Source organism: Thalassophryne amazonica, chromosome 7, assembly GCF_902500255.1.
Source record: "Thalassophryne amazonica chromosome 7, fThaAma1.1, whole genome shotgun sequence".
NCBI classification, from domain to species: domain Eukaryota; kingdom Metazoa; phylum Chordata; class Actinopteri; order Batrachoidiformes; family Batrachoididae; genus Thalassophryne; species Thalassophryne amazonica.
This window is the reverse complement of record NC_047109.1, coordinates 85,476,114-85,548,202: the sequence shown is the minus strand read 5'-3', so window position 1 is coordinate 85,548,202 and position 72,089 is coordinate 85,476,114.

The following is a 72,089-nucleotide window of genomic DNA, read 5'->3' as shown; positions in this document are numbered from 1 at the left end:
TTTTTTAGATTATGTCTCTCACAGTGGACATGCACCTAAAATGAAAATTTCAGACCCCTCCATGATTTCTAAGTGGGAGAACTTGCAAAACCGCAGGTTGTTCAAATACTTATTTTTCTCACTGTGTATATATATATATATATATATATATATATATATATATATATATATATATATATATATATATATATATATATACGAGGTCTATTAGAAAAGTATCTGACCTTTTTTTCAAAAACCATATGGATTTGAATCACGTGTGATTGCGTCAGACAAGCTTGAACCTTCGTGCGCATGCGTGAGTTTTTTCACGCCTGTCGGTTGCGTCATTCGCCTGTGAGCAGGCTTTGAATGAGGAGTGGTCCACCCCTCTCGTCATTTTTTTTCATTGTTTATGAATGGCTCAGAGACTGCCGCTTTGCTTGATCAAAATTTTTTCAGAAACTGTGAGGGACATCAAAGTGGACACCATTCGAGAAATTCAGATGGTTTTTGGTGAAAATTTTATGGGCTTCAAAGAGATTACGGAGTGTTACTGTCGCTTTATGGACGGCCCAGAGCGACTGGTGGTGCGCCGCGCTCCGAAACTGCAATTGACAGGCTGAGCGACCATTTCATTTCTAAACGGATGGCTGTATGGATCCGTGACCATCGTGTGCAATTTCTCTGGTTATCACAAGAGCTGGACATCAACCATTTTCCGGCAGATTTCACTTTTAACAAGAGATTTTGTCATGGAAAGCCGAACGGAGGCTTTGCGCGTCACGATGGATTCGCTACTGGAACGAGACAAAACCAGCTCCGTTTTGGTCTCACAGGACGGCTTTGAGATGGCGTTCAGACAGCTGTCTGTGGTTTTTCCATCGAGTGATTATTCGAGAAATTGTGGATGTGCCTGGACATGCCAGAACATGTCCTGTGAGGCTTCATCACGGCATTGCTTTGCACCATGCGGCACCGCCGCGACGCACGGAATTCCTCTGCACGTCTGTCTCAATGTGCCGAAAAAGTGCTGATGTCCACGTCTTTTCACAATTCCTGTGCTAGTCAGATGACATCCCAGTGAAAAAAACGACGAGAGGGGTGGACCACTCCTCACTCAAAGCCTGCTCACAGGCGAATGACGCAACCGACAGGCGTGAAAAAACTCACGCATGCGCACGAAGGTTCAAGCTTGTCTGATGCAATCACACGTGATTCAAATCCATATGGTTTTTGAAAAAAATAATAAGGTCGGATACTTTTCTAATAGACCTCGTATGTATATATATATATATATATATATATATATATATACATGATTGGGATTGAACAATATTTACAATATGTGAAGTGAACGTTAGATGTGATAAGGTGACATTAGTGCAGGGATTTGTAAACGAGTTGTTACTGCACATGATTTGTGGACATATTAATATTGCACGTGATTTGTGGACATATTATTGCATGTGGTTATTTCACAGTTGTATTGTACAGCCTGACAGCAGCAGGGAGGAACGACCTGCAGTATTGTTCCTTCTTGCACTGAGGGTGCCTCAGCCTGTCACTGAACGAGCTGCTCAGCTCCACTACAGTCTGGTGCAGAGGGTGAGAGGTGCTGTCCATGATGGATTTCAACTTGGCTAACACCTTCCTTTCAGCCACCTCCTCCAGAGAGTCCAGAGGACAGCCCAGGACAGAGCTGGACTTCCTGACCAACTTGTTCAGTCTCTTTCTCTCCCTCTCTGTGCTGCCCGGGGCCCAACAGACGACAGCATAGAGGAGATCAGAGGCTACAACAGAGTCGTAGAAGGTCTTAAGCAGGCCTCCAAGGGATCTCAGTCTCCTCAGGAGGTGGAGGTGACTGTGTCCCTTCTTGTACAGGGCGTCAGTGTTGTGAGTCCAGTCCAGTTTGTTGTTGAGGTGAACACCCAGGTATTTGAAACTGTCCACAGTCTCTATGTCCTCCCGCTGGATGTTCACCGGTGGGTGAGGTGGTGGTTTCTTCTTGAAGTCGATCACCATCTCCTTCGTCTTACTGGTGTTGAGACACAAGTGGGTGTGCTCACACCAGTCCACGAAGTCTGTGATGACCGACCGGTACTCCAGCTGGTTCCTTGGCGTGTGGTGTTTTGGGACCCGGGACCACACAGGAGTTCTTCCACAAGGGTGGGGACCACCCCCAGGCTGAGCCTCATGTTGAAGATGTGGCTGATGACCTCACAGAGCTCATCTGCACAGGTCCTCAGCAGCCTCGGGGAAATCCCATCAGGTCCTGCTGCTTTCCTCTGCTTCAGCCGCGGGAGCTGGCCTCTCACCTCAGTCGGAGTTACAATGGGGGGGGGGGGGGGGGGGGGGGGGCTGAGGTGTGAGCAATAATAATAATAATAATTATAATAATAATAATAATAATAAATGTATATAAAAATTATAAATTTAAAAGAAAAAGAAAAAAAAAACAGAAAAGCAGAAATAACAAAACATTACAAACCACTGAATGAAAAGGAGCAGATTGGAAGAACAAGTCTTATATTTTCTGCCCCTTTTTTACAATACAATCTTGCAATATCAAGCATCATTAATCAACATAATTTTAACAGATTACATTTCTATGACTTTGTCACATGCCACTGACTTATTTCATAATCTTAACCATTATGTAGAAGATTACATCCCTAACAGATTACATTTTAACCTTCAAACATTCTAAACATTATTAATAGATTACATTTTTGGCTTTGTCACAGCCCACTGACTTATTTCATAGTTTCATACTTACTAAATACATCTAGTTTAATACGTTTTTAAAATAATTTAAGCGACCTTGATTCTTTGATTTCTTTATTGAGGTTGTTCCATAATTTTACACCATTCACTGCAATACTCCGTTCCTTTATCTTGGTTCTGAATCTTGGTTTTTTAAAGACGTCTATGCCTTTCAAATTATAACTACTTACTCTTTTTTCAAACATATTTTGAATATTTAATGGTAAGGTATTTTTATTCGCTTGGTACATTGTTTGTAATAATTTCAAATCAACTAAATCATGAAATTTACGTACCCTATACTTAATGAACAATGGACTAGATGGATCTCTAAAACGACTGTTGCTAATCACTTTTAAAGCTCTTTTCTGCAAAAGAAATAAAGGTTGTGTGTTGTGTGTTGGGGGGGCGTGGCTGGCTGTGTTGGTGTTCTTTTCTTTTCTTTGCTCTCCAGGTGGCATGAGGGCTGATTTGTCTGTGGAGAAAGTGCTGGCTGAAGAGTCCTCACCCTTATTAGCGTCATGTGGAACACCTGTGGCAGGGACTCACGTGCGGCCTTGAAGACTTGCAGCTGGAGCAGATAATTGGATGGCGTTCTGCATATAAGTCATGTGTGATTTGAGCAGAACTGCCGGGAACTCGACCTTGTGACGTTCGTTGTGAGACACTGAGGACCGCGCCTGGGTTTGACATATTGAGCCCGTGAAGCAGGGAAGGGTGAGGACACATGCTGTCAGCACATGCTAAAGGTAATTAAGTGATTAAGTAATTGTTGATAGTATCTTGGTGTTTTGTTACACAGTAAACTGAGACTGTGAAGAGAATTGTGCAGCTTGCTTCTCACTGCGGTGGCGTGCAGGATAAGTGATCCTCCACTTGTTGTGAGAGGCTGCTCATTTGCATAAAGTTAAAAAGAAACATTGACCTAAGTGTGTTGCTGATAGCGTGTGTTATGCGAAAGATAGAGTTGTATCTGCTGACTTACCTCACCTTCTCTTTGCTCCACAGAGAATCGGTTTGTCGTGTCCACCTGGGGGGTGTTTGGCGGTGGTAGTGAGTCCAGGAGCGCCGGGCTTTAATCCTTGCGGGCGCTGGAGAACGTGCCGCTTATCACTCCACCAGAGGGACGCTTTTTATGTTTTACATTTGTAAGCACAGGTGAAAAATAAATTGTTTCTGTTGGGAACCGCCTTCTGGTTATTTTTACCGCTGGGTTCTGTCAGACGCAGGTCCGCTCCTCAACCCGCGTCGACACATAACAGTTGTGTATAAGTTGTACATGTTGATCCCCAGATTTCTACACAATAAGTTAAATATGGGACAATCAATGAGTTATACAATGTTTATAATCCATAACTATTTAATTAATATTTTACTTTATGCAAAACAGCAATGGCTTTCGCTATTTTTCCTTTTATGAAATTTATGTGTGACTTCCATGTAAAATCTTCATCAATCATAACTACTAAAAATTTCATTTTTTTTACCCTTTGAATGTCTATTCCAACTATTTTTAATGACACATCATTTTTTTTTTACTCTGTCATTAAACAATATGAAATTTGTTTTATTAAGATTGTGACAATCTGTTTATATCAAACCAATATTTAACTTTTTTCAACTCTGTATTTATCACTTGTGCTACTTTCTGTATATCTGATCCAGAGTAAAAATAATGTTGTATCATCAGCAAATAAAATGCTACCAAGTACATTAGATACATTCACAAAATCATTGCTATACAAAATAAACAGTTTGGGTCCAAGTACTGACCCTTGTGGTACTCCACAAATAATGTTACACAATTCTGATTTAGTATTATTTATCTGAACAAACTGTTTTCTATTTTCTAAGTAGATGATGTTTCTCAGTGAATTTATCCAACCTTGTCACAAAAACTTTTTCCATAATTTTAGAAAACTGTGGAAGCAATGACACTGGCCTATAATTTGAAACATTATGTTTGTCTCCATTTTTATATAATGGGACTATCTTGGCAATTTTCATTTCGTCTGGGAAAATTCCTGTTCACAGAGACAGATTACAAATGTAAGTGAATGGTTCAATAACAGTTTCTATTATACTTTTTACAGTCATCATGTCTAAATCTTCATAGTCAGTTGATCTTTTGCTTACACAGTTTTTTTTTTTACAATATTCCTTATTTCATCTTTTTCCACATTGTCAAGGAAAATACTATTGACCGTATTTACAATTGTATTTAATTTATCTTCTACTATTGGTTTATTTACCAACAGACTTGATCCCACCTTTGAAAAATAATCATTAAACTCATTTACAACTTCTTTTATGTCATATATCTCTTTATTTTCCTTGACAAGGTAATTTGGAAAAGTTGATTTCACTGCATCACTTTCCATCACACTTTTTATAATTCCCCATGTTGCCCTCATATTATCTTTACTCTTATTTAACTGTTCACTATAATAATCTTTTTTTTGTTTCCTAATTATTGTCAATAGTTTATTTTTATATTTTTTGTATCTGTGTTCTGTTTCTTTTGTTTGCATTTTTAAAAAACACCTATATAAATAGTTTTTCTTTACAACTTTAAGTGTTTTTTATTCACTTAGTCAGCCATGGTTTATTTACTCTTTTCTTACTAGTTTTTATTAATTTACAATTTTTATTATATGATTTCATCAGTATTTTCATAAATTAATTATATGCTACATTAACGTCGCTGACATAAACTTCTTCCCAATTTTGATTTTTAAGGTCATAATTATGTAAACATAAATGTAAACATTTTCCAAATATATATGTATATATATTTTACTATCAAAATGTCAACTGAGCTAGTGACCCGGCCATGAAGATCTGTCATCCAGTTCATCAGTTACACTCCATTGCAGGTATTGTCAAGTATGGAAACACAAACAGACAGTCTGATCTAGATGCAGAGCCACTAAAAACAATACTTAACTCCATCTCCAGATGACGAACTAAAAATGTAAGGTATGCAATGTAATGGTCCGACTCTTTGGAACGATCTACCTGCAGTTATTAGGCAGTCTGACACGGTGGAGATTTTTAAATCAAGACTGAAGACCCACTTTTTTAGACTGTCTTATCATTAATCTAATTTGTTTTTATGTTTGTCTTGTAATTTCTTTTTATTCTACTGTGTTTTACCTTTTTATTGTGCCCTTCTTGATTTTAAGTTTGATTTTAAATTACTTTGTGTTGTTATGAATTGTGTGAAGCGCCTTGGGGAGACTTTGTCGTGAGATGACGCTATATAAATTAATAAATTGAAACTGAAATTGATGTAAGCAGACCATTGGAATGAGCAACTTAACAATGTGGTTTTTGCCTATAAAAATCTACAACACTTACAGACCCCTTTTGTTCAATCTTGTAAAAGTGCTTGTACGATTGTAGTAAGATGATCAAACTTGCACTTTTTCCAAAGTGTTGCATATTTGCTGTACATTTTGATTATTTTATTTTTCATTTGATTGTTTCACATTTTGTATTCTACACATTCCGATACAGTAGGTGGCGGTATGCATGCCTAAAGTTGCTTTGAAATCTGTCTACTGAGGGTATGCACTGACGTCATCAAACCACACCCCGAGATGGTATTCGCCCTATTGATTTTTCAAATCTCACAAAATCTTGTAAAACTTCGGAGAGGTCGCCACTCTGCGAGATGTCAATAACACTGAGAACTGCATTAAGAAGCTCTGATCAGGCTTCACTTTAACTGCTGCACATGGACAACAGCATTAACATTGCAACATAAAACTCTGTATATTGTGCCTAAAACTGTTGTGAATGTATTATGTGAGTTTATGGACATTGTTATTGTGTTTTATGTAAACATGCGAAAAGCTCAGTTTGCTTCTCAGTTATTTTCAGTGGGAGTTGCTGTGTATCGCTTCCCAGGGGTCGAAATACATTTTTTAACCTACTTGCACTAGTGCTAGTAACAAAAAAATTACTTGCACCAAAAAAGTTACTTGCACAACCAAAAGTCAGTCTTATATCAACCTTAAAACTCCTCCTCTGGTATGTCAGACTCTTAATCCCTCTCTGGGGAGAGTTTGCCGCCGCTGCTGCTGCTGCTCTCCCCTCAGTGTTTTTTTTTCACGTGCGTGCGTGAACGAATCGACCGTGAAGATTATTTTATTTATTAACTACACAGATGTATAATAAAACAAATGGTGACTGGTTTCTAACACAATTATGACAGAGTTTCAGGGCAGAGAGAGCGAGGAACTACGGAGCCCTGGAAGTGTCATTGCAAAATGTTTTGCATGTGGAGAGAATGTGTGCACAATATATTATATCGTGTGCACGTTTTATTATATCGCGTGCACATTTTATTATATTGTGCACTCGTTTTATTATATTGTGCGCTCGTTTTATGATATTGTGCGCACGTTGACTATTAGTCAACAAACCATGAGACAGTGTAATACATTTCCCCATTAGAAATGGATCTCATCAGAGTATATCATCATGGTTTGGGCACACAAGGACATACAGAGAACTCCAGTTGCCCAGCATGGCATCATATGGAGTTTAAGCACATTAAAAAAGATGCTGAGGTCGAAGCGTCACGAGGATGACAATTTAGGTCATATTATGAAGTTCATTTTGAATGAAAGGAAAACGTGCGCACGTTTTATTAATTCGAGGGCTCAATTAAAGGAAAACGTGTGCACATTTTATTAATTTGAGGGCTCGATTAAAGGAAAACGTGCACACGTTTTATTAATTCAAGGGCTCAATTAAAGGAAAACATGCACACAAATTATCACGGCCAGGAAAACGTGCGCACATTTTATTAATTTGAGAGCACGTTTTATTAATTCATGTGCTCAATTAAAGGAAAACATGCGCAAAAATGATCATGGCCAGGAAAAAAGTATCACTTTAAGTGACGTCCCCTGGGTTCCGTAAGGAACCTCAGCAGCAGCCACTTTTTTTTTTCACGCGCGCGAACTAATCGTCCGTGAAGATAATTTTATTAACTACACAGATGTATAATAAAACAAATGGTGACTGGTTTATAACACAATGATGACAGAGTTTGAGGGGGAGAGAGAGAGGGGAACCGCAGCCAGACAGTTTTTTTTCTTTTCTTTGTTTACATGTGCGCGCGAACACAACAAATAGAGCACAGCAACTTGCTCTGTGTGTGAGAATCACAAAAAAGCAGGGAAGACGAAGACAACACACTGGAAATTGTTTTTTTTCCTTATTTATTCCTTTATTGGTTCATTTTACTGGTGCTTATAGTTGATAAAACTTTGATAAAGTTACTTGCACCAGTGCAAGTGCAGTATAAAATTATGTGCACCGCTCGAATAATATGTGCACAAACAGCACATGCATGTACTATTTCGAGCCCTGCTTCCTCTTCATGTAGTTCTGGGGGAAAGTGAAGTTTGCTCTTTAACGTCCTGATTATTGTCCTTTACAGCACTGTTTGTCCTGTTCGTTCCAGAGTAATATATATAAAATGTCTGAAATTCGGTTTGTATTTATTAAATTCCCCACAGGTTAAACGTAGCAGACACGGATTATTTGGAATATTTGTTTTAGCAAGTTTTCAGGGTCTCATGCATGCAGTCTCTTATTAATGTGATGAAAAGAATAAAAATTTACATTTGGTAGTATAATGTTCATTTGCAGTTATTCAATTCAAACCCATGCCCTGTTCAGTGTATCTGATCTGGACTTGAGCTCACCTGTGCTGAGCTCATGACCATGCTCACCAAAACTTGCCGCCAAACTCAGAATTGCTTTCAGTGAGATAACAAGCATCTCAGCACCAAGCACCACAGGCATTACTTACAGTATGTACAGCACCAGCACTGGTCTGCTGGAGAGGTTGGGCTTCTCCGTGTTTAGTTTTAGGTAAAAGTTTCAGATGATCATTCATAGTTTCAGTTTGACATCCACAAAATAAAAAAACAGTGGTACAGTTTCACAAAATCTGTTCGAGTTTGGCCCCACTCGACTCTTGACCATGAAATGTTCCTACAGGAGCTCAAAAATATACAACCCCTGGCAAAAATTATGGAATCACCGGCCTCGGAGGATGTTCATTCAGTTGTTTAATTTTGTAGAAAAAAAGCAGATCACAGACATGACACAAAACTAAAGTCATTTCAAATGGCAACTTTCTGGCTTTAAGAAACACTATAAGAAATCAAGAAAAAAGATTGTGGCAGTCAGTAACGGTTACTTTTTTAGACCAAGCAGAGGAAAAAAATATGGACTCACTCAATTCTGAGGAATAAATTATGGAATCACCCTGTAAATTTTCATCCCCAAAACTAACACCTGCATCAAATCACATCTGCTTGTTAGTCTGCATCTATAAAGGAGTGATCACACCTTGGAGAGCTGTTGCACCAAGTGGACTGACATGAATCATGGCTCCAACACGAGAGATGTCAGTTGAAACAAAGGAGAGGATTATCAAACTCTTAAAAGAGGGTAAATCATCACGCAATGTTGCAAAAGATGTTGGTTGTTCACAGTCAGCTGTGTCTAAACTCTGGACCAAATACAAACAACATGGGAAGGTTGTTAAAGGCAAACATACTGGTAGACCAAGGAAGACATCAAAGTGTCAAGACAGAAAACTTAAAGCAATATGTCTCAAAAATCAAAAATGCACAACAAAACAAATGAGGAACGAATGGGAGGAAACTGGAGTCAACGTCTGTGACCGAACTGTAAGAAACCGCCTAAAGGAAATGGGATTTACATACAGAAAAGCTAAACGAAAGCCATCATTAACACCTAAACAGAAAAAAACAAGGTTACTATGGGCTAAAGAAAAGCAATCGTGGACTGTGGCTGACTGGATGAAAGTCATATTCAGTGATGAATCTCAAATCTGCATTGGGCAAGGTGATGATGCTGGAACTTTTGTTTGGTGCCGTTCCAATGAGATTTATAAAGATGACTGCCTGAAGACAACATGTAAATTTCCACAGTCATTGATGATATGGGGCTGCATGTCATGTAAAGGCACTGGGGAGATGGCTGTCATTACATCATCAATAAATGCACAAGTTTACGTTGATATTTTGGACACTTTTCTGATGTTTAAGGATGATGAAATCATTTTTCAAGAAGATAATGCATCTTGCCATAGAGCAAAAACTGTGAAAACATTCCTTGCAAAAAGACACATAGGGTCAATTTCATGACATAGGGTTAATGTCAACGAGCAGATCTGATTTGATGCAGTTTTGAGGATGGAAATTTACAGGGTGATTCCATAGTTTATTCCTCAGAATTGAGTGAGTCCATATTTTTTTCCTCTGCTTGGTCTAAAAAAGTAACCATTACTGACTGCCACAATCTTTTTTCTTCATTTCTTATAGTGTTTTCAAAGCCAGAAAGTTGCCATTTGAAATGACTTTAGTTTTGTGTCATGTCTGTGATCTGCTTTTTTTCTACAAAATTAAACAACAAAATGAACATCCTCCGAGGCCGGTGATTCCATAATTTTTGCCAGGGGTTGTATATTCCTCAGCTTAACTAATCTGTTTTAGCCTAGTGGCATATTCATTCATTTTCTTTACCCCCTGACTTCAATTAAGGGTCACGATGAGCTGGAAACTATCCCAGCAGTCATAGGGTGAGAGGCAGGGTACACCCTGGACAGGACACCAGTCTAAAAAAAACCAGACTAAAAAAAATTGTGGCAGTCAGTAACGGTTACTTTTTTAGACCAAGCAGAGGGAAAAAAAATATGGAATCACTCAATTCTGAGGAAAAAATTATGGAATCATGAAAAACAAAAGAACGCTCCAACACATCACTAGTATTTTGTTGCACCACCTCTGGCTTTTATAACAGCTTGCAGTCTCTGAGGCATGGACTTAATGAGTGACAAACAGTACTCTTCATGAATCTGGCTCCAACTTTCTCTGATTGCTGTTGCCAGATCAGCTTTGCAGGTTGGAGCCTTGTCATGGACCATTTTCTTCAACTTCCACCAAAGATTTTTAATTGGATTAAGATCTGGACTATTTGCAGGCGATGACATTGACCCTATGTGTCTTTTTGCAAAGAATGTTTTCACAGTTTTTGCTCTATGGCAAGATGCATTATCATCTTGAAAAATGATTTCATCATCCCCAAACATCCTTTCAATTGATGGGATAAGAAAAGTGTCCAAAATATCATCGTAAACTTGTGCATTTATTGATGATGTAATGACAGCCAGCTCCCCAGTGCCTTTACCTGACATGCAGCCCCATATCATCAATGACTGTGGAAATTTACATGTTCTCTTCAGGCAGTCATCTTTATAAATCTCATTGGAACGGCACCAAACAAAAGTTCCAGCATCATCACCTTGCCCAATGCAGATTCGAGATTCATCACTGACTATGACTTTCATCCAGTCATCCACAGTCCACGATTGCTTTTCCTTAGCCCATTGTAACCTTGTTTTTTTCTGTTTAGGTGTTAATGATGGCTTTCGTTTAGCTTTTCTGTATGTAAATCCCATTTCCTTTAGGCGGTTTCTTACAGTTCGGTCACAGACGTTGACTCCAGTTTCCTCCCATTCGTTCCTCATTTGTTTTGTTGTGCATTTTTGATTTTTGAGACATATTGCTTTAAGTTTTCTGTCTTGACACTTTGATGTCTTCCTTGGTCTACCAGTATGTTTGCCTTTAACAACCTTCCCATGTTGTTTGTATTTGGTCCAGAGTTTAGACACAGCTGACTGTGAACAACCAACATCTTTTGCAACATTGCGTGATGATTTACCCTCTTTTAAGAGTTTGATAATCCTCTCCTTTGTTTCAATTGACATGTCTCGTGTTGGAGCCATGATTCATGTCAGTCCACTTGGTGCAACAGCTCTCCAAGGTGTGATCACTCCTTTTTAGATGCAGACTAATGAGCAGATCTGATTTGATGCAGGTATTAGTTTTGGGAATGAAAAATTACAGGGTGATTCCATAATTTATTCCTCAGAATTGAGTGATTCCATATTTTTTTCCTCTGCTTGGTCTAAAAAAGTAACCGTTACTGACTGCCACAATCTTTTTTTCTTGATTTCTTATAGTGTTTCTTAAAGCCAGAAAGTTGCCATTTGAAATGACTTTAGTTTTGTGTCATGTCTGTGATCTGCTTTTTTTCTACAAAATTAAACAACTGAATGAACATCCTCTGAGGCCGGTGATTCCATAATTTTTGCCAGGGGTTGTATGTTACTGTGTAGACAAAAAGTAACTTTTACATTCATTTGGTCTTTGACAAATTTAATTATGTTGACTGCTCAAAACATATCATGTTGTCTGTAATAAAATAGAAGACAAACTAAGTGTATAAATTGCTGTGGGATTTTTTTGTGTGTGTGTGTGTTTTCCATACAGTCCAAACATTTTCTAATTTGGGGTTGTATTTATTTTATTGTATACTTTTTTATGGACTATCATACCCCGAATAATAATGATAATAAACTCTGAACTCTTGTCACTTGACGCTATGTTGTGCTGCAATATACTCAAAGTAAAACTTACTTTTTTGCTATTGAAGATGTGTTGCACTGCCTTGGTGTTTGCTCTGCTCTCCCTCCCTTCCTGTTTCTCCAGGCACCGCGTCACAGAGCTGATTCTTCACACCTGCCCACATTTAACCACACCTGTACTTAACCCCGGTCCTGCCTCTCTACAATCGCTAGAAATTCAGCTCTGCCTGTGTGGTATCTGGACTCAGTGATTCTCTGTAGTGTACTCTGTATACATGCTCTATTCTGACTCCGTATATTCTAGATTTTGCCTGTTTCCTTGCATCCCCAGCATTCCCGCCACCTGTCAGCTCTGTCGTGGTTGCCTGGTCCTGATTCTGTTGCCATCCACAGTCTGGTTCAGGGACTCACTCCAATGATCATTCTGGTCAAGTCAGCATCTCCCAACTCCGGTGTCTCCTTCCACGGATTTGTACATTCATCAGTTCATTTTTGTTCACACAATAAAAGTATTATTTGGCTTCTTCATCCTGACTTCCTGCATTTTGGGTCCCAATCTTCTAGTGCAGCAGATAACAGAATATTTACAGAGGAATCCTTCAAATGGTGATACAAACACCAAATTTGGCAAACGTACTCTTTTGAAAAAATTGACGGGCCACTTGAATTTTCAATAGGCGGCCACATAGGGGTCAACTGAAGAATTACATAGGGGTCAAAATATAAAAATAAAAATGCTAGAGTCATATTGAAAATTATACCACATTACACTATGTAACACAATTTTTGTTCCTGGCTTCTAAGTGTTATATTTCAACTGCTTATGTCTAAAATGACTACATTCAGCACAAACTTTGATTTTATTTTTTTTAACGTTCTAGAAAGTTCTAAAAGTTTCTTGAAATTTCTAGATAATTCTGGAAACTTCTAGAAAATTCCGGACAGTTCTAGCAGTTAAAGAATATTCTAGAAGACTACTCAGTAGTAGTGAAGGCGATCGAGAATATTCTTGAAAACAGACAAATTTCAAAATATCATTGTCCTGATCACAGAAGCAAAGTTTCTGTGGAATAACAGCTATTTTCTATTTATTTAAGGCATAACAGGTTAGGAAAACACACTGTGTACCCAGGAACAAAACAAAAATAAAAATTTGTTACATAGTGTTATTTGTTTGATTGTAAAGATTCCAAAAAGGTATAGTTTGGACTATCTATGACTGAATTCTATAGAGTTATGGGGTAAAAACAACAAGAATGGTGACAAAGTTAAGTTTCAGTTTGTACAGGGGTCAAAAGTTAGAGTTGCTCCAATTTTGTTCAAGGTTGATGCAAATTATTGGTTGAGTTAATAGGGTTTCAAAAAGGAATAGTTTGCACCATGTATCATGCTTAGTTATCACGTTACAGGGTTATATGTTACGTCATAGAATTCAATGGACGTCAACATTATTTGATCTTTACTTTAGAGACCAAGCATTCAACACAGTCAAAACTATTCCAATTATTAATCCAAGTAACTCAATCAACACTTTGCACAGTTTTTTTTACTAAAACTAGAGCAACTTTAACTTTTGACCCCTGTACAAACTGAAATTGACCTTTGTCACCATTCTTAAGGTTTTTACCCCGTAACATTCAGTCACAGATCCAATCTATACCTTTTTGGAATCTTTATGATCAGACAAATAATGTGGTATAGTTTTCAATATGACTGGAGCATTTTTCTTTAATTTAACCCCTGTGTAATTCTTCAATTGACCCCTACGTGGCCGCCTATTGAAAATTCAAGTGGCCTGTCAGTTTTTTCAAAAGAGCAATGTCTAAGGAGAATTTGTGCTGGATTTGGTGCTTGTATCACCAGTGAAGTATTGTTTCAGTTATTTGCTGCACTATACTCTGGTTTGAACCATAACATGCAGGTATTTTTGTTAAGCACTCACAGTGAGAGATGTGCTATCCCTGAGTTGCTAAAAAAAAGACAGACAAAAACCTTCCACTCATCAGGTTCTCATGGCCAACACGCCAACAAACTACAAATCACACAAAAGCATCCCATTGCTATACTTGGTTTCTCCACTTGTTGAATGTGATGTGAATATAAAATAACCCAACAGTCACACTAATATTTGTTTCTCAGCTTTTGAGGAAAATATGTTTTAAGTTGTTGAATATTCAACTGTCTTCATTTGTGACTCATTATGTGTTATGTATGCAAACTGAAAACTCTGCAATAAATTCTCAGTGGTATCTGTAGATAGAAACATGATATTGTTGAAAAAACACATAATGCAATTTTAATTGGATGCAAAAGAAGGAAAATCCATATTTCATTGTCTAGAATTTTTTTTAACCACTGCATTAGTGGAGTATTTTATTCTCAGTCTGTATTTGTACCATTGTCCGCCCTGTTTTGCTGAAATGACCCTTGAGACAGGCTTCCCACTCACTCTCAGACACTATAATTTTCTTCTGCAACCTTATCAATTTGAAACAAAAAAAACAAAAAAGTGAAAATAACACACCACCCACAGTTATTTGCTGTTCTGTAATTCCACGCCATTTATCAATACAAGCCTCTTGTGGAGTCGATTTACATAAACCTGTAAGAGCACTGCTTTATCATTTAATTGGTCCCCAGCGAAAGAGACACCTTTACATGCAAATAATGCAGAAAGTCTGAAATGAAAGCAGAACAAACAGGCAGAAAAGCTCTCAAATTCACATGTGGTTGTGTGACAACTATGGCGCTCTTGCTTTAGATGAACAAACACTAGTGTTAAGATGATTATGTGCACATTTACTTATGGTGTTGCAGATACTGTCATCCTGTGAAAGTGAAACATAAAAGCGTTTTCTCTCCATGACCCTGGCAGGTAGACCTGGTGGCTCCATCCTCAGCATCTTTCTCCAGATATACCCCATCCTTTGCACATGCCCAAAGTTTCAATGTCACCTCTCTTATTTTGTCTCCAAACTGTCCTACCCTGACTATCACTCTGATATGCTCAATCCTAATCCTATCCATGCTCTTCATTCCAAATCCTTTCCATCTTTTATTTTATGATTTTATGTTGCTACGATACCTTTTAATAGCAGTGGTGGGCACAGTTCAGCTAATCTGATAGCAGATAATTATCAAAGTTAATGTTTTTGTTATCGGATTAGCTTTTCAGATAAGTTTTAAAGCCATCATCGGACCAATTATCTTCCGATAAATTTAGTTCCATTAACTTTCAGTCCGATAACATTTTTTTGCTGGTAAAGTTTAACAGTCAAAAATGTTTGTAAACCCTAAAATCAAACATTTTAGTCCATTTGTTGTGTTTTTCACAGACTGACTTGTCGCTTGCCGATGCTGTCATCATTAAGCGCAAAAGTGATTGGCTGGTTGACACAGGGAGCATTGTGGATAGTGTAGCTCAGGTTCATTTTGGACATTACAGTGACTCGTCCACTCGACACAAAAACAAAACAGACTAATTTTAACATTATTTTATTTTATTTCTTTGTGGCTGTAATTTAATCGCCAACACTCGGTAGGGGAGAGGAGCTCTCATGGTGCAGCTGTGTGTACAGCAGGAGAGACTTTTCTTCAAGTTTAGACACTGTTTTGGATTTAAAAAAAGGACGTTTTATGTGGATTATTTATTGTGAAGAATCCCACTGAAACTAACAGCTAAGAATTTATATTTACTACGTGTATTTTATTCTGCCAATCAATGCATTAATAGATGTATTTCGGTTGTTTAAGCCGAAATACAAAGCGTGTGTAAAAAGCAGCAGCTTTTAGCTCGTAAATGACGGTGTATCTAATACCGAGATAAACTGTGACTTCTAATACTGTGTTTTACTGCTTCTAAAAGATGACAGTGTTTGGGGTTTTATTTTTTTTTTATTCATTTATTTTTTGTGTGGTCTTTGTGTTTGTGATTCTTGAATTTACCCAGCAGCCCCTGCGGCACTTAATGTGAACTGGTTTAATCAGATGCCGACAGTGTAATCTGTTGTGGCCACGTCCAAATCAATACTGATAGTTATCGGTTATCTGTAATAAAGATAATTTTTTTTTAAGTTTATCAGTTTATTGTCATAAAAGATAACTTTTCAGTTCTGATTAATGATCTGATTAATGGTTATCGAAGCTAACTTTTTGGTTAGCTGTGCCCACCACTGTTTAATAGTTTGATTTGCAGTACTTATGGACAGGGCAGGTCACAGTGGTGTTGCTTATCCTGGATAACAACCATCCAGGTAGACATGCAGTCAATCCCCACCTCTTGAAAGTGGCTTCATCTTGCTTGCCTCTACTGGTGGTTGGCTCTCACTGCGGTATTGTATCACTTCCTGTTCCGGAGCACAGCGGTGTTTTGCTGTATCTGTTAGCTGTTTAATCTGCGCAGTTAGATTGATCTAGTTATCTAGATTACGATTTGTTTCCCAGTGTAATCTTTACGTGCCTTAACTAAAGCACTCCTTCTGCTGAATCACCTCTAAATTATTTACACATTATTCACTTTGCGTGTTTTTAGGAATCCGCTAGCTTAGCGTAGCTACTAGCTCTTAGCCGATTTAGCATGGCGGCTTCTCCTGTCTCTCCCGCACTTTTCTGCTCTGGGTGTGAAATGTTTAGTTATTCCTCGGCCTCCTTTAGCAGTAATGGTACTTGTAATAAGTGTAGCTTATTCGTAGCTTTGGAGGCCAGGCTGGGCGAATTGGAGACTCGGCTCCGCACCGTGGAAAATTCTACAGCTAGCCAGGCCCCTGTAGTCGGTGCGGACCAAGGTAGCTTAGCCGCCGTTAGTTCCCCCCTGGCAGATCCCGAGCAGCCGGGAAAGCAGGCTGACTGGGTGACTGTGAGGAGGAAGCGTAGCCCTAAACAGAAGCCCCGTGTACACCGCCAACCCGTTCACATTTCTAACCGTTTTTCCCCACTCGACGACACACCCGCCGAGGATCAAACTCTGGTTATTGGCGACTCTGTTTTGAGAAATGTGAAGTTAGCGACACCAGCAACCATAGTCAATTGTCTTCCGGGGGCCAGAGCAGGCGACATTGAAGGAAATTTGAAACTGCTGGTTAAGGCTAAGCGTAAATTTGGTAAGATTGTAATTCACGTCGGCAGCAATGACACCCGGTTACGCCAATTGGAGGTCACTAAAATTAACATTAAATCGGTGTGTAACTTTGCAAAAACAATGTCGGACTCTGTAGTTTTCTCTGGGCCCCTCCCCAATCAGACCGGGAGTGACATGTTTAGCCGCATGTTCTCCTTGAATTGCTGGCTGTCTGAGTGGTGTCCAAAAAATGAGGTGGGCTTCATAGATAATTGGCAAAGCTTCTGGGGAAAACCTGGTCTTGTTAGGAGAGACGGCATCCATCCCACTTTGGATGGAGCAGCTCTCACTTCTAGAAATCTGGCTAATTTTCTTAAATCCTCCAAACCGTGACTATCCAGGGTTGGGACCAGGAAGCAGAGTTGTAGTCTTACACACCTCTCTGCAGCTTCTCTCCCCCTGCCATCCCCTCATTACCCCATCCCCGTAGAGACGGTGCCTGCTCCCAGACTACCAATAACCAGCAAAAGTCTATTTAAGCATAAAAATTCAAAAAGAAAAAATAATATAGCACCTTCAACTGCACCACAGACTAAAACAGTTAAATGTGGTCTATTAAACATTAGGTCTCTCTCTTCTAAGTCCCTGTTGGTAAATGATATAATAATTGATCAACATATTGATTTATTCTGCCTAACAGAAACCTGGTTACAGCAGGATGAATATGTTAGTTTAAATGAGTCAACACCCCCGAGTCACACTAACTGTCAGAATGCTCGTAGCACGGGCCGGGGCGGTGGATTAGCAGCAGTCTTCCATTCCAGCTTATTAATTAATCAAAAACCCAGACAGAGCTTTAATTCATTTGAAAGCTTGTCTCTTAGTCTTGTCCATCCAAATTGGAAGTCCCAAAAACCAGTTTTATTTGTTATTATCTATCGTCCACCTGGTCGTTACTGTGAGTTTCTCTGTGAATTTTCAGACCTTTTGTCTGACTTAGTGCTTAGCTCAGATAAGATAATTATAGTGGGCGATTTTAACATCCACACAGATGCTGAGAATGACAGCCTCAACACTGCATTTAATCTATTATTAGACTCTATTGGCTTTGCTCAAAAAGTAAATGAGTCCACCCACCACTTTAATCATATCTTAGATCTTGTTCTGACTTATGGTATGGAAATAGAAGACTTAACAGTATTCCCTGAAAACTCCCTTCTGTCTGATCATTTTTTAATAACATTTACATTTACTCTGATGGACTACCCAGCAGTAGGGAATAAGTTTCATTACACTAGAAGTCTTTCAGAAAGCGCTGTAACTAGGTTTAAGGATATGATTCCTTCTTTATGTTCTCTAATGCCATATAACAACACAGTGCAGAGTAGCTACCTAAACTCTGTAAGGGTGATAGAGTATCTCGTCAATAGTTTTACATCCTCATTGAAGACAACTTTGGATGCTGTAGCTCCTCTGAAAAAGAGAGCTTTAAATCAGAAGTGTCTGACTCCATGGTATAACTCTCAAACTCGTAGCTTAAAGCAGATAACCCGTAAGTTGGAGAGGAAATGGCGTCTCACTAATTTAGAAGATCTTCACTTAGCCTGGAAAAAGAGTCTGTTGCTCTATAAAAAAGCCCTCCGTAAAGCTAGGACATCTTTCTACTCATCACTAATTGAAGAAAATAAGAACAACCCCAGGTTTCTTTTCAGCACTGTAGCCAGGCTGACAAAGAGTCAGAGCTCTATTGAGCTGAGTATTCCATTATCTTTAACTAGTAATGAGTTCATGACTTTCTTTGCTAACAAAATTTTAACTATTAGAGAAAAAATTACTCATAACCATCCCAAAGACGTATCGTTATCTTTGGCTGCTTTCAGTGATGCCGGTATTTGGTTAGACTCTTTCTCTCCGATTGTTCTGTCTGAGTTATTTTCATTAGTTACTTCATCCAAACCATCAACATGTTTATTAGACCCCATTCCTACCAGGCTGCTCAAGGAAGCCCTACCATTATGTAATGCTTCGATCTTAAATATGATCAATCTATCTTTGTTAGTTGGCTATGTACCACAGGCTTTTAAGGTGGCAGTAATTAAACCATTACTTAAAAAGCCATCACTTGACCCAGCTATCTTAGCTAATTATAGGCCAATCTCCAACCTTCCTTTTCTCTCAAAAATTCTTGAAAGGGTACTTGTAAAACAGCTAACTGATCATCTGCAGAGGAATGGTCTATTTGAAGAGTTTCAGTCAGGTTTTAGAATTCATCATAGTACAGAAACAGCATTAGTGAAGGTTACAAATGATCTTCTTATGGCCTCGGACAGTGGACTCATCTCTGTGCTTGTTCTGTTAGACCTCAGTGCTGCTTTTGATACTGTTGACCATAAAATTTTATTACAGAGATTAGAGCATGCCATAGGTATTAAAGGCACTGCGCTGCGGTGGTTTGAATCATATTTGTCTAATAGATTACAATTTGTTCAAGTAAATGGGGAATCTTCTTCACAGACTAAAGTTAATTATGGAGTTCCACAAGGTTCTGTGCTAGGACCAATTTTATTCACTTTATATATGCTTCCCTTAGGCAGTATTATTAGACGGTATTGCTTAAATTTTCATTGTTACGCAGATGATACCCAGCTTTATCTATCCATGAAGCCAGAGGACACACACCAATTAGCTAAACTGCAGGATTGTCTTACAGACATAAAGACATGGATGACCTCTAATTTCCTGCTTTTAAACTCAGATAAAACTGAAGTTATTGTACTTGGCCCCACAAATCTTAGAAACATGGTGTCTAACCAGATCCTTACTCTGGATGGCATTACCCTGACCTCTAGTAATACTGTGAGAAATCTTGGAGTCATTTTTGATCAGGATATGTCATTCAAAGCGCATATTAAACAAATATGTAGGACTGCTTTTTTGCATTTACGCAATATCTCTAAAATCAGAAAGGTCTTGTCTCAGAGTGATGCTGAAAAACTAATTCATGCATTTATTTCCTCTAGGCTGGACTATTGTAATTCATTATTATCAGGTTGTCCTAAAAGTTCCCTAAAAAGCCTTCAGTTAATTCAAAATGCTGCAGCTAGAGTGCTGACGGGGACTAGAAGGAGAGAGCATATCTCACCCATATTGGCCTCTCTTCATTGGCTTCCTGTTAATTCTAGAATAGAATTTAAAATTCTTCTTCTTACTTATAAGGTTTTGAATAATCAGGTCCCATCTTATCTTAGGGACCTCGTAGTACCATATCACCCCAATAGAGCGCTTCGCTCTCAGACTGCAGGCTTACTTGTAGTTCCTAGGGTTTGTAAGAGTAGAATGGGAGGCAGAGCCTTCAGCTTTCAGGCTCCTCTCCTGTGGAACCAGCTCCCAATTCAGATCAGGGAGACAGACACCCTCTCTACTTTTAAGATTAGGCTTAAAACTTTCCTTTTTGGTAAAGCTTATAGTTAGGGCTGGATCAGGTGACCCTGAACCATCCCTTAGTTATGCTGCTATAGACGTAGACTGCTGGGGGGTTCCCATGATGCACTGTTTCTTTCTCTTTTTGCTCTGTATGCACCACTCTGCATTTAATCATTAGTGATCGATCTCTGCTCCCCTCCACAGCATGTCTTTTTCCTGGTTCTCTCCCTCAGCCCCAACCAGTCCCAGCAGAAGACTGCCCCTCCCTGAGCCTGGTTCTGCTGGAGGTTTCTTCCTGTTAAAAGGGAGTTTTTCCTTCCCACTGTAGCCAAGTGCTTGCTCACAGGGGGTCGTTTTGACCGTTGGGGTTTTACATCATTATTGTATGGTCCTTGCCTTACAATATAAAGCGCCTTGGGGCAACTGTTTGTTGTGATTTGGCGCTATATAAAAAAAAAATTGATTGATTGATTGATTGATTGAAAGTAGCCCTATATCTGCAATGTGGATGTCCTCTTGATGTTTTCCAACTGCTGGGGTCCTCAACACCGAGGCACTTGTGTGCTGGATCATGCCTGGAGAAACACGCAGCATGGCCAAAATGGTGCAAGTGATGCTCCTCATTTTATTTAGTTACAGCTTCATTTGTAGACAGGATTAGTCTCAGGGTCATGACTGATTTATATAGATGACATGACATCATTTGCTCATCATCAACTATTACAAGGACTCTGGTCGTCAAAATCATAACATCTTGATGAAATGTGGCAGCCACATACTTTGGAAACACTGGGACAGATGAGAGTTCAGCATTGACTGACTTTAAAAAAAAATTAATTTTTGCAGTTTTTTAAAAAATCTTTTCTCAGATTGTGCTTTTGTTTTGTGGATCTAATCCTGCCATTAGCACCAGTGATTAAATACAAAATAAAATAGGTAAAAGAATGCAACATCTTAGCCCTCATTTAGCCCGTGCAGATTAGAATTACCTCCACTACGAGAGATGCTAATTTGTGTCTGTCTCTTGCTTTATGGGGCTATTCCACAGAGCGCCGTTCCTTCTCCTTTAATCCCGAATAGCAAATCAATAGTAAATCAGGGCACATTTTGAAGCATCATAGTAAGTTCTTTATCCATCTTTGTCAGTCTTGAACAATCTTGGTATACATAGTAGTTACAGTCAACATCAGTACCAGATTTAAAATTGGGATCATATTTTTGAACCGTTCAAACAAATTTGATCCTGATTCTCAAAATCGTTGATAGTTTGTGGTAACTTCAGGATATTTGTCGTCTTAACAGCTTCATTCACAGTTGAACTTCTTTAAACAGGGTATATGTAGGTGACTACGGCTTGAAACTCCACTGGAGTAAAAATTTGAAGCTGAAGTAACGTTTGTTGCAATTTTTGTTCAAAGATGAACAGCTTGAACATGTCTGGCAGAGGACACAGCTCCTTTCTTTCATTCGGTGGCCTCTTTAGAGGCGCAGACACGTCACTTTTACTGCTGACCCTGAATGGGTTGCCAGGTGTGCACTTTATAAGCCAGCTTGTTGCCTCTTTGTGCAGTTGACATGCCTCTGCCCCTGGGCGGGTTGCCAAGTCTGCACTTTATAAACCACCCCCATGCTTCTGACCCTGGTTGAGTTGCCAGATCTGCACAGCCTTTTAGGAGGCAAGCCTGCAGCTGCCGAGGAGCTGTTTCATCCCGTTCCTGCACTTTTTTTTGGATCTTGGGCGATCGTAGGAGAGCTGCGCCCTGTGGAATAGCCCTGTTAGAGCATGTGAAAGGTGAAGTCTGGTTTGAAGTGGTAAGGTTTATTTCCTTAAAACTAGTTCAGCAGTGGGCAGAGTACTCTCAAAGGAACATATGCCGTGTTTTTATCATTGGTATTTCCTAACAAAATGGGAATATACAAATATCTGTGAAACATTTGCCTTCTCCAAAGCATGACATTTAAGATAATGCAATCTTGAAATATATCTAATGAAAGCATAAGACAGCCCCAGGACTAGAAAATGTTGCTCCCTCACTTTGTGATGACATTACTTCTGGAAGTGTTTTAAATTTTGAAGTTTCTCACAGTAATTTGAAAGAAGACTATGAGGTTATTCAGTTGATGGGGTGGATTTTGTTTAGCCGTGGCAACAGGTACATTCGTCTGTGTGTAAAATATACATCAAATGACAGGTGCAATGGAATGGAAAACCAACAGCTGGTTTTCCATTCTAATGATAAGGTGTCTATTTATTTATTTATTTATTTATTTATTTATTTATTTATTTATTCATTCAATGTGTGGGAAAATAGTGTGGATTTGAACTTTGTGCACTATTGTGTGTGTGTGTGTGTGTGTGTGTGTGTGAGAGAGAGAGAGAGAGAACAGCTTTGTATGAGCTTTTGGGCCAAAACAGGATCAACAATGGTGCCATATGCCAAGTAGGTGCTTTTTAGGTCCTATGGCCCATCAGGCTGGTACTTGTTCCTGCATACCGTTGGGTTAAGTGGAAGAGACTCGACAACCCCCCCATTGATGGGAAGCTAATCCATTGTAGGTTACTTCCAGCCAAAGCTGGTACCCATTTACCGCTCAGTGGACAGGGATGATGCAGATGAACTGGCTTGTCCAAGGACACACACACACACACACACACACACACACACACACACACACACACACACACACACACACACACACACACACACACACACACACACACACACACACACACACACACACACACACAGCCTGAAGCACAGACCTGGAATTGAACCCTTTTTCTGTACTCCTTGTCCCACAGTACTGCCAGTATTTGGCAAATCCAGTCAAGTCTGGGAGCACGCGCTGGTGCCGTGCTACACCCCATCCACAGTACCACATAGCCGCATTGGGTCCTGGATGGCCAAAACCCAGGCAGACATATTTAGCAACATGACAAAAGTTGGCTTGCTTTGTTTCTGACATAACCATTTTGAAAAATGTGTGATCTGAAATAAAATTTTCTCATATTACCTGTTTGTTCGGCTCTTAGCAGGATCACACAAAACCTGATGAACCGATTTTGTTGAAATTAGTCGGGAGCCAGTTTGCAAAATTGCAAATTTGCATCTAACATAAGATTTATGTTAGATGCAAATTTGCAAATTTCCCAATGTGGGATTCATAGGGCAGCGCAGTCTCGTTTGGACCCCTGCATGATATCGCAGGATTTGACCACTTCTGGGGACACCCTCCCATTGCACAATACTAAAACAGCATCACTTCACACAAATAAATAGTGTACTGTTTTGTTTTCGGTTGCAATCACCGAGGCAGTCATGAAAAGAGGGTTTTTTTCAGTTGCCACTGGAGAAGGGAAGACGAGGCGAATGGGGGATGTCATCCTGGTAAGTGTTAACCTACACAACTAACCAGAGTAGCTACATTCTTTTTCCTGCACAAACATCTCAACATGTTTGAGCTCTGGCTCATAAGCAAACTGCAACACACGTGGACTTTCCCACCATATCGTCACTTTTTCTTTGTATTTTCACTTTGTTTGCATGTAATTTGCCCAAAAACCCATTGAAAATGCCGTGGTTTTTATTCCCGGAAGTAGAGAAATTACATCATATGTGTCATATTTTACCCCTTTAGCGCCCACCCTCAAACGAGACTGTGCTTCACAATTCATAGTTTTAGAGTATCCCAGATCCTTTGCATGCTGGGGAGGGAGGCTTGATAATGGCTCAGCTTAATGCTAACTTTAACATTGAAATTGCCATAGACATGCTAACACATTAGCATCTGTCCCATTTTAAGTTATAAAATACATCTATCAACTGTTTCAGAAGACCATAACAGGTCGGTTTAACATAAAAAGGTAAATATTACTCACAGACATACGAGGGTAGGCTGAAAAGTTCTAAGGCTCACTATGATACAGTTAATGCATTAACCGTATGCTCTTTAGGGTTTTAGCGGGGAAAAATTAAGATAAAGCAAAATAAAACAAAGAACCAATGAAGCAGCAGATCGAAGATTGAAGCACTGCTTCATTGGTTCAAGGTTCAAAGCAAACCTGCAGAAATGGTTGATTATACAGACCCGCTGCAGGGTCTGTAATCAATGTAGAGAAATGATCATTTTCCTAACAAACATCCCCAAAAACAACAGCCACTCGGAAGGACTGATAAGGGAACCGTTAAGCAAAAAGGCTATTGATGTCGATGGATCGAATAATTTCTTAATGATACCCGAAAAGAACTGGTTCCCGACACACAACCCTAACAGCAACACACTTTTTTTATAAAACACACATTAAAGACTCACGATTATCTTGGTTAAACACCTAAATACATATTTTGGTTGAACTCACCTCCATAACGATGCAATGTTGCAAACAAGTTGCCGCAAACGCTTGTTTACACTGACAACGAAATCTCACCCTCCCCAGCGACAACGTGATTACGCGCGGGATTTGACACCGTAAAGGCGTCTATAAAGGAATATCTCATGTTGTTCTATTGTAGTAAGTCTTTACTTTTGGGTGTGTCATTTATCCAAATTGCTTTAAAAACATAAGATGAAAAAGGGTTAAGGGTGTCTTTGATTACCTGTGTGAGCGAGGACATGCTGAGTTTGTCTTCTTGTGACTGATTGGCCTCTGCAGACTGCCAGACTCTCTGATTGGTCCCTGGCACACAGTGGGCAGCAAGTGGCCCTCATAAAGGAAGCTGTTCAATCTTCCAGCTCCCACGACAACAATAACCTGCTTTCTACTCAGCCGTGTCTATTTCTGAGGCTACGTTTCTTTCTGTTTATCTCTTTTTATTCCTGTTTGTCTCACTGTTTCAGCTCACTGTTCCACCTCCCTCACTCTATTTTTATCTCTTTGTTGCACCGTCTCAGGCTTCTTATGTCTTCCTTTCTTTATTTCTCCTCACTTTCTGCCTGCACCGTTGTCCCTTGCTTTCTCACTTTCTTTACAGTCATTTTCAGAAAATTGTCTTGAAATGAAACACGTGATTGGCTCTGAGCAGTACGGTGAGGGAGAGCGTCTGTAAAAATGAGTCTTCCGCGGGGAAATAGTCACAGCTGCATCCAGATCTCCTCATCTCTCTTTTAAACAGCTTCCATTCTCCAGCTAGTTGTTTTGAAGCCAGGGCTGCAAATCCCCACTGACAACTGGAACTATTCATTGAATTAGCCTGGAGTTACATAAAGATCGCTATTTTGAATCAATCGTTGAGAGAGAAATACACCCCCCCCCATTTTTTTCCTCACTTGATTTGTCAATTGTTTAGTGTTTCTGCACCATATTCTTCCTTAGAAAAGCTTTCGCAGTTTATGTTTTACTAAGCAACAGGAAAAAGGACAATGTGGTAGAGATTCTGAGGACTCATGTGGTTTTAGAAGAAGAAATAATGCGTCAAGCTACAGGCGGTCCTGTGGTATCAACCTGTGCTGATTCAGAAGTCAAGTTCAGGTAACTTTCAGGTCCCTGGCAGATATTCAACAAATTCTGCAGGTGTTGTAGTGCCTTCATGCTCAGCCTTGGCCTTTAGGTGCTTTAAGGTCCATTGTTACCGAGGCCTTAGACTTGGTCTTAAAATATTCAAATTTTAGAGGCATATGGATTTTTGGTTATTTTCAAATGCAATTGTTGTGAAAGTGTCATGACACGGACCCACAACAGGGGGCGTTAATGAACGGACAATGGATAAGCCAAAAGTAACAATTTAATGTTGTGAATCACACAACGACGTACAGACAATAACAATATAGTGACTGTCAATCATACACCAGGTGACGTGTGGGCAGGCTCGACGATAGAAGACGCCTGGCGAGAGAAAAGCCGGATCCACACAGCTTCCACCGCCAACGGAGCTGAAGAACACCGGAGCCGCCAAGCCCTGCGCCCCAGGTGGCCGCTGTCTTCAGCAGTCAGACCCGGTACTGCTGGCAGAAAACAGAGACAGTCCAGATGAGTGTGAGGTCGCACACTCAGTAATCCCACAGTCTGTATTCAGTAAAGGAGGGAGATCCTCCACCTCCAATCACATACTCGTGCAGCTCCTGAGATAACCACTTATCTGGGTGGGGTGTGAGGCGAAGCCGTCGCAGTCCACACCAAACGCCAACTCCGCAGAGATCAGACTAATACTCGAATTTGAGGTTTAGCAGCGAATTACCTGATTGGTAGTTGATTTCTCGGCGAGGAGGTGGAGTTGCAGTCCGGCCTTTATGGTGATGGTGATGAGATGAATGAGTGACAGCTGGTGCTGAGGATGAGTGACAGCTGTCACTCCCAGTGGCTCCGGCGCCCTCTCGTGCTTGAAGCCCGCACTCCAAGCAGGGCGCCATCTGGTGGTGGTGGGCCAGCAGTACCTCCTCTTCAGCGGCCCACACAACAGCAATTTAGGTGCTAAAACAACCTGTATTATTCAGAATACACCCAGAAGCAACTGCTGTTCTTTATGTGTCTGTCATTCCATATTTTGGATATAAAAGTCCAAATCCTTTGTCTCTTTTTTTGGTGTGAACTTCCATCTTTGCATTTATTTATTTATCCATCCATGCATTTTCTATACCTGCTTTACCAAACAAGGGCCAAGATGGTGTTGGAGTCTATCCCAGCAGTCATAGGGTGTGAGGTGGGGTACACCCTGGACAGAATGCCAGTCTGTCACAGGGTCACATATAGATGGACAAACCAGCCCAGTCTCATGTTTTTTTTTCATGCCTCGTCATGAAAAGCGCCCAGTTTTCGTGACTGTTTGTTTCATTTTGCTATTTATAATCCTCCTCCTGCTCTTAACTCTAACCATAACCACAGTGTAAGTGTGTCCCCTCCCCAAAACCTAACCATAACTCCCCCATACCGCCCTGTCACCCCACATTTCATGCCACCATCACAAAATGAAATTGTGCTCCCATCACAAACAGCGCCCCATTTTTGTGCCTCTGTCATGAACCCATAGATTAATGTACTATTTGTAATACCACCACAAACTGCCATGAGACTGGGTTGGGACACACACACATACACACCTAACTACGGTCAATTTATAGTCACCAAATCACCTAACCTGCAAGAAGAAGAAGAAGGGCTTTATTGGGCACCGTAGTCTCGTTTGAGGGTGGGTGCTAAAGGGCTAAAATATGACAAAATACTTCTACTTCCAGGGACAGCCCTCATCTGTCCCCATCAGAAACATGGCACTTTCTCTGAGTTTTTGGGCATGGCAAACAAAATGAAAATGCAAAGAAAAAGTGACAACGTGGTGGAAAGTGGACATGTGTTGTGGTTTGTTTATGACCCGGAGCTCAAACATGTCAAGGTGGTTGTGCAGGCGAGAGAACGCAGCTAATCTGTGCTCATTGTGTTGGCTAAAACTTACAGACACCACCTCTCCAATTTGCCTTGTCTTCCTTTCTCCACTGTGACCTAAAAAAATGCACTTTTTGCTACTGCTTACAGCCAAAAACAAAACAGCACAGTGATCCCATGACCTTCTTGCTATGATGCATCAGTGCTAGCCAATAACTATCATGCCACCCCCCTCCACACAGAAAATATATATATATATATATATATATATACACTCAACAAAAATATAAACACAACACTTTTGGTTTTGCTCCCATTTTGTATGAGATGAACTCAAAGATCTAAAACTTTTTTCACATACACAATATCACCATTTCCCTCAAATATTGTTCACAAACCAGTCTAAATCTGTGATAGTGAGCACTTCTCCTTTGCTGAGATAATGTGACAAGTGACAAAGTTTAGTGACAAAGTTTTTATTCGGCACACAATATATTCAAATAGAAAAAAAAAAAAAATGAACAATTCCACAAACAAACACAAACAAAACTAGTGAGTCCGAAAGGGTGTGGGCTGAAGCAAAGCTTATTAGCGCCCACCCCTGCTCGTACAAGTCCAACGATTCTTATCAGTCATATTTACATAAATATAAATTCACTACTACATGTCGACACACAGACATACACATCAATATACTATTCACTTATAATTATATTTATATAGTACCAGATCACAAGAAAGTCGAATCAAGGCACTTTACGCCAGTAAGGACTAACCTTACCAACCCCCAGAGCAAGCACTAGGCAACTGTGGTGAGGAAAAACTCCTTATAAGGAAGAAACCTCAAGCAGACCAGGCTCTTGGGGGTGACCCTCTGCTTGGGCTGTGCCATATATACCTATATACATACTTATATACTTTACAAACATAAATATATACATACATACATATACACAGTCACTTATATACATATACACCTACCCATATCTATATATCTACATACGCATATACATACCCACACATTCAAATATACAATGAGTCCCACTTATAAATTGAACATTCCATATAAATCAAATTAGATTTGCTTCTTTATGATACTTAGACATGATGTTCTTTTTGAGTAGTTTCTTAAATGGCAAAGCTTCTGGGGAAAACCTGGTCTTGTTAGGAGAGACGGCATCCATCCCACTTTAGAGGGAGCAGCTCTCATTTCTAGAAATCTGGCCAATTTTTTGGGATCCTCCAAACTGTGACTGTCTAGCGTTGGGACCAGGAGGCAGAGCTGTGGTCTTATACACCTCTCTGCAGCTTCTCTCCCCCTGCCATCCCCTCATTACCCCATCCCCGTAGAGACGGTGCCTGCTCCCAGACCACCAATAACCAGCAAAAATCTATTTAAGCATAAAAATTCAAAAAGAAAAAATAATATAGCACCTTCAATTGCACCACAGACTAAAACAGTTAAATGTGGTCTATTAAACATTAGGTCTCTTTCTTCTAAGTCCCTGTTGGTAAATGATATAATAATTGATCAACGTATTGATTTATTCTGCCTAACAGAAACTTGGTTACAGCAGGATGAATATGTTAGTTTAAATGAGTCAACACCCCCGAGTCACACTAACTGTCAGAATGCTCGTAGCACGGGCCGGGGCGGAGGATTAGCAGCAATCTTCCATTCCAGCTTATTAATTAATCAAAAACCTAGACAGAGCTTTAATTCATTTGAAAGCTTGTATCTTAGTCTTGTCCATCCAAATTGGAAGTCCCAAAAACCAGTTTTATTTGTTATTATCTATCGTCCACCTGGTCGTTACTGTGAGTTTCTCTGTGAATTTTCAGACCTTTTGTCTGACTTAGTGCTTAGCTCAGATAAGATAATTATAGTGGGCGATTTTAACATCCACACAGATGCTGAGAATGACAGCCTCAGCACTTCATTTAATCTATTATTAGACTCTATCGGCTTTGCTCAAAAAGTAAATGAGTCCACCCACCACTTTAATCATATTTTAGATCTTGTTCTGACTTATGGTATGGAAATAGAAGACTTAACAGTATTCCCTGAAAACTCCCTTTTGTCTGATCATTTTTTAATAACATTTACATTTACCCTGATGGACTACCCTGCAGTGGGGAATAAGTTTCATTACACTAGAAGTCTTTCAGAAAGCGCTGTAACTAGGTTTAAGGATATGATTCCTTCTTTATGTTCTCTAATGTCATATACCAACACAGAGCAGAGTAGCTACCTAAACTCTGTAAGGGAGTTAGAGTATCTTGTCAATAGTTTTACATCCTCATTGAAGACAACTTTGGATGCTGTAGCTCCTCTGAAAAAGAGAGCTTTAAATCAGAAGTGTCTGACTCCGTGGTATAACTCACAAACTCGTAGCTTAAAGCAGATAACCCGTAAGTTGGAGAGGAAATGGCGTCTCACTAATTTAGAAGATCTTCACTTAGCTTGGAAAAAGAGTTTGTTGCTCTATAAGAAAGCCCTTCGTGAAGCTAGGACATCTTTCTACTCATCACTAATTGAAGAAAATAAGAACAACCCCAGGTTTCTTTTCAGCACTGTAGCCAGGCTGACAAAGAGTCAGAGCTCTATTGAGCTGAGTATTCCATTAACTTTAACTAGTAATGACTTCATGACTTTCTTTGCTAACAAAATTTTGACTATTAGAGAAAAAATTACTCATAACCATCCCAAAGATGTATCGTTATCTTTGGCTGCTTTCAGTGATGCCGGTATTTGGTTAGACTCTTTCTCTCCGATTGTTCTGTCTGAGTTATTTTCATTAGTTACTTCATCCAAACCATCAACATGCTTATTAGACCCCATTCCTGCCAGGCTGCTCAAGGAAGTCCTACCATTATTTAATGCTTCAATCTTAAATATGATCAATCTATCTTTGTTAGTTGGTTATGTACCACAGGCCTTTAAGGTGGCAGTAATTAAACCATTACTTAAAAAGCCATCACTTGACCCAGCTATCTTAGCTAATTATAGGCCAATCTCCAACCTTCCTTTTCTCTCAAAGATTCTTGAGAGGGTAGTTGTAAAACAGCTAACTGATCACCTGCAGAGGAATGGTCTATTTGAAGAGTTTCAGTCAGGTTTAGAATTCATCATAGTACAGAAACAGCATTAGTGAAGGTTACAAATGATCTTCTTATGGCTTCGGACAGTGGACTTATCTCTGTGCTTGTTCTGTTGGACCTCAGTGCTGCTTTTGATACTGTTGACCATAAAATTTTATTACAGAGATTAGAGCATGTCATAGGTATTAAAGGCATTGCGCTGCGGTGGTTTGAATCATATTTGTCTAATAGATTACAGTTTGTTCATGTAAATGGGGAATCTTCTTCACAGACTAAAGTTAATTATGGAGTTCCACAAGGTTCTGTGCTAGGACCAATTTTATTCACTTTATACATGCTTCCCTTGGGCAGTATTATTAGACGGTATTGCTTAAATTTTCATTGTTACGCAGATGATACCCAGCTTTATCTATCCATGAAGCCAGAGGATACGCACCAATTAGCTAAACTGCAGGATTGTCTTACAGACATAAAGACATGGATGACCTCTAATTTCCTGCTTTTAAACTCAGATAAAACTGAAGTTATTGTACTTGGCCCCACAAATCTTAGAAGCATGGTGTCTAACCAGATCGTTACTCTGGATGGCATTTCCCTGATCTCTAGTAATACTGTGAGAAATCTTGGAGTTATTTTTGATCAGGATATGTCATTCAAAGCGCATATTAAACAAATATGTAGGACTGCCTTTTTGCATTTACGCAATATCTCTAAAATCAGAAAGGTCTTGTCTCAGAGTGATGCTGAAAAACTAATTCATGCATTTGTTTCCTCTAGGCTGGACTATTGTAATTCATTATTATCAGGTTGTCCTAAAAGTTCCCTAAAAAGCCTTCAGTTGGTTCAGAATGCTGCAGCTAGAGTACTGACGGGGACTAGCAGGAGAGAGCATATCTCACCCGTGTTGGCCTCCCTTCATTGGCTTCCTGTTAATGCTAGAATAGAATTTAAAATTCTTCTTCTTACTTATAAGGTTTTGAATAATCAGGTCCCATCTTATCTTAGGGACCTCATAGTACCATATTACCCCATTAGAGCGCTTCGCTCTCAGACTGCGGGCTTACTTGTAGTTCCTAGGGTTTGTAAGAGTAAAATGGGAGGCAGAGCCTTCAGCTTTCAGGCTCCTCTCCTGTGGAACCAGCTCCCAATTCAGATCAGGGAGACAGATACCCTCTCTACTTTTAAGATTAGGCTTAAAACTTTCCTTTTCGCTAAGGCTTATAGTTAGGGCTGGATCGGGTGACCCTGGACCATCCCTTGGTTATGTTGCTTTAGACGTAGACTGTGTTTCATAATTATTGTATGGCCTTGCCTTGCAATGTGGAGCGCCTTGGGGCAACTGTTTGTTGTGATTTGGCGCTATACAAGAAAAAAGTTGATTGATTGATTGATTAAATCTTACTAAGGTACTACTCATTCTAACCTCTGGTGAACATTTGTTCCATTTCCTCACCCCAACCACAGACACACAAAAACCCTTTACATTTGTTCTTACTGGTGGTTTCATAAAAATTGCACAACCTCTTAAACTATATCTGGATTCCCTCAATCGGAACAGACTCTGGACATGTCTCGGTAAGGCTTGGTTTTTCGCTCGAAATAAAGTTTGAATTGTAATGTAATCGACCAAATCTATGAATTTTAATAAATTTAAAGACACAAATAAAGAATGAGTTGGTTCACGATATTGTTTATTGCAGATGATTCGTATGGCTCGTTTTTGCAAAAGGAATATTGGATTGGTATTTGATTTGTGTTTCCCCATGACTCAACACAATATGTCATATATGGTACCATCAGAGAATGATATAAAGTAAGTAACCCTTCTTGCGGCAGTAGGTCTTTGGCTTTATACAGAATGGCTATAGTTTTTGACAATTTTGATTTCACATAATTTATATGTGGTTTCCAGCTAAGTTTATTATCAATTATAACACCTAAAAATTTATTCTCTGTTACTAACTCAATTTCCTTATTGTTTATAGTTAAATTTTTACATTTGGGTGCCTGTTTATTTCCAAATATAATACATTTAGTTTTCCCAAGGTTGAGTGACAACTTATTAGCGTCAAACCAAACCTTAAATTTTTCCAGTTCTTTCTCCACTATGTCCAGAAGCTGTTCAAGATTTTCACCGCTACAGAACACAGTTGTATCATCCGCAAAAAGGACACATCTCAGTGAACTCGACACCCAACTTATATCATTTATATAGATTATAAACAACAAAGGACCCAGCACCGAGCCCTGCGGCACCCCACATGTGACATCCCTGAGTTCAGAATTTGTATTATTGAATTGAACATACTGAAATCTGCCTTGTAAATAACTAGCTATCCATTCATATGCCAGACCTCTGATTCCATATTTCTGCAGTTTAATTAATAGTATTCCATGGTTAATTGTGTCAAATGCTTTCTGTAAATCAAAAAACAAAACAAAACAAAACACCTATTGTGTATTGTTTATTGTCAATTGCAGTTGCTATACTTTCCACAAAGTCCATCAAAGCATGTGATGTAGTTCGAGACCTTCTGAATCCATATTGTTCTTCACAAATGATGTTATGCTTCAGTAAATAATCATTTAATCTTTTAGCAAATATTTTTTCCAAAATTTTGGAAAATTGTGGCAGGAGTGATATAGGTCTATAATTAGAAAATGTGTGTTTGTCACCAGTTTTAAACAGAGGAATTACTTTGGCTATTTTCATTTGAGAAGGAAATTTACCAGTACTTAGTGACATATTGCAAATATAATTGAACGGTTTTACTATACAATCAATAACTTTTTTTAATAAAGCCATATCCAAATTATTAAAATCAGTCGATTTCTTACTTTTTGAACCATGAACCAGATCAAGTATTTCCCTTTCATGAGTACCGCCAATGAACATTGAAACAGATTTGTTAAACGTTGAATTATTTACCCAGAAGTTATTAGTTGATGAGTCAATTTTACTGGCAAGATTTTTACCCACATTAACGAAGTATTCATTAAAGTGTTCAGCAATAGACTCGTCGTTATCAATCGTGATGTAGTTGTTACTCTGAAAAAATGAAGGATAATCTCTAGTTACTCTATTCTTTTTTACTATTTCATTTAATATGTTCCATGTGTTTTTGATGTTATTTCTATTTTTGACAAGTAACTCATTATAATATATATTTTTTACTGAGTCTCATGATATTGATTAACTTATTCTTATATGTTTTATACTTACTTTCAGCTTTCTTAGTTTGTAGTTTTATGAAATATTTATATAGTACGTTTTTCTTTTTACATGCCCTCTGAAGTCCTTTAGTTATCCATGGTTTGTTGCTATATTGATTTCTATATATTTTGTCAACAAATGGACAGTGTTTATTATACAAACTGGAAAAAATGGAGATGAAAGCATCATATGACCTGTCAACATCATCAACAAAAACATCTGACCAATTCTGACTTGATAAATCCTCCCTTAAATTATCAATTGTTTCAGGTGTTACTTTTCTACTCATGAATTTGGTATTGCTTCGATACTTACAACAACCCTCCAATGCAAAGACTGAGAAAACTGGCAAGTGGTCACTGATATCACTGACCAGTAGTCCCCCACTAAGATTACCGGATATAACGTTAGTTAAAATATTGTCAATGAGAGTTGTTGTATCCATAGTTATTCTGCTAGGATGAATGATGGTTGGAAACAGTCCTAAACAATACAAGGTGTTTATAAATGAAGTGATTTGTGGATGATTGTGAGGGTTTAAAAAATCTATATTGAAATCTCCACAGACAAATAAATGCTTATTTCTGTTGATTTTGTTGTACATTCCTAAGATAATGTCTTCAAAGGTGTCAATATTTGTCCCAGGAGCTCTGTAAATACAACTAACAACTATGTTTTTGGAGTTTATAGATGTAATTTCTATGGTAACACATTCCATGATGTTGTCCACTGTAAATGACATGTTGTTAATGAGTTTACAGTTATAATCTGACCTTACAAACAATGCAACACCTCCGCCCCTTCTCGTCTGCCTATTAACCAGGAACAATTCATAACCATCAAGATATACCAGATCTTTATTATCCTCATTTAACCATGTTTCTGAAATTGCAATAACTGAAAAACGTTTTTTGGATGTTTTCAAACAATCATTAATAGTGGACAGATTACGAGAAAGACTTCTGCTGTTGAAATGTATAATTGAAAAATTCTTCATAATTGATTTTATAATTTTTGAATTGTTCTTCTGTAAAATATTTGCACTGTCTCACAATATTCTCACTGAAAAAGGTATCAGGATCATTTTCAGATTCGAAGGGGTGGTTAGCAGAGTTATTATAATTAAATGTATCTAGACAGAGCTCCTGGGCAGAAATAAATGGATCATTATCCTTAGTCATTATGTCTCTCTTGTCTCCGGGTGTAGATGATGTGGATGAGTGGGTTGCTCCAGTCTGCATCATGGTGCTGTGATGTGTTTGAGTCCTCATACCTATTGTTCATATTTGTCCAGCTCCTCGATGTTCCTTATTGCCATAACCTTTGCTTATTCTGGTGATCCGTTCAGTTTGATGAATATTTTACAGTTTGAAGTCCATGTGTGCTGAATTTTTCCCTGTTTCTTCAAGAAGCGTGCTTTCCTGGCGATGTCGGCATTCTGTTTGGTGAGATGTTCATTGATGAATACGTTTGTCCCTTTCAGTTTTCTTCCTTGTTTTAACAGTGCTGTTTTGTGTTTTCTGTTGATGAATCTCATGATGACGGTTCGTTTATCACCGTCATTTCTCCGGGGCAGAGGGTGGCACGCTTCAATGTTATTTAAATCCATTTCTATACCTTTAGATAGGAGGAAATCAGCAACCTGTTTTTCCACAGAGCTGACCTCCTGTTCACTGGGATCCCCTCCGCTCTCATCTGTTACCGCCCGTGCGTAGGATCGTGGTTTGATGTGAAGACCTGTGATGATGACGTCGTTAATTCTGGTGTACTGCTCCAATTCAGCCACTCTATTTTCCAGCTGCACCAGACGCCGGTCTTTCTCAGCGTTCTGGAGCCGTAATGCCTTCACTTCCTCCACCAGATCCATGATTGATTTCTGTTGCTGCTTCACAACAGAAATCTCCTCTGATAGAAAGTCCAGAGATTTTTTAATATCGTCACCTTCCTCCACTGTCAGAACCTTCTTAGGCCCCATGGTCGGCTTATGGGCAGCTTGACGATCGTTGATGTTAACAGCCTGCGTTGTTTGTCACCGGGATGGATCTGCACTGCGCTGGTGCCGTGCGGCCTCGGTGTTTCCGCGCTGATGGATCCGCGGTGGCTGCATGAGGCCTCGGGGAAGCGTCACTCGTGACGCGCGGCTTTAATGACGCAGCGCGCGGCCTCAGTGAATTCACCACGTTGGGCGGGCCTCGGACGTTGTTGCCGTCCAGTCGCGGGACTAAGTTGCCGGTTGAGGTGGTATTCCCACTGTCCGAGTTGGCAAACACCGGCGTGGCAGATGGCAACTACAAACACCACCTCTGAAAACTCAGGTACAAACTTTTTGCAGCTCGCTCTGACGACATGCAGCTCTCTAGTAATCCATCCCACCTCACAGGTGTGCCATATCAAGATGCTGATTAGACACCATGATTAGTGCACAGGTGTGCCTTAGACTGTCCACAATAAAAGGCCACTCTGAAAGGTGCAGTTTTGTTTTATTGGGGGGGGATACCAGTCAGTATCTGGTGTGACCACCATTTGCCTCATGCAGTGCAACACATCTCCTTCGCATAGAGTTGATCAGGTTGTCAATGGTGGCCTGTGGAATGTTGGTCCACTCCTCTTCAATGGCTGTGCGAAGTTGCTGGATATTGGCAGGAACTGGTACACGCTGTCGTATACGTCGGTCCAGAGCATCCCAAACATGCTCAATGGGTGACATGTCCGGTGAGTATGCTGGCCATGCAAGAACTGGGACATTTTCAGCTTCCAAGAATTGTGTACAGATCCTTGCAACATGGGGCCGTGCATTATCCTGCTTCAACATGAGGTGATGTTCTTGGATGTTGGCACAACAATGGGCCACAGGATCTCATCACGGTATCTCTGTGCATTCAAAATGCCATCAATAAAATGCACCTGTGTTCTTCATCCATAACAGACGCCTGCCCATACCATAACCCCACCGCCACCATGGGCCACTCAATCCACAACATTGACATCAGAAAACCGCTCACCCACACGACGCCACACACGCTGTCTGCCGTCTGCCCTGAACAGTGTGAACCGGGATTCATCCGTGAAGAGAACACCTCTCCAACGTGCCAAATGCCAGCGAATGTGAGCATTTGCCCACTCAAGTCGGTTATGACGATGAACTGGAGTCAGGTCGAGACCCCGATGAGGACGATGAGCATGCAGATGAGCTTCCCTGAGACGGTTTCTGACAGTTTGTGCAGAAATTCTTTGGTTATGCAAACCGATTGTTTCAGCAGCTGTCCAAGTGGCTGGTCTCAGACGATCTTGGAGGTGAACATGCTGGATGTGGAGGTCCTGGGCTGGTGTGGTTACACGTGGTCTGCGGTTGTGAGGCTGGTTGGATGTACTGCCAAATTCTCTGAAACGCCTTTGGAGACGGCTTATGGTAGAGAAATGAACATTCAATACACGAGCAACAGCTCTGGTTGACATTCCTGCTGTCAGCATGCCAATTGCACGCTCCCTCAAATCTTGCGACATCTGTGGCATTGTGCTGTGTGATAAAACTGCACCTTTCAGAGTGGCCTTTTATTGTGGGCAGTCTAAGGCACACCTGTGCACTAATCATGGTGTCTAATCAGCATCTTGATATGGCACACCTGTGAGGTGGGATGGATTATCTCAGCAAAGGAGATTTAGACTGGTTTGTGAACAATATTTGAGGGAAATGGTGATATTGTGTATGTGGAAAAGTTTTTAGAAGTGTTGCATTTATATTTTTGCTGAGTGTATATATATATATAGTCTTGAGGGCCTAGTTTACTTCTGGGTTGGTTGCTGTCGTGATCTATCCAGCCTTTGTTTTGTTAACTAGCTTTACTAACATTTACGGACACATACGAACAGCAGAACGATGTGCTGAGCACTTAGCCCAGCAGTTTCACTTTTCAGTTTCTTCTTCTACACTTTCGTCAACGTTTTTGTGCACACAATGCTGCCCAGCATAACAGCGACGCCCGGTGTCTAATGTGAGAATTGTCACAAACACATCATAACAGTCGTCTGTTGCAGCCACAGCCAAAAGCAGAGGAAGCTCTCCTTTTGAAGGAATACGAGCGATGTAGGGGTGCTTTTGAGTGTTCCATCAAGTGGTGGTACATGATAGCTGCCATTTTTTGAGGTGAGACATTGAAGTTTTATAGACTAAATAAGATTAGCTTCCTCTGTGTAGCGACTGCACTCTATGTTGTGTTGTTATGACTCCGCCCATTTGCTCCCCTCTGGATGTGAGCTCACTATCTCCAGCATGGAAGTCAGACTCTCTAACCAGAAGGCTAAAACCCAGGGCTCTGGCCTTGTGACCAGAGAATCCTTTTGAGCTGTTGGGAGTGAGGTTTACTAATTACATCTGCACGGCGACACCTGCTGGCCTCCGTTACACTCCCCCCCCCTAAACTCACTCCCATCCGGGTCACGGCACCATTGTAGCGGCTGCACTCTGCATTGTGTTGTTATGATTCCGCCCATTCGCTCCCCTTGGGACGTGAACTAACGATCTCCGGCATGGGAGTCGGACTCTCTAACCAGAAGGCTAAAACCCAGGGCTCTGGCCTTGTGACCAGAGAATCCTTTTGAGCTGTTGGGAGTGAGGTTTACTAACTACATCTGCACAGCAACACCTGCTGGTCTCTGTTACAACTGGACCAGGCTAAAAGTTTTAGTCGGGTAACGTGAAACTTCAGCTGACCACGCGCTTTGTGCAACAACTAACGTAAAAAAAACTAGTCAACTAAGTGAGTTTATTTGACTAAACAAGATTAGACTGCTTTATGAAACTGGGCCCCGGTGGAACAGCATGGTATGTAAGGTGATTGAAATGGCATCCTCAGTGGAGTGATTGCTCCTGTAGGTAAACTGGTGGGGGTCAAATGCAACAGGGACACAGGCCTTGATGTGAATATCAGTATAAGAATATCCTTCTCTCTTCCACATCACCATAAAGCTGTAGAACTGGTAATGAAGAACTGAACTGTTGCATTAGTGTTGTATGTATTTAAAAAGTTCTTTATTTATATAGAAGAAGAAGGTTTCATTAAATTATGCATTGAGTTTTATCAGTGCAACCCGCAGAACTCCTACACATTACAAAATCCCTGGGTAATGCTTGATTTCTGAGGCATTGTGGTCATTCTATAGTGACAGAACCAATTTTACACTGTACATTCTTTTTTGCAACACTTTATAAGAAAGTAGCCTGAATAAAGTGCTCATGTCACAATTTATATGACTGTACTAAAAAAGTTACATTATCTGTGCACCATTTATTTTTGGTAAGACGTCTACAGGGTACATTGTACAGCATCCTTGACAGATGTACAGACTGTAATTTTCTAATTTCAGATGCTTTCAGAATTGCTGTTTTATGAAAACGTAAATGTGTGAGACGGCAGAGAACAAATGTAAAACATTCAAAAACACAAATTTGGCAAACGACTTTGGCTCACAGTGGCTCATTAAGGAGTCGGATACTTGTCATCTTTTATTTACACTCACACTTTAACTGTCCTACATAAGGCATGATGAGAAGTTGACACATGCAGTACTTATCCAGGAGGGTTAAACACAATAAAAACAGGTGACTTAAATTAATAGCAGGTGTCAGCCTGAAAGGCAGAAGTGTGTGGAGTAGTGGTCATAGACACGTCTGTGACTAATGTGAAAGTCCTGGCTTTTCTGTCGAACTGAGTCAGTCTGAAAAGTATTGATTTTTGATTTCTGATTTGAGTTGGTTCTCATTCCCGGCTCTGGGTCCATGATGCCTGGCAACCAGCACATGCTCCCAGACATCTCCTGACCTGCTCCTCACAAAAGTAACCTCACTGGAACATCTCCAACAAAGTGAGGTTCCTTTGGTTCCTAGGGTGTCTGGTAGTATCTGGATCTGCAAAGTGTTGTAGACGTGCAAATCAACAAATTATATATAAACCGGATATAACACTTGCATGCCCTAACTTTTCTCCACTGGATATTTTAGTCTTTTTTTGCAGTGAGTGAGTACTTCTAACATCAAGCAGCTGTCACATCCTATGAACCATTTAGAAGAATTAAATGAGTCTTTCCAAAATGACTCTAATTTTAAATATATATAGTCCCCAATAAGTATATGTTAAAAAAGCCTAAGCCCAAGGACACGACAGCAATTTATTTCGACTTTGCTGGAAAATTTAATTTGGAAACCTTGTTGAAGAAGAACGTGAGAAGACAATGACAACAATTTGCCAAGGAAGACAGAGTGTTTGTGAAAGAGTCAAACCAAGGTGATGAGAGTTTTCATTCCAAGGGGTGACGATGATGCCAAGGTAACAACAATAATGAAGTAAATTATGCTGCCGATGACTTTAAGGCTAAGCTAACACCCTTGATGAGTTCGTATGTTTTTGCACATAACTTAAAGTCAGTGTGACACTGAGTCAAGCGGGCTGCCATCCGTTTGTATGCAAGTCAAATTGAGCCAAGTTATTTTGACTGATATGCATATCAGTGGGCTCACTATTACCATAGACGCAGGCTTTTCCATATTCATGCTGATTATTTTGGTCTCTTCACACAAAGCAGGATGAAATGCTGCCTGCTGAACACTTACAAATCAATCATTGACTTTGATGTGAAGCCTCGTAGACGGCGAGGGTGAGAGAAGTGAAAGAGGAGGTGGCAAAGCGACGAGTGTTCGTAGCAAAAGACTCATTGAGAGAAAGCTGTGGAAGTTGAAGGGAGGGAGCGAGTAGGTCAGAGAATGCCTGGAGTATTTGAGAAAGACCCAGTCACAAAGAGCATCCGGTCTGGTCATGATAAAGCACTTGATTGCATGTGGACACCATCCAGGAAGCATTAGGAGTGAATTTTGGATGAGCTTTCTGTCCTCTGAGAGGGTCTCTTTTAATCATTGCTGTGGGAAGCAGCCCGCAGTGGAGAGGACACTGTTAATTAGGCGGCATGTTACTGCACATCCCTGCAGAGTCAACACCGTGTACGGCGGCGATTACACTGTCTCACATACATACAAATCATCCAGCCATGCTCACTTTCTGTATATACTGCATGACTTCATCTACAGCCATAGACACATGCCAATAAACAGTGGTGGGCAAAGCTAACCAAAAAGTTACTTCGATAGCCGTTAATCTGCTAACTGAAAAGTTAACTTTTATAAAACTAAACTGATAAACCCCTAAAAAAAATTAGTGGAAGTTACAGCTAAACACTAAACCTATAACTTTCAGTATTGACTCCAGTGCACTGGCAGCTATTGACACAACAATGAGCCAGTGCTTCTGTCTCAGATCAACCTTGTTTCAGCAAAAGAGACCTGGTGACCAGAGAGGAAGAGAAGAGAAGAGGAGAAAAAAATCATTTATTTTCACACCATACAGACTTGCAGGTGTATCACACGAGTCATGCACAGGCAGACAGTTTTGACTTATGATTAAAGTTTTAAACAAATTAATTCCGGACAAGTTATTAAAATTAACGTCATCTCTGTCATTTTACAAAGTGAAAATATCAGCTATATGTTTTAGTGTTAAAGTAATGCACTAATTTTGAAGGTGATGTTAATTTCAATAACGTGTCCGGAATTAGTTTGTTTAAAATTTTAACCATAAGTCAAAACTGTCTGCCTGTGCATGACTTGTGTGATACGCCTGCAAGTGTGCATGGTGTGAAAAGAAATTATCTTTTTTTCCTCCCTCTTCCTTTCTCAAGTAGCCAGCTCTCCTCTGCTGGCAGACGATTGAGTTCTACCACTCATAGCTGTCTGTCTGCTACAAAACATGTAACAGGCAGGCACTAAAATCTGTGATTTCAGACAATGCTTTTAACTGTTAAGCTTTATTCACTATGCCCACCAAAATATGTAGCGGTCTAAAAGTTATCAGAACTAAATTTATTTTAAGCTAATTGGTCTGCGGATGGTTTTCAAAGTTATCTGAAAAGCTAATCCACTAACAAAAATGTAAGCTTTGATAGTTAGCGGTTAGTGGATTGATGGAATTGTGCCCACCACTGCTAATGAAGAACAGACATTAAAAAAAATGTGCACGCACATGTAAACTTGGATATTTCTGAAATTTGATTGTTCTGGTGCATTCACGTACATGTTCGTGCTAAATAAATGTCATTTTGACAGAATTACTTTACAAAGTTAACTTAGTGTAATTTACTTAATCACAAATTATGCAATACGATTTGTGCATATTGCACAGTGTTCAATAAAAACAGCTCAGACTGTGAATATTCTTTAAAATCAATGTCTTTGAGCATCTTTTTCCTATCTTTTATTAATTTTCTTAAGTTAATTTATTAATTTTTCAAGCAGCCGTGCCGCTCTGTCCATACCTGATCCCGTCAGTGCTCTGAAGTTAAGCAGAGAGAACTCCTGATTAGAACTTGGTTGGGAGACCCTGCAGAAACACCAGGAGTTGCTCATGTTTCTTCTTGTACAGCTGGAGTTGTGTCAGGATGGAAGGGTATGCAGTGTAAAACTTCTGCCAAATCCCACTGTGAATTTCAATGAGATCTGCTGTGATATCTCCAAGAACTATCTATTCATCCATTTTCAAAGCCAGGTTATTCCAATTAAGAGGTGTTTGGACGAGAGATGGGCTACACCCTGGACAGGGCACCAGTCTATCTGGGAACATCTGAATGCAAAAAAATAATTTCTAATTCTAACTAATTTCTAAAGTTTATTTAGGATCACACTTGTTGTCTTAGAAGAGTAGTTTTCAAACCTCTATTAAAGAGGAAGTCAGTGATTTCCCAAACTGATTGATTTGTTACATGTTTTGAGGGTTTTCTTTCCACTCAGGACAAAAAGTGAGATTAATTGGATCAACACTGATTTAGAATTATACAGTTAGCCCTTTATCTTAGCCTCCTAGCCACCGGATGGCACTGTGCTCCTATGATGATAGGAGCTTAAAGCAGATAACCCGTAAGTTGGAGAGGAAATGGCGTCTCACTAATTTAGAAGATCTTCACTTAGCCTGGAAAAAGAGTCTGTTGCTCTATAAAAAAGCCCTTCGTAAAGCTAGGACATCTTTCTACTCATCACTAATTGAAGAAAATAAGAACAACCCCAGGTTTCTTTTCAGCACTGTAGCCAGGCTGACAAAGAGTCAGAGCTCTATTGAGCTGAGTATTCCATTAACTTTAACTAGTAATGACTTCATGACTTTCTTTGCTAACAAAATTTTAACTATTAGAGAAAAAATTACTCATAACCATCCCAAAGACGTATCGTTATCTTTGGCTGCTTTCAGTGATGCCGGTATTTGGTTAGACTCTTTCTCTCCGATTGTTCTGTCTGAGTTATTCTCATTAGTTACTTCATCCAAACCATCAACATGTTTATTAGACCCCATTCCTACCAGGCTGCTCAAGGAAGCCCTACCATTATTTAATGCTTCGATCTTAAATATGATCAATCTATCTTTGTTAGTTGGCTATGTACCACAGGCTTTTAAGGTGGCAGTAATTAAACCATTACTTAAAAAGCCATCACTTGACCCAGCTATCTTAGCTAATTATAGGCCAATCTCCAACCTTCCTTTTCTCTCAAAATTCTTGAAAGGGTAGTTGTAAAACAGCTAACTGATCATCTGCAGAGGAATGGTCTATTTGAAGAGTTTCAGTCAGGTTTTAGAATTCATCATAGTACAGAAACAGCATTAGTGAAGGTTACAAATGATCTTCTTATGGCCTCGGACAGTGGACTCATCTCTGTGCTTGTTCTGTTAGATCTCAGTGCTGCTTTTGATACTGTTGACCATAAAATTTTATTACAGAGATTAGAGCATGCCATAGGTATTAAAGGCACTGCGCTGCGGTGGTTTGAATCATATTTGTCTAATAGATTACAATTTGTTCATGTAAATGGGGAATCTTCTTCACAGACTAAAGTTAATTATGGAGTTCCACAAGGTTCTGTGCTAGGACCAATTTTATTCACTTTATACATGCTTCCCTTAGGCAGTATTATTAGACGGTATTGCTTAAATTTTCATTGTTACGCAGATGATACCCAGCTTTATCTATCCATGAAGCCAGAGGACACACACCAATTAGCTAAACTGCAGGATTGTCTTACAGACATAAAGACATGGATGACCTCTAATTTCCTGCTTTTAAACTCAGATAAAACTGAAGTTATTGTACTTGGCCCCACAAATCTTAGAAACATGGTGTCTAACCAGATCCTTACTCTGGATGGCATTACCCTGACCTCTAGTAATACTGTGAGAAATCTTGGAGTCATTTTTGATCAGGATATGTCATTCAAAGTGCATATTAAACAAATATGTAGGACTGCTTTTTTGCATTTACGCAATATCTCTAAAATCAGAAAGGTCTTGTCTCAGAGTGATGCTGAAAAACTAATTCATGCATTTATTTCCTCTAGGCTGGACTATTGTAATTCATTATTATCAGGTTGTCCTAAAAGTTCCCTAAAAAGCCTTCAGTTAATTCAAAATGCTGCAGCTAGAGTACTGACGGGGACTAGAAGGAGAGAGCATATCTCACCCATATTGGCCTCTCTTCATTGGCTTCCTGTTAATTCTAGAATAGAATTTAAAATTCTTCTTCTTACTTATAAGGTTTTGAATAATCAGGTCCCATCTTATCTTAGGGACCTCGTAGTACCATATTACCCCAATAGAGCGCTTCGCTCTCAGACTGCAGGCTTACTTGTAGTTCCTAGGGTTTGTAAGAGTAGAATGGGAGGCAGAGCCTTCAGCTTTCAGGCTCCTCTCCTGTGGAACCAGCTCCCAATTCAGATCAGGGAGACAGACACCCTCTCTACTTTTAAGATTAGGCTTAAAACTTTCCTTTTTGCTAAAGCTTATAGTTAGGGCTGGATCAGGTGACCCTGAACCATCCCTTAGTTATGCTGCTATAGACGTAGACTGCTGGGGGGTTCCCATGATGCACTGTTTCTTTTTCTTTTTGCTCTGTATGCACCACTCTGCATTTAATCATTAGTGATCGATCTCTGCTCCCCTCCACAGCATGTCTTTTTCCTGGTTCTCTCCCTCAGCCCCAACCAGTCCCAGCAGAAGACTGCCCCTCCCTGAGCCTGGTTCTGCTGGAGGTTTCTTCCTGTTAAAAGGGAGTTTTTCCTTCCCACTGTAGCCAAGTGCTTGCTCACAGGGGGTCGTTTTGACCGTTGGGGTTTTACATAATTATTGTATGGCCTTGCCTTACAATATAAAGCGCCTTGGGGCAACTGTTTGTTGTGATTTGGCGCTATATAAAAAAAAATTGATTGATTGATTGATTGATGATGGCAATAACCTACATGGACTGTTGCAAGGCCCAGTGTTTTTCCCCAGAATGTGGCTTCCTGTTTAATATAACTTTGTACAAAAATTTGTTCTATACTTTAATTAAGTACATTAGTGCCTGACTTAACACAAAATTAGCCCACCTTACTTCATCATCTACCATCTGCTGCTGCAGGAGATGACAGATAAATGAAACTGAAATCTGGAAATGGTTGAAGTCCAATGAGTTTTTCCCCTTTTAGTTCATGGGCCCAGCAGGTTTTCAGTACCATTCAAGGGTACTAAACATTTACAGTCCTGCCTAAGTATACCATGGCTGACAATAAAATACATGATAGCCATTCCAGGGTGGTAGCTGTAGCAAGGTATGGGGGGGGGGGGGGGGGGGGGGGTATGAGGAATTACACAGGGGTCAAAATTAGAAAAAAAATATTCCAGTTATGTTGAAAAGTATACCACATTATTTGTCTGATCATAAAGATTCCAGAAAGGGATAGTTTGGACTATCTATGAATGAATGTTATGGAGTTATGGGGTAAAAACATTAAAATGGCAAATGACAATGTCAGTTTGCTTGTAAAGGGGTGAAATGTTAAAGTTGCTCCTATTTTTAGTAAAAAGTGATGAAACTTGTTGGTTGAGGTAATTGGGCTTTAAAAAGGAATAGTCTTCACCATCTGTTATGCTTAGTTATTAAGTTATGGGGTAACATCCAATGGACGTTGATGTTCAAGCATTCAGCACTGTCAAAACAACAGCTCCCTTGTTTTCACACATGGTTCCCACAGCAGATCCATGGCGGATCTGCATGGTGATTTAGCACAAGTTTTATGCTGGATGCCGTTTGTGACACATGAAATGGGGTTTGAACCAACATCCTTCTGCACTGAAACCAAGCACACTAACCACTTGGCCACCACCCCTGCATCTTGAAGCTCTGCCCTTTGAGAGGTACACTTATTTAAAGATCTCCCAATGATTCCAAGCACTCTAAAATCTCTATGTAATTTTCTGCATTAACACTGCCATCGTCAATTTTCTTTGCCAAGGTCTTTGACACAACCCCATACCATAACAGAGCCTGGCTTTTGGACTTGTTGCAGATATCAATATAGATGGTCTTTCTCATCACAGTGAACACTTCTACCAAAAAACACCTGGAATACAGATTCATCTGACCACAGTACACATTTCCATTGTGTGATGGTCCAACCCAGATGCTTCTGAGCCTAGGACATTGAGGACAGTCTCTGGATAATGTTAACAAAAGCCTTCTTTTTTGTACAGTAAAGTTTTAAGTGGCATTTTTGAATGTAACGCCATTGCTTGACAAAGATTGTCCAAAGTAATCCCTTGCCCATTTGGTTATATCAGCTATTGATGAATAATGGTTCTTGATGCAGTGCCGTCTGAGGGATTGGAGACCACAGATGTTCAACTTAGACTAGTGCCCTTGCCCTTACGCACTGAAATTCCTCCAGATTCCTGGAATCGCTTCATGATATTATGTACTGTAAATGATGAAATATAAAAATCCCATTGAGAACATTGTTTTAAAACATTTCAATAATTATCTCATGCATTTCTTGACAAACTGAATATCCTCTGTGAGCTAATGCTAACTTTTTTCTCATATATTTTCTTTTTTTCCCCCCCTGTCTGCATATATAGTAATGGTAAATGCCACACTGGCAGAACCACTTATGTACATTAATACACATATATGCAATTTATTCTTGCAGGACAGAAGGTATGTAGTGCATGAGTGAATGTGGTGTGCATGTGTGACCCCCATCCGCCCTTCCCGATCAGCCTACAACATCCTACTCAAAGCTGACTGACAACTTCTATCAGGAGGGACCGACCACCAAAACAACACGAAGACAGACAAAAACAAAGTGGTGAAGGCAATAACTGTGAAGTGATGAGAAGTGAGACACCGAGGAGACAGGGTGCCAACCGTACAACTTACCAGGACAAACAACTACACATGAACAAGTAGTGACAGCAACAGTCTGTTGTCTAATTAGTGAGCATCCATACCCTAATCAAGGACATCAGAGTCTTGATCCCTTTGACAGCACCCAAAACTGAATTGTGGTGATGGCCACAAACACACAACCATCCACACACAGAGACCCAGATTACAACTATATATCCGATCACTACTGTGGCTGGTGTGCTGGGCCAAGATAAAAGTACAGAACCCTACCATATGACATGGACCACTCCGGCGCGTCGGAAGCCATACAGCCGACTGCAAGCGACAACGGAAATGGGTCCAGGACTTAGGGCCCCAGGAGGAACCAGGCAAAAAGGGGAAGCGGAAGGGCACAGGGGCCAGGAAGGGCAGCACGACGGACCAACAAGGGATCAGCCCATCGGCGCCAGAACGCACCCCCGACACCGCTCCCCCAACGGAGGCACAGGAAGCAACCCCATACCCGAGGGAAGCACGCAGGGCATCGGCAGGGCCCATCAGGGGGGGGGGGGGGCAGAACCACACCACCCTGGCCACGGCCCCAAGAGGGAGGAGTGAGCGGCGGGGGGGGGGGGGGGGGGGAGCCACCGCAACTGAACCCAGAGCGCAGGCAGGGACCACTGGCATATGAGGGCGGGGCCCGGCCACCAGAATAGAGGGGAGACCCACCCCCTGGGCCAGGAAGCACATGAGACTCCCCAGACACCCGAGACCCCCCCAAGCAGCTTGCAGGACCCCCCAGACTCCAATCCACCCCCATCCCGGACCCCAACCCGGACACCAAGCCCAGGATCGGGAGTCCGCCGATGCGAAAACGGGGCAACACCCCACCTCATATATTTTCTATGCAATCTCAACCTTTTCTGGTTTGGGGTTATACATGTCTCACTGTCATCCTCAGTATGCTGCTGCATTTTGATGTTTTTGATATCATTGTAAACATAAGCATCTCTGAAGAAAAGAAGTGATCAGCAGGGATGGGAGACTTAAACCTCTGATTATATTCTCTCTCTTTCTCCGTTCTGCGTCCCTCCTCACCATGTGTTCCCTTCTATTTGGCTCCCTCTAAATGACTTCTGCAGCAGAACAGTTTATTTATAGGGCCAATTAAATCTGGAGTAGAGTCTCTGGGGTTTATGGAAAATACATCTCAAAAAGCACCAAAAAAAAAAAATATATATATACGTATATATATATATATATATATATATATATATATATATATATATATATATATATATATACTATATATATATATATATATATATATATATATATATATATATAAAATCTTAAGGTTTAAGAGCTGTAAACTATTTGTCATATCTTGGAGATGGATCTCATTTGATCTCAGCAAAAGAAGGAAAGTGAAAAAGTGAACAGGACAGAGTTTGGAGAGAGAGTGACAGAGAGAAAAATAGTCTGTTCTTCAGTTTGCAAAAGTCTTTTCTAAATCACTGGAGAGTAAACTGCAGGTAAATGACATCTGGGGCAGCAGAGAAGAAAGAGCAGACAGAGGAAAGAACTGGGAGGAATAAAGCGACTGTTTTACAGGTAATCATTGTAGAAGAAGATACTGTATGTTTATTAAGACACAACAAATGAGTGTGTGTAGAAATGGAAGAAGCAGCTGTTTTGCACGGCTCTGGATGTAAATTGGACAGCTGTTTGTCAGACGAGATGAGCTGATACACAGGTTAATGCAGCGTATTTGTACGATTCAACATTATGCTGAAAACCTCAGTGAAATGACACTCAGCCTTTTCGGTTATCACTGACTGTGCAATTATGAACCTGAAGCAGCTGTTCATGCTGTGTTTTCCTTTTCAGCCACTGCAGCAAAAAAAAAAAAAAAAAAGTCTCTCACCACCAGCCACTGTCTCTCAGTTCAAAAGAAAAAAAAAAAAAATCTAAACTGCTGGAACACTTTAATAAAAACAAAGTCAATTGAATAAAGTCTTTGTAATAATGGCATACATTCTGGGAATAACCTCCTTACTAAGGCAGTTAAATTAGCCACACTTAGACAAATGAACTGCATGCATTTGTCTCATTACCAACTGATTCGTTATCTAATTATTGCCTCTGTGTCCGAGACTGCAAGGTTGCATGGATAAAACTGCACAAAAGGATAGGAAATGGCATCGTCTATGACACAAATAGTTAACTTGATGTGTAGGCTTGGCCTGGTGGCACGATGGCACAGAGGTTAGCACTGCTGTCTCACAGCAAGAAGGTCCTGAGATCAGTTCCTGCCTGGTCCATAGTGTGTGGAGTTTGCATGTTCTCCCAGTGTTTACGTGGGTTCCATGCGGATGCGCCGGCTTCCTCCCACTTAGCGGACGTGGCGGTTTAAGACGTGATGGTTTAAAATGGTTTCCACTGACACCCCCGTCATCTGAATGGGTTGTGCTGACACTCCCACACTCTGCCCATGATTTATTCTGTCCTATGATATACTGGCGCCATGTCCATGGTGTACCCTGCCTCTTGCGCTATCACTGCAGGGATAGGCTTCAGCCTTCATAACTCTTGACTGGAGTAAGCGGGTATAAAAAATGAATGAATGCAGGCTTTGCTAATAATGCTTACCTGTATGTATGTATGCAAATATTAGACCCCTTGATATCACTATGCGTAAAGAGAAGGTATATGAAAATAGTCTATCAATATCAGCAAACCTGTGAGAGCCTGACCATTTTTAACCATTTAACCATTTTTAAGCTGTATTTTTAAGCATAGCAAACATCTATCAAGGCGTCAAGATGGCGCCTGTGTGTTGGCCACTGCTCGGCTGCTTTTATGTCAGTTTTTGGCATTGATTTTCACATTCCACATTTTCACATCATATGCCTTTTTGTTAGTCCTCGTATCCAGTAACTGTGCTTATGCTGTCCGGACTTATGATCGCAGCTCTCTTTTTAACATCAAAGAGTCTATGGAACGCTGCTTTAATGACAGAGACAGCTACAAACAAACTTCCCCCCCACCGTTTGTGTGTGCGCCCACTTCCCCGGAATACCTGCTGCTGTTACGAGTCCCAGGCAATCCCAGGAAGAACTCGAGGAGGAGGAGAGGGCGCAGGGCCGGCATGCAGTGTGTAATCAAACGGGTCATGTGGTCAGCCGGTTTCTCCCGCTCGGACCGAGGCTACCGGTGGTTGCAAATGGTTCCTCTTCAGCGGAACGCGAATGAAATCGCTGCGTCACAGCCAGCCTCAGAACACCAGTATGGAGTCTCTGCGATGCTGGCGACGAGATGGAATAGCTCCGTGGCATTCGTACTCTCAGATGTCTGCCCAGCTTTCATCTTGGCCTCAGGCCCCACCACCACCAATAACAAAAACAACGGAGAAACAGCTGATCCGCCGGTACAGCCGGGGACCACGTGACCATGAGAGCTGGCTGCGACCAATCACGCTCTGCCCAGCTGACGCGAAGGGGATGACATCATCAAGTCGGATTGGTCTATTGAATGCGCACTCGATAGCAAACAAAGCTTTTTCTCTCAACGAGCTCTTTACCAGGGAGAGCTTGGACTTCATGTTCCTCACAGAGACGTGGCAGAAGGACGGAGAGTTTTTTTACTTAAACGAACTGTGCCTTGTCGGCTGCTGCGCTCTTGGTAAGCCCCGCCTCTCTTGTAGAGGTGGAGGTCTTGCTGCTGTGTATCAGGACAGATACACATGCAGAGTGATTGACACTGAACACTTCTCTTCTTTTGAGTCACAAGTAATAAAGGTTGGCTCTTTAAACTCTTTTTACTGTATCTTAATCTATTGCCCTCCTGGCTCTGCAGGGGTTTTTCTACATGAGTTCAACAGTTTTTTATCTTCTCTTATAAAATTAGAAAGAGTTTTAGTTCTTGGAGATTTTAACTTACACATTGATGATACTACGTCCAACCCAGCGCTGGAACTTTTATATATGATTGAAACTTTTGATTTTAAACATGTATCAGGCCCCACCCACTCGAAGGGTCATACTCTGGACTTGGTGTTTTCTCTTGGCCTACACATCACAAATATGCATGTGGAAGACGTCCACCTGAGTGACCACAGCTGTATTTTTTTTCAGGTTGATGTTCCCCCTGAGCCTAGGCCTGTCTCTAAAAGGGCAGAAAGGAGGATCATTACACAAACTACAGCTGACAGATTTTGTGCCTTATTTCATCCCAGTGCTTTTAATGACTGTACGGATGTCAATGATCTTATGCATCATTTTAACTCTCACTGTGCCACATTATTGGACTTGGTGGCCCCTTTCAAAACAAATAATGTCCGTGAGAAGTCATGTCCATGGATAAATGACAGTATCTTGGAGTTAAGAAGACTGTGTCGGAAAACGGAGCGCTTGTGGAAATCCACGCACCTTGAGGTCCATAGGTTACATCTCAGGGACCTTATTTCCACGTTAAATGATGCATTAAGAGAGGCAAGATCTAAATATTTCCATCACCTGATAATGTCCAATAAGGGAAATCTGAAGGTGCTTTTTAACACAATTAACTCTCTTGTGTCCCATGCTGCCTCTGCAACCTCTGAGTTTTGTAAAGCAGATGGCACAGACCTCTTGGAGTTCTTTGTTGATAAGGTCAGACACATAAAAAATGCCTTTACTGACCCCTTGATCTGCCACTACAGGTCTGGTCGTCTTTCAACCGAGTGTCACTAGAAGACATTGCAGCAGTTGCAACTAAAATGAACCTGACCTCATTCCCATTTGATGTCCTTCCCTCCAAGCTTTTTTTAGATACTTTTGACTCAATCGGGCCATGGTTCATGAAAATGTTCAACATGTCCCTGTCATCCGGTCTCTTTCCGAGCTCATTTAAACATGCTGTGGTGGAACCAAGACTCAAAAAGCCTAACTTGGACCAGTCTGAGCTCCCCTTTCTAGCAAAAATACTGGAAAAAGTGGTCGCAAAACAACTAACGTCTTTCCTTGAGATGCACAACATCTATGACACTTTTCAGTCAGGCTTTCGGAAACACCACTCCACCGAGACCGCACTACTGAGAGTGTCTAGTGATATCATGATGGCCGCTGACGCAGGAAGATGCACGGTCCTAGTCCTGCTAGACCTGTCCGCAGCCTTCGACACCGTCGACCATAGCATTATGGTCAACTGGCTGCGCGATCTGGTAGGGTTGTCGGGGTCCGTGCTGAAGTGGTTTGCCTCATACTTGGAGGAGAGGACCTTTAGTGTGTTGGCTGGCCATAAACTATCGAAAACAGCTGCTTTACAGTATGGTGTCCCGCAAGGTTCTGTTTTGGGGCCACTGCTGTTTCAATTGTATGTCCTTCCCCTCGGCCAGTTGATTCAGGACTTCAGGGATATTTCCTACCACCTGTTTGCGGACGACTTACAACTGTACTGTTCCTTTAAGATTTCAGAAGTCCACAAACTGAACTCTTTATTTGACTACCTGTCACAGGTGAAGAAATGGCTTAATGGAAACTGTCTGCAACTGATCTCTGAAAAAACTGAGACACTTATTGTTGTCCCTGACAGTGCTGTTCCTGTTATCAGGAGCCTCCTTGGTGACTTGGGCTTAACGGCAAAAACAAGCATTAGGAACCTTGGCGTTATTTTTGATGAAGGAATGTCTCTTGCTCAGCATGCAAGCAAGCTTGTGAAGAATTGCTTCTTTCAACTGCGAAATATCGCCAAACTTAAACAGTTGGTGTCACAGAAAGAATTAGAGGAAATTATCCATGCCTTTGTCTCCACGCGGTTGGACTATTGCAAGAGCCTGTTCACTTGCCTTTGGTAAGAAGGAAATAAATCGGTTGCAGTATGTCCAGAACTCTGCTGCGAGGCTTCTGACCCGCACCAACAGGAGAGTCCACATCACGCCTATCTTGGAATCCCTCCACTGGCTCCCTGTTGCCTCCAGAATTAATTTTAAAATCTTGGTTTTGACTTTCAGAGCACTACATGGTCAGGCTCCTGATTACATTGCTGACTTGATTCAGCCTTACACCTCAGCCCGCAGCCTCAGATCTTTAGGTCAGAACCTGTTGATGGTTCCTCGAACCTCCTTTAAAACTCGAGGAGACCGATCTTTTAAAGCCGTAGCGCCTCGTCTCTGGAACGAACTCCCTCTGTCCCTGCGATCCCTGGACTCTGTTGAGATGTTCAAAAAGCAACTAAAGACTCTACTTTTTAAACAGGCTTTTCATGGCCAATAATCTTTTAGTACTGAGTGTTTTACTGTATATTTTTATTGTTTTACCTTGTAAAGCGCTTTGTGACCCCTGTCTGTGAAAGGCGCTATATAAATAAAGTTTACTTACTTACTTACTTACTTACTTACTATGCACATCGTAAGGCCCTCAGGCCTGTTGGAGCTGGTGCTTATTCTTGGATTCCATCATGTGAAGTGGAAGAGAGTCTACAGTTCCTCTTGGATGAAATGCCAGTCCAACAGAAGTGTCTTCTCCAGCCAAGGTCAGTACCCATTTCTAGCTGGTTGGAGTGAGAAATATGCAGCTAGATTTGATGGCAATAGCTCTGCTCTTTGAGAGGTGCACTCATTTAAAGATCTCCCAACGATTCCAAGCACCAGAGGGTACAGAAAGTTCATTTACAGTGGGGCCAAAAAGCATTTAGTCAGCCCCCGATTGTGCAAGTTCTCCTACTTAGAAAGATGAGAGAGGTCCGTAATTTTCAACATAGGTGCACTTCAACTATGAGAGACAAAATTAGAAAAAAAAATCCAGGAAATCACATTGTAGGATTTTTAAAGAATTTATTTATAAATTATGGTGGAAAATAAGTATTAGGTCACCCACAAACAAGCAAGATTTCTGGCTCTCACAGACCTGTAACTTCTTCTTTAAGAAGTTCTTCTGTCATCCACCTGTTACCTGTATTAATGGCATCTGTTGGAACTTGTTATCTGTATAAAAGACACCTGTCCACAGCCTCAAACAGTCAGACTCCAAACTCAACCATGACCAAGACCAAAGAGCTGTCGAAGGACACCAGGAAGAAAATGGTAAACCTGCACCAGGCTGTGAAGAGTGAATCTACAATAGTCAAGCAGGTTGGTGTGAATAAATCAACTGTGGGAGCAATTGTAAGAAAATGGAAGACATACAAGACCATTGATAATCTCCCTCAATCTGGGGCTCCACGCAAGATGTCATCCCATAGGGTCAAAATGATCATAACAGTGAACAAAAATCCCAGAACTACACAGAGGGACCTGATGAATGACCTGCAGAGAGCTGGGACCAAAGTAACAAAGGCTACACATTATGCAGAGAGGGACTCAAATCCTGCAGTGCCAGGCGTGTCCCCCTGCTTAAGCCAGTACACGTCCAGACCCATCTGAAGTTTGGCAGAGAGGATATGGATGATCAAGAAGAGGATTGGGGGAATATCATGTGGTCAGATGAAACCAAAACAGAACTTTTTAGTAAAAACTCAACTAGTCATGTTTGGAGGAAGACGAATGCTGAGTTGCATTCCAAAAACACCATATCTACTATGAAGCATGGGGGTGGAAACATCATGCTTTGGGGCTGTTTTTTTTTTTTTGCAAAGGGGACTGGACGACTGATCCGTGTTAAGGGAAGAATGAATCGAGCCATGTATCGTGAGATTTTAAGCCAAAAACTGCTTCCATCAGTGATAGCATTGAAGATGCAACGTGGCTGGGTCTTCCAGCATGACAATGATCTCAAACACACTGCTCGGGCAACCCCACAGAAAATTTGTTGAGGGAGTTGAAAGTCTGTGTTGCTCAGTGACAGCCCCAAAAGATCACTGCTCTAGAGGAGATTTGCATGGAGGAATGGGCCAAAATACCAGCTACAGTGTGTGCAAACCTGGTGAAGACTTACAGGAAACGTCTGAGCTCTGTCATTGCCAACAAAGATTATGTTACAAAGTATTGAGTTTAACTTTTGTTATTGACCATATACTTATTTTCCACCATAATTTACAAATAAATTCTTTAAAAATCCTACAATGTGATTTCCTGGATATTTTTTCTCATTTTGTCTCTCATAGTTGAAGTTTACCTATGATGAAAATTACAGACCTCTCTCATCTTTCTAAGTAGGAGAACTTGCACAATCAGGGACTGTCTAAATACTTTTTGGCTCCACTGTATGCTGATTTTAGATTAAAGGCTTCCTCTTTGGTCAAACTTAGCGGTGTGTTAGGGCCCCTTCACACATAGTACAAATCAGTACAAATCAGAGCGAATCATGGCGGAACAGCTTGTATGAGCGAACCACGAAAACGTTGAGCTGAAGGCCAGGCATGAATGATGCCGCTGCAATGGTTTCGTGCACACGGGAACACAGTGTGACCAGCTGTGCAATATGGTTACCCATCGCGCAGCTGCTGTGAAAAAAAAAATACATGCCACACACGGGATTCGAACCTGCAATTTCCAAAAGCTCCGATTGCCAGGCAGAAACATTACCACTGAGCCACCATCGCTGTCCTGTAAAAGGTGCGGGAAAATGTCTGATATCAAAAATGACATGGACATATTTAAAAAAAAACAACCACACACCATATAAAAACACCACATTTTATTGAATCCCTCTTATCAAGCGGGCAATACAAGTATGATCTGTCTGTTCCTCTGTAGATGACCCATGGTCACAGATGTACAGTCATGAAATTATATGAATGGAGCAGGGCACTCTTATCATGTCCACATCTGCTGGCGGCATGTCCAGCCAGCCCCGTGTGCATGTCCTGCTTGATACGCATGTCTTGTGGATGGCGCGCTGCAAGACAGACATTGTATCATGTGGAACAGAGCTCACGTGGGTGACGTGACAATCAGACTGCCAGCTGATTTCACCTGGGGTAGCCTGTCAATGTGCACGCCATGCGCGCGCTCGCTGCAACCCACTGTAACAGTGATATATGTTATGTATGTCCATGTGAGGACAGCAAGCAGACACACACGCGTCACAGTGGACAGTTGTTAGTTCATGTCCATCCAAACACAGTACGTGTTCTCCAGCTGGAACGTCCAGGACCACAGATCTCCACAGCCACTCCTGTCAGCGGCCACACCCCCTGTCAGTTCAGCGCACACACCAACGTGTCACTGTGTCTATTTGCAAAGCCACACTCATGGAGGCACTTAGACAAATTTCACATCCAGCTCGACTGTGATCGTCTGCTGACTGTTTTCATGCTAATAGCGCGAATGGCCACACATTTTCAAAGTGCCAAGCAAGTGGTGTTAGATGTTCATGTGTGTTAACTGGAATTTGGCCGATACCTGCAGTGAGAGGGTTTGATGAGCTCTCAGAGCGCACACTCTGTCTTTCAGCCAGTGGTGTGCACAAATAGTTGTAGCAACAGGTGTACGAGGCATTGGAGGCAGCTACGATTTCACACGTATTGCATACGATTCCTGCTTCAATGTGCACTTTATGCGCAATTCGACCACATTCGTACTATGAGTGTAGGGGCCTTAGTTCTGGCAGGCCACGAAGTGAAGTTCAGCCCACATCAACTAACAGCTCATCTGACTCCCTTATACACCTGCGATTGGTACTTTCCTTAATTGGTACTTTCCTTATACAGCACCTAATTTATTGCCACAGCTAGCATAGCTGGTTCTTCCAGAAACTGAACTGCCACCCACCCCCTCCCCAGCTCTTCCTGTTTTGCCTTTGTGTTGTCCAGCTTACACGCTGTCATATTGTTGTCACTGCTGCCTGCTGTGTTGGTCTTTACTGATGCCTTCCTGCTATAGTCTTTATATCCTCCCTATAGGCTTTTCCACATAAACACATGGAAAAGTAGAGAGGTCCCAGAACAGAGCCAAACAGTCAAAGACAACATATTGCAATGAAATAAAGCTTTCCTTTTGACTGAAGTGGTCCTCACTGAATTTTCAGGTCATGATGGAATGCTCTCCTAATGGTAGATTGTTATGTGTCGACGCGGGTTGAGGAGCGGACCTGCGTTGATGAGGGTGAAGGACTCTTCTGCCAGCACCTTCTCCACAGACAATAAATCAGTTTGCATACCACCTGGAGAGCAAAGAAAAGAAAAGAACACCAAAATGTCCAGCCAAACACCCCCAACACACAACAGTAGATGATGTCACTTTTCTATCTGGTGCCTGTAAGTTCTTCTTCAAGTTCCTAGTTGTGAACATGAGGTTCTATTGTGCCTTTACAATTCATGTTCATAAATTCCTAATGTTAATTTGGGCTTGTAGATGTTGTGATGGCCCCCGCCGTCCTGTAGCGGGGCGGGCCCATAATCAGGGGCACCTGGGCCCGGTGTCCCTGTCTCTTATTTAAGTGGGCCCAACTAATTTGTTTTGTTCTCTCCCTCTCTCTAGGACGTCTTGCTGGGTTGACCGGTAACAGAGCGCCTTTTTGCACAGCTGCACATCTTTGCACCTTTTAACTTATTGACTTAAACTACTGTAAATAAATACTTATATTTTTCTAATCCTCTCGTTTGTGTCTCCTCCTTGTCACTGTCCTCTGAGCCATGGGCACGTGACAAGAGTGGGGGCTCGTCCTTTAAATTAAATTTTTGTAGTCAGCGTGTTTAGTTTTTGTAAATTTATTTGGTTAAAGTTTGTTTTTAGGCCTGTTTTTTGTGTTGGGGCCTTGCCGTGCGCTGATTACATGATTAGAATCTGGTGCGCACCTGTGAAGGTAAGTGCTGTCTCGTGCTGCATGGTGTTTTGGAGTCCTTCGTTAGGCTTTAGTGGCTTTTCTTATAAGGAGATTTGCCTGCTTTTATTTTGTGAGGGCAGCGGTGAACGTGGCTACAAGCTTCGGCTTGGGAGCACGTCCGTGGTGTTCTGGGGGTTGCCAGCCTGCTGGTTGCTGCTCAGACCCATCGGGTTTTAGCGCATAAATACCCACCATATGAGACCGCAAGAAGACTAGGTTAAGCAGGTAGATTTGGGTTAAGTAGTTCAGGGCGGGGGACTCCGAGGGATGCGCTGGCCCTCAGCCTCGGTTATATCGAGATTGGCAGTTTGCATTCAGTTCGGTTCACATTACTTTTTTTTTGTAACTTTGGCTTCTGTTTCGCATTTTTTCTCTGCTCCTTCTGAAAGTTTTTTGGAAAATTGTCAAAAGAAACACTTATTTCAGATAGCTAAACACTATGGCATTACAGTGGTAAATAATACACACAAAGATGATGTTAGAGATATAATCACTGCTGCGCTTTTTAATAAAGGCGTCCTGAGAGGGGGAGAGCAACAGTCAGGTTTATATGTCAATTCTAAACCCGAGTTGTCTGTTTCGTTTGATGGACTGAGTTTTGAGCAGCGTAAGGAATTAATGTTGCTGCAAATTGAACAAGAGAAAAGTAGAAAAGATGCTGAACTTCAATTGGAACAAATGAGACTGAGAACTGAAGCTGAAAAAGAGGTTCAATTGGAACGTGTCAGACAAGAGATTGAAAAAATGAGATTGTAATTGGAACAGTATAAATTGAATTTGATTCATGATGGTAAGGTTATAGGCGAGGTGAGTGAAGAATCATTTTCCTCTGCTGTTTGTAGGCCTGATCCTAACGCGTTTGACATGGGTGCTAGTCTGCACCTAATGCCAAAATTTAATGAAAAAGATCCAGATACTTTTTCGTTCTGTTCGAGCGCATTGCAGATGTAAAAAACTGGGCGGATTGTGATAGAGCTTTGTTGTTGCACTCCGTGTTTACTGGTCATGCCCAGGAGGCTTATTCTGCGTTGAACGCTGCAGAGTGTCTGGATTATGCCAAAATAAAGGCCGTGGTCCTAAAATCCTACGAATTAGTCCCAGAGGCTTACCGCCAGAAATTCAGGAATTTTGAGAAAAATGAACGTCAAACTCACGTGGAATTCGTTAGAGATTTAACCTGTCAATTTAATCGTTGGTGTTCTGTTTTGAATATTGACACTTTTGAGGGTTTGTCAGAGTTAATGGTCCTGTAGCAGTTTAAGAACTGTATTCCTCAGCGTGCAGCTACTTATGTTACTGAACAGAAACCCAGCTCTGCTGCCTTCACAGCGGTGCTGGCAGATGATTTTGTCCTGACTCACAAGGGGGCTGTGGGTGAAATTTTTCCATCTAGGACCAAGCCTATAGTCAGTGAAAGTCACTCCTACTCGCAGACCTTTGCGCAGGGTCACTCTGCTTCATTCAGAGGGCACTCTAGCAGGTGTAACTACTGTTAGGCAATGGGCCACTGGAAGTCTCAGTGTCCTGTGCTCAAGTCTAAAAGCAGGCGTAAAATGTACGTACCTTCAGCTCCTGCTCTGTCAGCTTCAAACAATAAGTCCAGGAAAAAGTTAGATAAAGTTTTTGTTCCTTTTATCCATGATGCGTATGTGTCCGTTGTGGGGAGCGAGCAGCGCGTTCATATTAAGATGCTGCATGACACAGGGGCTAAACATTCATTTATAGTGGCTTCTATGCTTCCATTCTCCTCTGCTACAGAAACAGGTGACTCTGTCCTTATGCATGGGATGGAGCTGGGTGTGGTCTCCGTGCCGAGGCACACAATTATGTTAGAATGTGGGTTTATTGATGGTCTGGTGATTGTAGGCGTGCGCCCCGCTCTGCCGCTTCCTGGGGTTTCATTGATTTTAGGCAATGATTTAGTTGGTAGTGCAGTGTGGCCGAGGTCTCCTTTGCCCGTGGTGACCCATGAGCCACGCGCATCGTCTCCGCTTGAAGAGCAGTGTCCAGAGGTGTTTCCGGCTTGTGTCGTGACGCACGCTCAATTCCGTGCGTCTGAGTCGGATGTGCTGGAGAGCTCAGTCCCGAGCTCCCCGCATCTGTCTCTGTGAAGGAATGGAGTCAGCCTCAAAAGTCTGATCCAACTCTTTCAGTTTTGTTTGAAAATGTTCTTCCAGGTGACAAGATACAGAGTGCTGCTCATGGGTACTTCATGCAGGAGGGTCTGTTGGTGCGCAGGTGGGTCTCATGTCATGGTGACTTCATTGGTGAGCCCATTTTTCAGATTGTTGTTCCTGAAATGTTTTGTGACGATGTGCTCAGAGTTGCAAATGATGACTCTGGCCACTTAGGTGTAAAGAAAACGTGTGATAGAGTGCTGCATTATTTTTTCTGGACTCGGTTAAAACGTGATGTGTCAAAATACATTAAAACTCAGTTAACTGCAAAGCCAAACCAAATACTTAAGCCTGCACCCCTGTGTCCCATTCCAGCCATAAGCAAGCCTTTTGATCACATTATCATAGATTGTGTGGGTCCGCTTCCTCCCTCAAAATCTGGCTCCTCCTATTTGTTAACAGTGATGTGCCAAGCAACACGATATCCTGCTGCATATCCGTGATGTAAAATTACAGCTCGGTCAGTCATTAAAGCTTTGTCTAATTTCATGTCAATTTTTGGCATCCCACGTGTTGTACAGTCTGACCAGGGCACAAATTTTATGCACCGTGTCTTTGCCCGGGTTTTGAAACAGTTGAGGGTAAAACACAATGTTGCGTCCGCCTATCATGCGCAGAGCCAGGGGGCGCTAGAGAGGTTTCACCAGACTTTGAAGTCCTTGTTAAGAGCTTACTGTACAGAATTGAGGGGTGACTGGGAGGAGGGGTTACCATGGCTTATGTTGTCAGCTCGGGAGGTGGTTCAAGAGAGCACTGGATTCAGTCCAAATGATTTGGTGTTTGGACATGCAGTGCGGGGTCCACTGGCCATACTAAAGGATGGTTTGGTGGTTGACTCTGATCCCCCTAAAAATGTGATTTACTATGTCAATGGTTTTCGCCATCTTTTGTATGTGGCTGTAGAAAAAGCACAGGAAAACGTGAAGGGTGCACAGGGGAAAATGAAGAAAGTACTTGATTGGAAAACTGAACGTTGAGAGTTCAGCCCAGGGGATCTGGTCTTGGCCTTGACCCCTTTAACTAATTCACCGTTCTCTGGCCCTTATGTTGTTGAGAGCAAGGATTCGGATAATTACATGATCGCTACACCTAATCGCAGAAAGGTGTAGCGATTATGTCATGTCAATCTACTCAAGCCATACTATTCTCGCGGTGATGCGGCTCCGCAGAGTAGTGTCGCTTCTGCAGCTCTCACTGTCCACTCTGTTCCCTCAGGTCAGCAGGCTCCTGCCCAGGAGGAGGTGGATGTGAAGTGGCCTGATGACTCCATGTTGTGTGGTTGACTTAAGAACTCTGAGACCTTGAGTAAGTTGCAGTCGCTGTTCAGTCACTTGTATCGGGAGCAATGTGCTGAACTGACAGAAGTGATCGACTCCTATCCAGAGTTGTTCAGAGATACACCTTCACGAACACACCTGATAGAGCATGACATAGATGTTGGTGAGAGCATTCCAATCAAACAGCGGTTCTATAGGTGTGCTCCTCAGAAACGTAAGGTAATGGAAGCTGAGGTCCAGTATATGCTGGACAGTGGCATAGCTGTCCCATCATCCTCCAGTTGGCCTCTCCGAGCCTGCTGGTGGATAAGTCAGACAAATCACCACGTTTTTGTACTGACTATCGAAAAGTAAATAAAGTGACAAAACCAGATTCGTATCCGTTACCACGAATGGAAGATTGCACTGACCAAATTGGTTTTGCTAAATTTGTGAGCAAATTTGATTTACTAAAGGGATATTGGCAGGTTGAGTTGTCTGCCCGTGCAAGATAGATTTCCGCTTTCGTTACTCCATTTGGTTTATTTGAATACACTGTGATGAGTTTTGGCCTGCGAAATGCCAAAGGTTAATGAACATGGTAACATCTGGTCTGGAAGGCTGTGCGGTCTATCTTGACGACGTAGTAGTGTTTAGTGACACTTGGATTGACCATGTCCAGCGTATTCGTGCCTTATTTGATCGCCTTTCCTCTGCGTGCCTCACAGTCAGTCTGGTGAAGTGTGAGTTCGCTCGTGCAACTGTTACTTATTTGGGGCGTGTAGTGGGGCAGGGGGAAGTGCGGCCAGTTGATGCAAAGGTACAAGCAATTTTGGATTATCCGCCTCCAAGTACTAAAAAGGAGTTGATGCGTTTCTTAGGGTTGGTTGGCTATTATAGAAGTTTTTGTCCAAATTTTTCAACAGTTGTTGCTTCGCTTACAAATTTGTTGAAAAGTACTGTTGGTTTTCAGTGGTCTACCGTTTGTCAGACCGCTTTCAAGAATGTCAAGTTGCTGTTATGTGTTGAGCCAGTCTTTGTTGCTCCCATAATGGATCGGCCGTTCAAAATTCATGTAGATGCTAGTCAAGTTGGAGCTGGTGCTGTTTTGCTCCAGGAGCACGATGGAGTTGACAAACCAGTCTGTTACTTTTCTAAAATGTTTAACTCGTATCAATTAAATTATTCGACAATTGAGAAGGAAACTCTCGCACTTATCTTGGCCCTTCAACATTTTGAGATTGATGTGACTTGCGGTGATGGTCCTTTGATCATTTATACAGACCATAATCCACTCACGTTCTTAAGCACTCTGAAAAGTTCAAATCAACGTCTAATTCGATGGGCGCTGTTTCTACAGGTGTTCAGTTTAGACATTCGTCATATTAAAGGTTCTGATAACTTGTTAGCTGATGCTTTGTCACGTGCACCAGTTTAAAAAAAAAAAAAGGGAAAAGTTGCCTTAACTTTTGTGCCTGTCTCTCTTCTGCCTCTCCCCAGTTTTAGGCGCCGGAACTCTGGAGGTGCAGCAGAGGACATGTGCTAAGCTTGTGACTTTACCAATTGGTGTCATCTTTAGCCTTGTATAGCTAAGTCTAATTTGATTCCTTGTAAATGGTAGAACTTCTCTTGTTTGACAATGGAAAATAAAAAAAAAACCTTAGTCCTATCAGTAGTTTGTAAAGAAAAAAAAATATGGCTGAATATAGGTAAGCTGAAAATAATATTATAATTTTGGTGCAAAAAAAAAAAAAAAAAAAAAAAAAAAAAAAAAAAAAAAATATATATATATATATATATATATATATAAAATAATGTAGTACTACTAAAACAAAAAAAAAAAGGAAAAACTTGTGGGCCCAACTAATTTGTTTTGTTCTCTCCCTCTTTCTAGGATGTCTTGCTGCGCCGACCGGTAACACAGCGCCTTTTTGCACAGCTGCACATCTTTGCACCTTTTAACTTATTGACTTAAACTATTGTAAATAAATACTTATATTTTCCTAATCCTCTCGTTTGTGTCTGCTCCTTGTCACTGTCCTCTGAGCCATGGGCACGTGACAATGTGTATGGTCTAAAGCTTATATTTTTTGTATATAGATTGTACAGTTGCTTATGGTACTATGACTCTTTTACAGGTGGTACCTAAGGAGGAATCTGACTTCTGGAGATTCAAAATTGTACTCTTAATTCTTTAGATTTCCCTGCACGTAAACACAAGAAGGCACAGGTTCTTAAGCTTTTAAATACTGCCAAAGGTTCCACAGTTAACCCTCAATTATGGTAATTATTCACTGAGAAGCTTTTACAAGTTATTCCATCCATTTCTCACACTTGGAATATTCCATACTGGTTTAAGAGGCGTTAGTCTTGGTGTAAATTGTTGATTCATAATAACTGACATAGTTGGGAAAAACAACCAATAAATAAAATTATCTTGTAACTATTACTTTCAAATTACTTCATATGGACATAAAGTAAACATAATTAACTTTACACACATTAATGCATTGGCTGAACTCAACTCAATTATGAGCAGGATTTCCATCTAATAAATATATGCAGCCCCAACTCAAATTAAGTACATCCATGCAAGATAATTTAACTTAATTTATTTGGGACTACATATATTTATTAGATGGAAGTCCTGCACATAATTGAATTGAGCTCATCCAATGAATCATTTGTTTGTGTGATGCACTCAAAAAACTGTCTCATTGGATTGGATTCCATCTAACAAATATATGTAGTCCCAACTCAAATAAAGTACATCCACGCTAGATAATTTAACTAAAATGGAAATCCTGCACATAATTGAATTGAGCTCATAAAACGAATCATTTGTTTGTGTGATACACTCAAAACTGACTCATTGGATTGGATTTCATCTAATAAATATATGTAGTCCCATCCCAATTAAATTACATTGTCTTGCATGAATGTGCTTTAGTTGAGTTCATCCAATGAGCCCTTTTTGAGTGCACATATTGTTTGATAAAATAGTTTATGTGCAGCTGGGGAAACTGAGTTGAAAGATTTTTATTCAAGTTTTATGTTAACCTTTTTTCAGCAGCTGTGATTAATTCAGACTTTTCAGAGAAATCCAACTGGCTGCATGTTGCTAAACCAGCGCCAAAGGGCGCACTCATGTGCATGTAGTGACACAAACGGGACCTGACAAAATGTCCCTGTTTTTCATGTTTATGAATGAGACTGTGTCGTGCTTGCACAGCCCTAAATTGCAAAACCATCTGACCTGACTCCTAAATACTCAGTGCATCAAAGCTGTTTAGCTACAGAAGAAGAGAAACTCTCAGCAGAACTTTCCCTCAAAGCCAACAGCAGCTTCATAGCCAGATCCTGACAACATGAGTGATGCTTGCTGGCAGCTGGCTGCATACTCCAACTGTTAGAAAGGCGCAAAGATAGAGAGAGACAGCAGGGGGAGATGAATGATTCAGGTCAGTGTCAGAACTGGATTGATTTGGATCAGAACCAAAACCACTGATGGCTTATTGAGACAGAGAGATTGATGGAGAAAGAATGACTCATAGATTTTAGATACAGGATGTCAACCTGCCAGTTGGCTTTTGCTGGATGGAGGAGGTCCTGGGGGGGGGGGGGGGGGGGGGGTGGAGTAGGGGTGAGGTCGGAGGACTAAATGGTCAGATATTCTTCCAAGCATTCACACATTTTACAGCCATCTGCTTTGGAAAAAGATACTTGTTAAAACACTGCAGTATACTGTTAATTTAATTCGATGTGATAACACAGGCAACTGTTTGTTGTGATTTGGCGCTATATAAGAAAAAAGTTGATTGATTGATTAGGACATTACAGCTTGTCCACAATGCACAATGACAGAAAGGTTGAAAGAGGTGGTACAGTCGGAGAGAACAGATGTGATGACGATTCAAACTGTCCTGTAAGTACATGGTGGGTGCTTTATCCTGCTGCGCCGTGGCGGATCTCATCTATTTTCGTCTATTGTCAGGTCTTCATTGTCCTCTGTAGCGGCCAAATGCCCAGAGCCACATGAACACAACATTGGACACAATGGACGAACAGAGAGAGGATACGGGTGTTGGCAGGTTACGGGTGCAATTGCTCATTAACATTCATGAATGTGTGTGCATCTGTGTATTACACATACACACTCACACACACACACGCACAGAGCTGCTTAAATGCACAAAGCTGGCGTAACAATGGCAAAGCCTAGGCGTATATACAAACCCCAGTGAGGCTGAGCAGATACACGCCTGCAAACACTGCACGTACGTGCACAAAAGTTTCCACAAGAACAAGCCAAATCACACACAAAAACACAAAATGCAAGCAACTATATCCTGAAGGCAGAGGAGGACAGCACAAAGACACGGAAGAGCGAAGATGGGAAAATTGATGTTTGCTCAGAAGAAAGAAGAATCATAGTTGTCCCACTGAGACAAAACAGTCTAGTGGGACTGTGTTTTTTGACTGTCTCAAATAGTGACAGAAAACAACAACAACAACAAAAAAATCACTGGTGTTAAGCGATCGCAGGGAAGTCCCACTCTCAAGAGACATTTCTGACTGGCCGGTTTTATAAAATGAAAGAAAAGACAACACATAATTCTTGTTCCTGTTGGTTTTTGATGGAAAAACAGCATCTGACTGTCACTAACCAAAGTAAAATTGTAAAATTTATATTTGCAAAACCTAGGCCGTGGGTTTGCTTCCAACCTGGTCCTTTCTGTGTGGGGTTTGCATGTTTTCCCGTGTTTGTGTGGGTTTCCTCTGGGTGTTCTCACCCAATGGATGCTGAGATAAGCTCCAGTCCCCCTGGGACCCTTAACAAGAATAACTATGTTCAGAAAATGGATGTATGCATGGTTTGAAGCTGTGATGTTTGTTACACAGGTGGAGACCCCAATGCAGAGAACAGCGCAAGCAGGTAAAATACACTTTATTTATCACACTGAGTAAAATCAGACAGCAACAGAGCAGTCCACAGAGACGGAAGAGTCTCTAATCAAAACCAAATCAAATCAATTTTATTTATATAGCGCCAAATCACAACAAATAGTTGCCCCAAGGCGCTTTATATTGTAAGGCAAAAGCCATAAAATAATTACGGAAAAACCCCAACGGTCAAAACGACCCCCTGTGAGCAAGCACTTGGCAACAGTGGGAAGGAAAAACTCCCTTTTAACAGGAAGAAACCTCCAGCAGAACCAGGCTCAGGGAGGGGCAGTCTTCTGCTGGGACTGGTTGGGGCTGAGGGAGAGAACCAGGAAAAAGACATGCTGTGGAGGGGAGCAGAGATCAATCACTAATGATTAAATGCAGAGTGGTGCATACAGAGCAAAAAGAGAAAGAAACACTCAGTGCATCATGGGAACCCCCCAGCAGTCTAAGTCTATAGGAGCATAACTAAGGGATGGTTCAGGGTCACCTGATCCAGCCCTAACTATAAGCTTTAGCAAAAAGGAAAGTTTTAAGCTTAATCTTAAAAGTAGAGAGGGTGTCTGTCTCCCTGATCTGAATTGGGAGCTGGTTCCAGAGGAGAGGAGCCTGAAAGCTGAAGGCTCTGCCTCCCATTCTACTCTTACAAACCCTAGGAACTACAAGTAAGCCTGCAGTCTGAGAGCGAAGCGCTCTATTGGGGTGATATGGTACTATGAGGTCCCTAAGATAAGATGGGACCTGATTATTCAAAACCTTGTAAGTAAGAAGAAGAGTTTTAAATTCTATTCTAGAATTAACAGGAAGCCAATGAAGAGAGGCCAATATGGGTGAGATATGCTCTCTCCTTCTAGTCCCTGTCAGTACTCTAACTGCAGCATTTTGAATTAACTGAAGGCTTTTCAGGGAACTTTTAGGACAACCTGATAATAATGAATTACAATAGTCCAGCCTAGAGGAAATAAATGCATGAATTAGTTTTTCAGCATCACTCTGAGACAAGACCTTTCTAATTTTAGAGATATTGCGCAAATGCAAAAAAGCAGTCCTACATATTTGTTTAATATGCGCATTGAATGACATATCCTGATCAAAAATGACTCCAAGATTTCTCACAGTATTACTAGAGGTCAGGGTAATGCCATCCAGAGTAAGGATCTGGTTAGACACCATGTTTCTAAGATTTGTGGGGCCAAGTACAATAACTTCAGTTTTATCTGAGTTTAAAAACAGGAAATTAGTGGTCATCCATGTCTTTATGTCTGTAATGAGGTGGGCTTCATAGATAATTGGCAAAGCTTCTGGGGAAAACCTGGTCTTGTTAGGAGAGACGGCATCCATCCCACTTTGGATGGAGCAGCTCTCATTTCTAGAAATCTGGCCAATTTTCTTAAATCCTCCAAACCGTGACTATCCAGGGTTGGGACCAGGAAGCAGAGTTGTAGTCTTGCACACCTCTCTGCAGCTTCTCTCCCCCTGCCATCCCCTCATTACCCCATCCCCGTAGAGACAGTGCGTGCTCCCAGACCACCAACAACCAGTAAAAATCTATTTAAGCATAAAAATTCAAAAAGAAAAAATAATATAGCACCTTCAACTGCACCACAGACTAAAACAGTTAAATGTGGTCTATTAAACATTAGATCTCTCTCTTCTAAGTGCCTGTTAGTAAATTATATAATAATTGATCAACATATTGATTTATTCTGCCTTACAGAAACCTGGTTACAGCAGGATGAATATGTTAGTTTAAATGAGTCAACACCCCCGAGTCACGCTAACTGCTAGAACGCTCGTAGCACGGGCCGAGGCGGAGGATTAGCAGCAATCTTCCACTCCAGCTTATTAATTAACCAAAACTCAGACAGAGCTTTAATTCATTTGAAAGCTTGTCTCTTAGTCTTGTCCATCCAAATTGGAATTCCCAAAAAACAGTTTTATTTGTTGTTATCTATCGTCCTCCTGGTCATTACTGTGAGATTCTCTGTGAATTTTCGGACCTTTTGTCTGACTTAGTGCTTAGCTTAGATAAGATAATTATAGTGGGCGATTTTAACATCCACACAGATGCTGAGAATGATAGTCTCAACACTGCATTTAATCTATTGTTAGACTCGATTGGCTTTGCTCAAAATGTAAATGAGTCCACCCCCCACTTTAATCATACCTTAGATCTTGTTCTGACTTATGGTATGGAAATTGGATAGATAAAGCTGGGTATCATCTGTGTAACAATGAAAATTTAAGCAATGCTGTCTAATAATACTGCCTAAGGGAAACATGTATAAAGTGAATAAAATTGGTCCTAGCACAGAACCTTGTGGAACTCCATAATTAACCTTAGTCTGTGAAGAAGATTCCCCATTTACATGAACAAATTGTAATCTATTAGATAAATATGATTCAAACCACCGCAGCGCAGTGCCTTTAATACCTATGGCATGCTCTAATCTCTGTAATAAAATTTTATGGTCAACAGTATCAAAAGCAGCACTGAGGTCTAACAGAACAAGCACAGAGATGAGTCCACTGTCTGAGGCCATAAGAAGATCATTTGTAACCTTCACTAATGCTGTTTCTGCAGTATGATGAATTCTAAAACCTGACTGAAACTCTTCAAATAGACCATTCCTCTGCAGATGATCAGTTAGCTGTTTTACAACTACCCTTTCAAGAATTTTTGAGAGAAAAGGAAGGTTGGAGATTGGCCTATAATTAGCTAAGATAGCTGGGTCAAGTGATGGCTTTTTAAGTAATGGTTTAATTACTGCCACCTTAAAAGCCTGTGGTACATAGCCAACTAATAAAGATAGATTGATCATATTTAAGATCGAAGCATTAATTAATGGTAGGGCTTCCTTGAGCAGCCTGGTAGGAATGGGGTCTAATAGACATGTTGATGGTTTGGAGGAAGTAACTAATGAAAATAACTCAGACAGAACAATCAGAGAGAAAGAGTCTAACCAAATACCGGCATCACTGAAAGCAGCCAAAGATAACGATACGTCTTTGGGATATTTATGAGTAATTTTTTTCTCTAATAGTTAAAATTTTATTAGCAAAGAAAGTCATGAAGTCATTACTAGTTAAAGTTAAAGGAGTACTCGGCTCAATAGAGCTCTGACTCTTTGTCAGCCTGGCTACAGTGCTGAAAAGAAACCTGGGGTTGTTCTTATTTTCTTCAATTAGTGATGAGTAGTAAGATGTCCTAGCTTTACGGAGGGCTTTTTTATATAGCAACAGACTCTTTTTCCAGGCTAAGTGAAGATCTTCTAAATTAGTGAGACGCCATTTCCTCTCCAACCTACGGGTTATCTGCTTTAAGCTGCCAGTTTGTGAGTTATACCATGGAGTCAGGCACTTCTGATTTAAAGCTCTCTTTTTCAGAGGAGCTACAGCATCCAAAGTTGTCTTCAATGAGGATGTAAAACTATTGACGAGATACTCTATCTCACTTACAGAGTTTAGGTAGCTACTCTGCACTGTGTTGGTATATGGCATTAGAGAACATAAAGAAGGAATCATATCCTTAAACCTAGTTACAGCGCTTTCTGAAAGACTTCTAGTGTAATGAAACTTATTCCCCACTGCTGGGTAGTCCATCAGAGTAAATGTAAATGTTATTAAGAAATGATCAGACAGAAGGGAGTTTTCAGGGAATACTGTTAAGTCTTCAATTTCCATACCATAAGTCAGAACAAGATCTAAGATATGATTAAAGTGGTGGGTGGACTCATTTACATTTTGAGCAAAGCCAATTGAGTCTAATAATAGATTCAATGCAGTGTTGAGGCTATCATTCTCAGCATCTGCGTGGATGTTAAAATCGCCCACTATAATTATCTTATCTGAGCTAAGCAGTAAGTCAGACAAAAGGTCTGAAAATTCACAGAGAAACTCACAGTAACGACCAGGTGGACGATAGATAATAACAAATAAAACTGTTTTTTGGGACTTCCAACTTGGATGGACAAGACTAAGAGTCAAGCTTTCAAATGAATTAAAGCTCTGTCTGGGTTTTTGATTAATTAATAAGCTGGAATGGAAGATTGCTACTAATCCTCCACCTCGGCCCGTGCTATGAGCATTCTGGCAGTTAGTGTGACTCGGGGGTGTTGACTCATTTAAACTAACATATTCATCCTGCTGTAACCAGGTTTCTGTAAGGCAGAATAAATCAATATGTTGATCAATTATTATATCATTTACTAACAGGGACTTAGAAGAGAGAGACCTAATGTTTAATAGACCACATTTAACTGTTTTAGTCTGTGGTGCAGTTGAAGGTGCTATATTATTTTTTCTTTTTGAATTTTTATGCTTAAATAGATTTTTACTGGTTATTGGTGGTCTGGGAGCAGGCACCGTCTCTACGGGGATGGGGTAATGAGGGGATGGCAGGGGGAGAGAAGCTGCAGAGAGGTGTGTAAGACTACAACTCTGCTTCCTGGTCCCAACCCTGGATAGTCACGGTTTGGAGGATTTAAGAAAATTGGCCAGATTTCTAGAAATGAGAGCTGCTCCATCCAAAGTGGGATGGATGCCGTCTCTCCTAACAAGACCAGGTTTTCCCCAGAAGCTTTGCCAATTATCTATGAAGCCCACCTCATTATTTGGACACCACTCAGACAGCCAGCAATTCAGGGAGAACATGTGGCTAAACATGTCACTCCCGGTCCGACTGGGCAGGGGCCCAGAGAAAACTACAGAGTCCGACACTGTTTTTGCAAAGTTACACACCGATTCAATGTTAATTTTAGTGACCTCCGATTGGCGTAACCGGGTATCATTACTGCCGACGTGAATTACAATCTTACCAAATTTACGCTTAGCCTTAGCCAGCAGTTTCAAATTTCCTTCAATGTCGCCTGCTCTGGCCCCTGGAAGACAATTGACTATGGTTGCTGGTGTCGCTAACTTCACATTTCTCAAAACAGAGTAGCCAATAACCAGAGTTTGATCCTCAGTGGGTGTGTTGCCGAGTGGGGAAAAATGGTTAGAAATGTCAACGGGTTGGCGGTGTACACGGGGCTTCTGTTTAGGGCTACGCTTCCTCCTCACAGTCACCCAGTTGGCCTGCTTTCCCGACTGCTCGGGATCTGCTGGAAGGGAACTAACGGCGGCTAAGCTACCTTGGTCCGCACTGACTACAGGGGCCTGGCTAGCTGTAGAATTTTCCACAGTGCGGAGCCGAGTCTCCAATTCACCCAGCCTGGCCTCCAAAGCTACGAATAAGCTACACTTATTACAAGTACCATTACTGCTAAAGGAGGCCGAGGAATAACTAAACATTTCACACCCAGAGCAGAAAAGTGCAGGAGAGACAGGAGAAGCCGCCATGCTAAACCGGCTAAGAGCTAGTAGCTGCGCTAAGCTAGCGGATTCCTAAAAACACACAAAG